The sequence below is a fragment of the Mytilus trossulus genome, chromosome 5 (assembly GCF_036588685.1).
Source record: "Mytilus trossulus isolate FHL-02 chromosome 5, PNRI_Mtr1.1.1.hap1, whole genome shotgun sequence".
Taxonomy (NCBI): Eukaryota; Metazoa; Mollusca; class Bivalvia; order Mytilida; family Mytilidae; genus Mytilus; species Mytilus trossulus.
The window spans coordinates 13,473,920-13,546,008 of NC_086377.1; the positions used below are offsets into that span (position 1 = coordinate 13,473,920).

The 72,089-nt window shown below is 32.8% G+C and overlaps 2 protein-coding genes and 1 pseudogene across 2 annotated transcripts; 1 reads left to right on the top strand and 2 right to left on the bottom strand.

Moving 5' to 3' along the window:
* Positions 1 to 10,235: 10,235 nt before the first annotated feature.
* On the bottom strand, positions 10,236 to 13,887 carry LOC134717613 (uncharacterized; annotated as a pseudogene).
* Positions 13,888 to 28,882: 14,995 nt separating this feature from the next.
* On the bottom strand, positions 28,883 to 32,295 carry LOC134719429 (uncharacterized). Its single transcript, XM_063582428.1, has 2 exons — positions 31,961 to 32,295; positions 28,883 to 29,743 (listed from the first exon to the last, which is right to left on the bottom strand). The coding sequence occupies exons 1-2, from the start codon at positions 32,222 to 32,224 to the stop codon at positions 29,228 to 29,230; spliced, it is 780 nt and encodes a 259-aa protein (XP_063438498.1). The 5' UTR covers positions 32,225 to 32,295; the 3' UTR covers positions 28,883 to 29,227.
* A 14,695-nt stretch (positions 32,296 to 46,990) lies between these two features.
* LOC134717614 (uncharacterized) lies at positions 46,991 to 54,847 on the top strand. The gene is made up of 2 exons (XM_063580108.1): positions 46,991 to 50,190; positions 50,341 to 54,847. The coding sequence occupies exons 1-2, from the start codon at positions 46,991 to 46,993 to the stop codon at positions 54,845 to 54,847; spliced, it is 7,707 nt and encodes a 2,568-aa protein (XP_063436178.1).
* The last annotated feature ends 17,242 nt before the right edge of the window (positions 54,848 to 72,089 follow it).

Sequence of the window (72,089 nt, forward strand, 5' to 3'; positions counted from 1 at the left end):
GAGCCAAGGCTCCGTGTTGAAGGCCGTACTTTAACCTATAATGGTTTAATTTTTAAATTGTTATTTGGATGGAGAGTTGTCTCATTGGCACTCACACCACATCTTCCTATATCTATTTACATAATTATACAGATCATTCCAATATGCATCTAATTCTTAATACACAAGTATTTGACCTCATAATTGATTACACAAATGTGTGTATTATTTGTTTGTTATTTATAAGGATGATAGATTTATTAATTGCCAGTTACTTTTGATCTACATTACATAAAGTAATTCTGTAAATTATATCTGAAAGATAAATGATTAATGGATTAACATGATCTTAAAAAAATGAAATATGAATATAAATGTGAATATAAATATGAATATATAAAAGGTATTCAAGTATGGCCTATAATTTACTTTAAAAATTTCCAATAATCATCTGTAATTAAAAAACAATTTAGATTAGTTCACTTTTTTTTATCAGGAATTGGCTTGAAACAGTTTTAAAATTCATAAACTTTTAATTATAACAAACCATTGTTTATTAGTTTATTTTCCATCAATCATTATGTCTATTTAAGTCATTTGAATTTTTATTAGAAGTAAATATATATTTTTGCAATCAAGAAAGATTCCACATTTTGATAAAATTAGTTTTTTTGATTAGTTTATGTTGAAAAATAAAATTGAAAATACCCTGTGTTGAAAAATACATGCAAATTTGATCAAAAGGCATTCTAAAACTTTTTTAATTTTCAATGCTATATAACCTCTGTTTCAACTAACAAAATGCCCCAAAACAACATTTTTAGATTATTTTTGTTGGCACTTTAAAGCTTTTAGCTGTTGGTCTAAATTTATGTCTTACAAGGATATTTGGTAACATTTACAAGAAGAATTTTTGCATTTTTTTGTTTTTTTTGAAACATGTTCAGAACCAGCAACATACATGACATAATTTTGATTAGATATAAACTGAAGTTTAAATAAAATTGTGCAAATTTAGAGAACCATATTATTTGATTTGAGCTCATTTATCCTCATACTGGAAAAGCAAGTTTCCTTCTAAAGACCTAAATGCAATTTTCAGCAATAGTGTTTTATAAATGTTCATTTTCCCCACCATACCTTAATATGAAATAATTCAAACTACTGTTCTAATCTTTCCATGAGTGATATCCATCACTTTGATTCAATTTCACATGGGGAATGGTTGTATACAAGGTTGAAAAATCAAAAGTTTTAATAGAACTAATTTCAGAAAAAGATCGAGATTTAAAATTATCCAGAAGTTCTTTTGAGTTTTTAAGAATCCACATATGATTAATACCACTACGTGAGTAAACAGTTTCACAGTGTATCTGAAGACCCTCTTTAACTGCGGACAGAATTTTAGTCAATCTGATGGACAATTCTTTAGTAGAACAAGCAGATGAGCCATCAATGTACCGTTGTTTGTACGGAATTTTGTGAAGTTTAGGTATCCAATACAAACAGGCAAGTCCTCCGATTTGTTGTTCAATGTAATGTTCATAGAAGCCATGAAAGACTTATGATTCGCTAAAATCTCATCCTTGACAAATGATATGTTTTTGTATGTGGGATTACCTGAGTGCTCATTTATTCATAGTGATGCAAGTATGTTTGTTTTGTTCATACTTTTAACGACAAAATTATTTTTATGTCTACCTGTACGAATTTCAAACGCGCATTTTTACACCAGCAATGACAACCTTCTTTCCTTGACGGGTAGACTTTATATACATAAATTAAGTGGTACAAGAAAAGCAAAATGAGTATGTTAATTTTGATGTATGCCTTTTTGTGATTCTTCGTTACATTTGTTGTTTTTATAGTGATATTAAGATGATAACACAATAATGACTGCTGTACCCCTATTTTTGACATTTTTACTCTTTGAGTATGTTTGTTTTGTTCATACATCGTTGACAATGTAATGGAATTTGATGCGACTGTCATACAAGTGAGAGGTTTAGCTAGCTATAAAACCAGGTTCAATCCACCATTTTCTACATTAGAAAATGCCTGTACCAAGTCAGGAATATGACAGTTGTTATCCATTCGTTTGATGTGTTTGGACTTTTGATTTTGCCTTTTGATTTTGGATTTTCCTTTTGAATTTTCCTCGGAGTTTGGTATTTTTGTGTTTTTACTTTTTATTCCTAATTCTTTTATAAGACACTCGTAGTAATACGATTTACATATAAAGACAATATTATGTGAAGCTTTGTCCGCAGGAACAACAACATACTTATCTTGAAGAGCTGATTTTACAGCCTCTTTGTCACTATGAATGGACTTGGGTCGATCATTCACACAGTTCTTTAACTTATGAATGCGACGTTTTATACAATAAAAAAAATTGACAAGGAATTGACGATTTTAGCCATGCACAGTGGGTTGATTTACAAAAATACCGTGTTTTACGGATACACACATTATAATAAAGTTGGTACAATTTGTTAAGTCTGATTAATAATTGATTGATTGATGGTTGATTAACGTCCAGTGGCAAATATTTCATGCATATTCAGGACGAGAACAAGTTAACAATAAATGCAATAGGTAGGTTGTTGTAATAGAGGCCATCTGGGATGATGGTCGGGGTAGTTTCGACTGCCACTTGAAAATGAGGGTATCTTGGATAGGGGCAGAAATTTTGCCTTGCAACAGGCCACGTCTGATTAATAATAAAATAAATCAGTTGGTACGAATTGTCAACTGACTTGGTACGAATTGTCCAAATCTGGAACAAACTGGTTTGGAACGAATCGGACTTGAAACTAATTTACTAACATTCATGTATATGTGCTGTATGTTTGTGATGTATGTTTTGTTTCTAAATATCAGTCGGTTTAAAGAGCACCTGTTCATTGTCAGTGTGTATAAATATATATGTAATCAGATTATTTTACTTTATATTTGACTCTTAATCCTAGCAACGACGAAATTATTTAGCATACAGGTAAAATAATTTTGTCGTTGTTAGTATATACAAACCTCACCACTTCTTAAAGGTCTATTCTTTTAGACAAGTAGTCCTTTAAGGTAACATTGATATTAAATACCAATTAAAACAGTTTTAATCATATGAATATAGCCACGTAAATATCATGAAAGTAAGTCGTTGTACAATTGTTCCTCAGTGACGCGTTCGGTTACACAGGTAAATAAATTTGTCGTTGCAAGTATTTAGAGTTGTGGCAAGAGATCATTTGGCAACTTATATAAAATGATACCCTTTTATGAATAGCTATTTAACTGAATGGTTTTGAAGTATTTGCAAAGCCTCAAAGAGATATAGAAAACATTAGAATAATCCTCGACCAAACAGTGACGGGATAGTTGTCCTCAGGAAGGAAAAAGCCAAGCCTAAACCTGTCCTCGAGTACGCCAGTTCTGTCTGGGATCCCTACCAGCATCAACAAATCCAACAACAGGAAAATATACAACGCCAGGCTGTCAGATTTGCAATGGGGGACTTTTTCTCGAGGGAACCTGATTGCGTAACTAAAATGACTTAGCAACTAGGTTAGGAACCACTGGAACACAGGAGAGCTAGGAACAGAGTCATATTCTACAAAATCATAAACCATATCGTGTACACCACCTGCTCAGCCATCATAACACCAGAACCCGTGTTTCCGTGTCAAACAACATCAGAGAGATCAGGACCAGGCTGGATTGTTTCAAATATTCATTCATACCAGCCACCATCATGTCCTGGAACAACATACCTCCTAACATCCGAGCTTCCCCGTCTGTGGAACATTTCGACACTACTCCACATCTAAATTGATACATCACTGATTTTAACTGCGTTACATGATGATGTAGATGGCGTGTCTGCGTAACATGATGATGTAGATGGTGTGTCTGCTTTATATGATGATGTAGATGGTGTAGACGGTGTCTACATTACATAATGATGTAGATGGTGTGTCTGCGTTACATGATGATGTAGATGGTGTGTCTGCGTTACATGATGATATAGATGGTGTGTCTGCGTTACAAAATGATGTAGATGGTGTGTCTGCTTTTCATGATGACGTAGACGATGTCTGCATTACATGATGATGTAGATGGTGGGTCTGCGTTACATGATGATGTAGATGGTGTGTCTGCGTTACATGATAATGTAGATGATATGTCTGCATTATATGACGATGAAGATGGTGCGTCTGCGTTACATGATGATATACATGATGTGTCTGCGTTACATGATGATGGAGATGGTGTGTCTGCGTTACATGATGATGTAAATGGTGTGTCTGCGTTACATGATGATGTAGTTGGTTTGTCTGCGTTACATGGTGATGTAGATGGTGTGTCTGCGTTACATGATGATGTAGATGGTGTGTCTGCGTTACATGATGATGTAGATGGTGTGTCTGCGTTACATGATGATGTAGATGGTGTGTCTGCGTTACATGATGATGATTCTGACTTATATACCTGTGTCTTTAGACAGCCAAATTTTTGCAATGTCATCAGTACATTGAAATTTGTAGTCTGTCCCTTCCTTTGTCTTTGACTTCATTATAATTGTCCCCATTCTACAAAATATTGATGAAAGTTATCATTTTGTAATAAATAAATCAAAATCAATTCACAACCAAAACATATTACACTGCTAATTTTGCATAGGTACTTTTTCTGTACAAAAAATCTGTAGTACTGGAAAATTACTTTTAAAATATAGTACTTTTTTAGTACTTTAAATTTATTGTAATATTTTAGTACTTGTTTTTTACAGTACTTGATTTGTACTTCAAATTTTAAGTACTCAATTTGTACTTTAATTGTGTAGTACTAAATGTGTACCTCAAATATTAGGTACAAATCAAGTACTGTAAAAAACAGGTACCTAAATATTACAATAAATTTAAAGTACTAAAAAAGTACCATATTTTAAAAGTAATTTTCCAGTACCACAGATTTTTTGTACAGAAAAAGTACCAATGCAAAAGTAGCAGTGTAGGGAGCGATTTTTACGGCATTGCCATTTCTTTTCTCTAGGAAAAGTCTTGAGAGATATCTGCACCACGTTGTTTTATGAACCTTTAGTACATGTATGCCCTGCTGACTGCACATTTTGGGGTCGATTAGACTTGTAGTTTCAGAGTATAACTGATAAGAAGGATGTGGATTTTTTTTTCAGAAGAGATGTAAGAACAATTTTGAAATTCAATTCTTCTTGAATAATTGATCATAGGTCTTTCCTTCCATATTGTTTTAATGAAACTGTCATAAATAAACGGTCATACATATTGATTGATTGGTTGGTTGGTTGGTTGGTTGGTTGGTTGGTTTGTTTATTACTTAAACACTTGGGATAGGGTCTCTTGAAGCAACCGGAAAAAACTGAGATCTTGGACCCCGTATTGAACACACGAGACGGAAACATGCACTGATTTATTGATTGATTGATTGATTGATTGGTTGGTTGGTTGGTTAAACATGTTGATTGGTTGATTAAACACGTTGGTTGGTTGGTTAAACACGTTAGATAGTGTTTCTCGAAACAAGCGAGAAAGAAACTAATGAGATCGTGGACTCCATATTAAACACATGAGACGGAAACATGCACTGATTGGTTGATTGATTGGTTGGTTGGTTGGCTAAACATGTTGATTGGTTGATTAAACACGTTGGTTGGTTGGTTGGTTGGTTAAACAACACGTTTGATAGTGTTTCTTGAAACAAGCGAGAAAGAAACAAATGAGATCGTGGACTCCATATTAAACACATGAGACGGAAACATGCATTGATTGATTGATTGATTTATTGGTTGGTTGGTTGGTTGGTTGAACACGTTGATTGGTTGATCAAACACATTCATTTGTAAGTGGGGGTAAAAAAAAAAGGGGGGGGGGTCCTAGGGTTTTTTTTTTTTTTTATATAAACGGAACAGAATGGTTAAAATTGTCGTTTTACAATTTAAATCAATTGCTTCTAAAAAGCAATTGTAAACGGTCTTGCCCCCCCCCTTTGAAACATGATTGATTGTTATGTGTGTGTGTGTGTTTGTTTGTCTGTTTGTTTGTTTGTCTGTTTGTTTCTGTAAGGGGTCTATATTATTCCGGGGAAGTTTCATGTTTAGTTCGGAAAGTTTTTATTTTATTTCAGGTCCAGCGCGCGCGCCAGATTGAGGAGACATCACGTGACGCGGGTTGATAATAACGAAAACTCAGTCTTTTTATTTCTTTTCAGGTGGAGACGTTGAACAGACAACATCTATAGAGATGGAATGTGCACAATGTAATTTCTTTTGTCATTGTAGGAAATTGACATTTCGGTCACAGTTCACCAGCAGTGCATGATTTGGATTTTATTGATCCGGTGTAACTTTTAAAACACGCGTTGCATGCTTATTTTCTTGTAATGTACATTTTTCAGCACCAGTTTGTAACACAGATAAGTATTTTAATCTAGGAGCGAACATTTAATTTAGGATTTCACTGAGATTTACGGCCCTGCACTGCTAATTTTGCATAGGTACTTTTTCTGTACAAAAAATCTGTAGTACTGGAAAATTACTTTTAAAATATAGTACTTTTTTAGTACTTTAAATTTATTGTAATATTTTAGTACTTGTTTTTTACAGTACTTGATTTGTACTTCAAATTTTAAGTACTCAATTTGTACTTTAATTGTGTAGTACTAAATGTGTACCTCAAATATTAGGTACAAATCAAGTACTGTAAAAAACAGGTACCTAAATATTACAATAAATTTAAAGTACTAAAAAAGTACCATATTTTAAAAGTAATTTTCCAGTACCACAGATTTTTTGTACAGAAAAAGTACCTATGCAAAAGTAGCAGTGTAGATGGTGTGATCAGAGTACTTCAATTCATTGAACTAAAAATGGTGATGTTACAAGACGGAAAATGATGTTACAGGAAAAAAATAAAATGCATTTTTAGTTCAATTAACTTTTTTACAGACTTCAAGAAGTAGTTTGAATATCATATATCATCTTCTCTGATATTTTTTCAGCCTGTATTTGCCTTCTATTCATTTTGTATCAATTGTGTTACAGGAGGGACAATACCGTTACAGGAAAGAAAAAAGTTTTAAAAAAATAACAATATTGTTCTTTTGTCATTAAAATTAAATGAAAATAACTTTTCTTCAGTTTCAATATATTTCAGGATTTTGTTTTTAAGAAAAAATTGTAGCTTTAACCTTAATTTTTCATTGGTTTGAGGATGTTTGTTACAGGGTGGAAATAAAGTGTTACAGGAAAGAAATGTAAAAAATAATGTCCTAGTTGTATTTGGTTTTCAAATATGATATTTGAAGTTTTCTTATAAAATGTCTATAATTGATTTCCAAATTCCATCATGTACCTCAAAATGTGAAAATGAGCCTTGAATTTAAGTTGGTGCTGGAATTACTGCCAAGATGTCATCATAATCATACCAACATTTATCTCTTATTTTTTTAGGCCAATAAAAACAATTGTTGTGTTTTTTGCCCAATCTGTGCATGGATTCATCATATAAATCGTTGTCTCCACTATTTTCAACATACCCTGGGTATGCGTTATCCTCATATTCATCGATTACATGCTTTCCAACACAATCCTCAGGTTCTGGAATTACCTGCCATTCTTTTCATTTCCGATTCCAACGCTCACTTGCTCACCACAAGATACTCCATCCATGCCCTGTGCCTTAGTAGTCACTCCAGCCTCACAAGCTACAAGTTAGATTTTGATGGGTTTGGTAAGCAAGTATCAAACTTTCTTGCAATAGCTTCAAAGTCGGCACATATCACGAAAAGTACCCTCATCTGCTTTTTAAAATCATCGAATTCTATGATGTCTCCATCTCCTATTAAAGGGAATTTTAAATGTTGTGCGTCACGTTTAGAACAGTAAGTCAAATGCTTATCCAAGACCTTTTGTGATGAAAATCCTTGGAAACAGTTCCGACAAAATTTGTGTTGATGACCATTTGTCTTCGTTCTAGATAACAGTTTATTTAATTTATTTATTTAACAGTAGTGTTCGTTGTTTTTTTTTGGTTATGTATAGTAGGTCAACTTCATGCATTTTATCATTTTTTTTGCTGATGTAAATTGGGAAACAATCACCATTATCAAATCCAATCACGTTCACTGAAACCTCATTTTGTTCCTCAAATTTATTTATTTGCGCTATTTCTACAGGGTATGATATTCCACTCATGTTAAGTTCATCGACAAATGGTGTATAGTGTGACACCCGGTTTGGATTATTTTTACCATGGACTGGATGAAGTGCGGCCAATACTGACCACAGAAACATTTCTGATCCGAGTTTTTGATGTTAATTATGGCCTTGAATTCTTTAGTGTATCAAGCAGTTCCAAATAACTGGAACCCCCAATCGGATGGTATTGCAATGTGTGAACTTCCATATTTAAAACTTGTTTCAGTGTCCAGCCAGAATGTATTCTTCAAAAGCGCTGAATTGCTTTTGGAATGTTTCATTGATATCGTGTACTGATATTTCTCCTTTTGAAAGTAAGGTGTAAGTCTTACTCCGAAAGTAGGGTTGACTTATACCAGTTTCACCGTCATTTCTCCCCCGCATGCACTCCACCTGTATGTTTAAAAACCATTTTATTTCGTTTACTTTCTCACATCTTTGTTTTATTTAAAATGATACACAATTATCCCGTATGTTGGCGTCAAATGTCAGAGGATCATATCTAGCATTTTCTTCTGTGAACATCTTTAAAACGTGGACAGTCTTCCAACGTATTATCTGTAGACGTCTGATGTTGTCCACTTCCATATTGTATTGGGATGCTTTTTCTTTACATGATCGAAAACGTTGCGGCCCCTGACTAAGGTAACGGGTCTGTGAGTAGCTCTGCAAAGAATTGAATTTTAGTATCAATTCTCGGTGAACATTGAATGCAGATTATTTAAAATAGTAAAGACTACAAGCAATGATAATCATTCCCTCGTAAAATTGCATTTGCAATTTAAAACTAACAAGATATTTTAGTGAACATGACCAAATCAAACACGCAAGAAGAATCCAATATGGCGTCGTATGCCGAAGCATTAAAAAGAGGTCCTAAATCAGAAACAAATGACTCTCTGTCCTCAGTAAAACCAGTGTTTGTGGACGAATCAGACGTCTTTAGTCATATCCCCAAAGAAGCCACTAGTGGCTTATTTTTAACCATATCTGAAATGTATAAGGCTGTACGTGCAGTCGTGCCAGACAGATCAGTTATGGGCCTACAGAGAATTAAAGGTATGTGGAGAATGTATCTTGACACATTAAAAGAAAAAGAATTTCTCCTTTCAGAAGGTCTTGAAATTCGAGGCAAATCTATCTCCATTTACTCTATGAATCCTAGAGTTCGCATACAAGAAAATTCAACAGATGGGAAAATTCGCGTTAAAGATGTACCACTCTCGGCTGACGATGGACAGATTTTGAGATCCTTAGAGGGGTACAATTGTGTAATTTTGAAGCACTTAAGAGAAAGGTTACGTTACAATGACATGATAGCTAACTGTTAAACTAGTGACAGAATAGTTTACTGTGAAGGTACCCATATCCTCATTGTTTAATATCTTCTAGCATTCAGTCCATGTTAAGTTATGGGGAGAAAACTCTGCAATGTGAAACCGAATACTAGATGATAGCAAACATATAGACAAGGGTTTGGGAGGGGGGTTACTTCTTTAAAAATACAAATAACACCCAGCTTAGACTAGCAAAAGAATATGTTTTGAAATACCACCAATATGGAAAATGGTTAACACTATTGTCGAACCGTATTCTTACGGCCAACTACCGTAAACGTGGATATTGAAAGAATGACCATTCTACTATGGTCACATGTACATGTACTTCCGCTAGGTAAATTGACCAATGAGGCTATACCCATATCCTCATTGTTTAATATCTTCTAGCATTCTAGCAATTTACAAAATCATACGTGGTAACTCACACAAGAGTCAGAAAAATACTTCGCAATCACATAAATAATAACACTTTTATTCCCAATACTCAAAACAAAAAATCTTGATGAACTTAAATCTTTTAATTGCCATCAATTACAAGACCTAATTCGATAAATCATAGGTACACAACAAAATACAAATTGTATGAAATCCTAACCTATTACCATTAAGATTGTCATTTAAAAAACCCTTTTTAGCCCGGAAAAATCTGCCTTCTCTCTATATTGTAGTTCAATATTTTCGGCTTAGCTAACAGACGCCGCAAGATTCGAAGCCACAATTTCAGAATCAATCAGTGTATTTACACGACCATAATATTCCGCACTTGCCTTACCGAACCACCCAACGTGATTCATCACCTCGTCAACATTGCTAGCTGAGTCAGACAAAGCCATAGTAACAGTACAACCAGACCGGAAACTATGAGGCGTTTCCCCTTCATATATACCCAGAGTCGACAGATAGTATCGTAATCTCTCATATACCACAGAATAACTAACTGGTTTCTCCAACACCCTACCACTTTCTGAAACTACCCTAAACAAGTAGCCTTTTGTCAAATCCACATTACACGAGTGGGCAAATTGAACAAAATCCAACAATCCTTATACCGGGCAAACTACATTGTCATCGCATCTCTTGATGACGAACGAGTTACTCCTACCCTTTTTACCTCTGAGAATTTTACCAAACGTATGCTGGAAAACAAACCCTGATCCGTCTTAAAGAAACTTCACCTCTTGTGCAACAACTATAGAGAGATCACTTGCTCTATCGCCAGCAAAATACTGCAACTTAAACCAAGCTTGATCTCTGTAAAGGACAAATTTTTCCTTAAGCTTAGAACCGTCTTTTTGAAGTTCCCGAGAAATAAAAGCACTAATAGATCTAATCTTTGTCAAAAATATAGGCTTCGCCTGTTTGGGTAGAATATGCGCCTTAGCTTGTTCAACTTGCACCAATTTTAGATACTCTTTGATTACAGGTGAAACTGCCGGATTTCCTTTTCTTTCCACATCACACCAAGTTCTACCCAACCCTTTATCATCAAATAAATTTACCAATTGGTTAATGAGACCTTCTACTGTTGCCGAAGCTAATCGGTTAGGACAAGAACACTCAAACATACCCTTTAATCCCAAATATTGACAGTTAATATCATGGACAGTAGTTTTTCCAAACTTATCCTTCCAAACCAAAAAAATTCTTACATCATTTGGTCCACATGTCGCTAGCGAAGGCTTTTTAGGTGATTTTTCAAGAAAAAAAAAAATTTCAAACAAACTGTTCTTTCTTTTATAGTCGGAAGAAGAAGTCATCCTTTCATCCAAATCTGTTGTCCGATCATTTATTGCTTGCCAGTCTATAATAATGTCAGTACCCTACAACATACCATTGGAATATTTACTATATATAAAACAGTAGATACTCTAGCTTCGTGAAAATAAGATCCTAAATGCAAACAATGACCACCTTAATCCCACTTTATCTAGAATAAAGCCACGTTTTGAGGGCGTCTTGACTACACCTTTGTCACTCTTCATAACAAGGCATACCGATTCCACGGAGTAATATTTCAAAATTGGCCACCATATCGGTAAAGGTCGCATTTCGGGGACAATAATTGTACAAGAAATGCCCTGCTCTCGCAACAGACTCAATACTGGAAATACAAGTACGAAAGGTGGGTAAACATACGGATTTTGCTCACTCCTCAGGTTCTGTGAGAACAAATTAACTCCTGCGGAACATGGGGTAGGCCATGGCGTAGGCCATGGCGTAAAATGTTTCAGTGGAACACCTGTAGATGACTTCATGACATTAGAATCCAAAGACATTAGGTCAACTGAATGGGGACCATACAAAGACTACCAGTAAACATGACTCCTCACTTGGTTTTCCCATGCCGCTATAACAGCCATGTTGTCTGTAAACAAATCTACCCTAGAATCTTGCAAAGAACTGTCTAAAGACTGTAACGACTTAAGGACAGCATCAGCCTCTTTCTCATGAATTGGCCTACAGTCATGTGTATCCCAATAGTCTCCCAATGTCATTGTACTCGCCTCAAGCTTCACTGAAGCGCCATACCTGAAACCAGAGGAATCAGTCGACAACTCAATCACCTTGTGAAATTCATACCTCCATTTGGAATATCTTGTCCAAGTATCAAGAAAACGCCAATGCATTAGTTTATCCCTCAAAGGTCCTAATACCTTAACCTTTCTACTGTTTTTAACACAAGTAGATATTGCAGCATTCACTTCCCTACAAAACAATTTGCACCCTGGAACAGCCAATGTCAAAGAAATACATTTACCACAAAATCTTTGCAGTGTCCTCAAGTCAACCTCATCCATTAAAAGTATAGATTTCCTCAAATCAATAAATTTCAGTTTCTTATCATCAGGAAGTATGTACGCCTGTTTAACAGAGTCAATTAAAAAACCAAGAAATTTCTTACATGTGCCAGGTATCAGTGAACATTTACTAAGAGACAGTGTATAACCTAGCCTTGTCAGCAACTGCAACGCCATATAGGTTATTTTACTTGCTTCAAGCATAGCATCATCGCTATTCTTACTTCCACCTGTAACAACAAACCTATCGTCGATATACAATGTATTTATGACGTCTAGCTGTCTTAAATAAGAGGTTACGCAAATTCCTATCGATTGGTAGATAAACGGCGACGCTTTCCATCCAAACGGTAGAGTAGTATATGTCATATAAAAACCACCAAATTGAATACCAAAATATGTCTGAGATGATTCTTGCAAATTGACATGGTCATGGCCTGACTTTTCATCACATGTTATCATCAAAGCATTCTCTGGAACCAACCTATGAACATCTTTCAAATTCTCCAAATGAAAAGGTAAATCTTTGACCCATAAATTAAGATATCTTTCGTCATGGCATAACCGTGGTTTACTTGGTTCTACAGTTAACGGCATAATAACTTTAGGGGGTTGACATTCACCTACCCTTCCCAAAAGTTTGATGCACCCAGTTGAAATTCTCTCGCACAATTCTTCTGATATAAAAGCAGAGTATTTTTTACAAATAGCTGCATTCTGAAAATAATTTCTAGGGGGTATTTCAGAGTCATAATTTCTTCCCTTAAAGTTTCCCTTAAAACGTCGAAAAAACTCTGCAACATCAACTCCATCTTCAAGCCATTTCACCACGTCTTGATGTGCATTTTCATCAAGAATAAGCCTCCATTCTGATACACAATTTATAACTGTCCAGAGACAAATTTATCAGGGTCACGTAATTGTAAAGAGTCTATATCAAACAAAACATTATCATGATAGACCTCTTCCGCACGTGGACTGAGGTTTGTAAGTGAAGGAACTCTGCCTTTAAGTGTTAGCCATGCTGGTTTTTCCCTTACTGTTACATTCAAAGGATCAAATCCACTTTATTACTCCCACTCTGGGATTGGTACAAAAGAATCCCCAATAATTGTATCCGTAGTTCCCTGTAGATAACAAAGAAACTACTTTGATTTAAATGAAAAACCAGCATAAATTACACTCAAAGGAAGAATTCCTTCACCTACAACCCGTGTGGAAAAACCACTAGGGGATCAGTGCCCCTTGGACTGTAGACAAAGAAATTCTCAAATTACCATACAGTAGCGTGTTTGGTTTGAAAACCAAATAGCAAATAAATAGAATAAAAACACTATGCAAATGAAATCTAACGTTAACAGAATAAGAGAGTCGCCTGGACTCTGCTGCAAGCATAATGTCCTCACCTTGTCCTTCAGCTCTGTTATTATTTCAACTTTGGTCTTTTTTTCCAAAGAAGCTATCCTATCCTCTAAGCTATCACTCTCAGTGGACACGTCGGGTTTTCTTTTTCCAGCCTTTGGTTGAGTGTCCATATCAGAAGTACTTTGTATTGGAGCCTATAAAACATTCATGTAAAAAAACATTTGAATAATGATAACATTATATTTCAATAAAAATTACATATACATGTATTCTATTTCAAGCTCAAAATTTTCATTCATTTTATTCTAATAAAAATGAATAAAGTCAATATAATAGCATATGAGTTGGGTAGCTTTATTTATCACCTTTATTATTGTTTCCTGTGTAAAAGTACACGTGACCTTTTGTAGATTCATTCTTATTCAACCATTAAATTAATCTTCGTGTATTGATTAGTAATTAATTTCAGCTATGTGTTTCTAAAATGTCATAAATACTTTAGTTTTATATATAATAATGCAAATACATGAAGTGAAAATCTGGAAAAAAACTATTACAAAGCATCGTATTGATCTATTTTTTTAATTTTTTTTTAATTTTTTTTTAAATATAAATAAACACGAATGATTACAGCCAATTTCCCAATGCATGCAAATCAAAACCTTGGTTAGCTTGTTCGCCTTGTTTTTATATTGTACAATCTTAAGGGTAACACCCAATTAAATTCAAATATGGTATATAGGATTAAACTATAAACTATGCCTGTATATATTGTTTAAAGATGCGAATCTTATTTACTTGATTGATTGATTGTTGGTTGCTTTACGCCGCATTAGCACAAAAAGGCTATATCGCGGCGAGAGCTAATTCGACTATTTTTACAATTTAAAGCATATTTTTAAAATAAGACAAAAGGTCCTTCAATATACTAAAATTCTTGACTAAAGCAAATTGAGTATATACAAATAAAAATCAACAGTAAAATAACGTGATAAAAATTAAAATCGATTTAAATATAATAACAATTTTATATTCTATAATAAATTCCAATTTCTTTTAAAAAAGCAACAATATTTGTAAATGGAACATTATTAAATAAATCATACATATTATTGACATTGAAATGCTTCTTACGAATATCAGCAAAGTCAATACAATTAATTAAAACATGTTTAATAGTATACTTGCAGTTGCAAGGAACACATTGTGGTTCATCTTCATTTTTTAAAAGATACTCGTGTGTTATTCTAGTATGACCAATACGGCATCTAGTAATAACACACTGATCTTTTCTGCACATAATATTATTAAAAGGTTTGCCTAAATTAGGTTTAATTTCATGCAATTTATTATCATCTTTTTTACTCCATTTATTTTTCAATATATTAAAAACATATTCCCTAATATTAGATTTAAAATCAGTATATGGTATATCACAGTTCGATAGAGGGTCACCCAGGGCATTCTTTGCCTCAAGGTCTACAGCTGTGTTTCCAAGGATTCCAACATGACTCGGAACCCATAGAAATATTATTTCTTTCAGAAGAATTTTTAAATTCCTCATTACATATAAAATTTTCAGGATTGTTGGGTTTTTAATTTTAGTATTTCGTATAGCTTGTAAACATGAAAGTGAATCTGAACATATAATAAATTTGGATTTATCTGAAGAAGCAATAAATTTCAAAGCCAAAATTATTGCTTCTGCTTCAGCAGTAAAGATGGATGCATCAGATGGCAAACGGAGGGTTGCAGCTCTGTCCCTGAAGACAGCAGCAGATGCAACTCTATCACCATCTTTTGATTCATCAGTATAGACAGTGGAAAAATCTAGATAATCGGCTTTAATTTCAGCATAGTGTTGCTGAATTAAAAGAGGATTTGTTTTATTTTTATTGTGTTCACGGAGATCAAATATCATTTTTGGTTTGGGAAGTTCCCATGGAGGACATTTGCAAGTTTGAACTTGAGCAACAGATTTTAAATCAAAAGAAGCTAAATGTGGTTTTAAACGTAAACCTAACGGAGGAATTTTATTTTCATGTTTTGCAAAAATATGTTCATAAATCGGATTAAAAACATAGCTGTAGGCAGGATTATCTGAATGGGCTTTTAGTTTGACAGCATATTGAAGTCCAAGCTTCAAGCGTCTGTCAGTGAGTGAGTGCTCATCAGCCTCTACATACAGACTCTCAACTGGTGAGGTTTTAAATGCGCCAAGACAGAGACGCAAACCTTGGTGATGCACAGCATCGAGAATCTGTATGTAGGACTTCCTTGCAGAGCCATACACTATAGAACCATAATCTAGTTTAGATCTAACAAGAGATCTATATAAATTGAGTAAAATGTTGCGATCAACTTTTAAAATATCTAAAGCTTTTAAACATCTCGCTTTTAACATTTTGATATGGGGTAGAAAGGTTAATTTTTTATCGAAAAGTAAACCAAGAAATTTGGTTTCATCAACCATTTTAATTGGGTTGCCGTACAAAGTTAGTTCTGGATCAAGATGCAATTTTCTTTTGTTACAAAAATGCATCCCGACCGTTTTTGAAGTGGAAAATACTGTAAACATGGTAAACGCCTACATCATGTACATAGTCCTACAATCTCATTATACTGTTAAAATAACAAACCTACAAATAAATAATTATGAAATTATTATACATGATACAAAAAAAATATATCTGTTTTTTTTTTATTATATATTTATAGTCTCAAATTATGGCAAAAAAGCAATAGTAAAATCTAATGTACGGGGACACTTAAATGAAAATATGTGTTTAAATACATGTATGAATGCTTATATATATTTGTGTTGTTATGTCTCATTTTCTTCCATGAACATTGTGAAGTATGTGCACATATTTTGTTTACCAGTACTGTATATATTTAAATCACAAATAATCATGTACATGTACCAATGTTTTATAGTATACTGTGTAACTTTAAAACCAAACATTTAATGAAAGTACTTTGTGAATATGATGTGAAACAAATATGTCTCCTTGTAAATTTTTGTAGTTTTGATATCAACTACACATATAAACTCTAAATTAAACAATGGGTGAAAATCTTCATATAATATCACTAAACTGTCAAGGTTTAGGCCAAAAAAACAAAAGAGAAAGATTACAACTATGGAAAAAAAATCAAAAATGTAACATTCTTTTCATTCAAGAGTCACATTTTATAGAAAATATTGAACAAACAATAAATAAAGAGTTTGATGGCAAAATGTTTCATAGTTATGGTAACACACAATCAAGAGGTGTTTCAATCTTTGTCAAAAACAATTTAAAATGTAAAACAATAAACGAAATAAAAGATAATGAAGGTAGAATAATTTTGATAAACATAGAAATAAATGACAATATTTTTACTCTAATAAATGTTTATGCTCCAAATCTACACAAAAATAGAAACAAATTTTTCAAAAAGGTTCAAAATATAATTGAAAACAATCGTTTGGGTATCCTTATATTAGGAGGTGATATGAACGAAACTCTCTCAATTAATGATAGAAAAACTAATATCATCCCAAGAAACTACAAACCAGTAAATAGCTTAAAAAAACTAATAAAGAAAAATAATTTAACAGATATATGGAGAGAACTTAATCCAAATACTAGTCAATTCACATGGAGAAGGAAAAATGAAACAAACATAGCGAGCAGAATTGACTTCTTCTTGATTAGTCCTGATATAAGACCGCATGTTATAAAAGCAGATATTAGACCTGCAATGATCTCATACACTGATCACCAAGCCATTTCTTTACAAGTTAGACAAAATTCAGAAGAAAGAGGCAGGGGTTTCTTTAAAATTAACAATAGTATACTTAAAGAGCAAAAATATATTGACCTCATAAATGATTTAATCAAAAATTATAAAGTACAAATACTCACCAAAAATTTAAAAACACTCTGGGATATGTTTAAATCAGAGGTAAGAACTGCAACTCTTACTTACTGCAAACAAAGATCATCTGAAAATAAAAATGATATAAAAAATTTAGAAATAAAATTAAGAAAACTAAATGAGAAAACAAATGCAAGCCAAATTATAAAAAAAGAAATTAAAAACATTGAAAATGAACTTGAACACCTCTATTTAAATAAAGTTAAAGGTGCACAAATAAGATCTAGAGTACAATGGCTAGAAGAAGGAGAAAAAAATACTAAATATTTCCTTGGCCTTGAAAAATCAAGACAAACAAAAAAGAGCATTACAGCGCTAAAAAATAATCAAGGGAAAATAGTAACAGATTCTGCAGAAATCCTAAATATAGAAAGATCATACTATGAACATTTATATAAAAGCACTTCTCCAAACTTAAATGATATAAAAAATTATATAAACGAAACCAACATTGATCACAAACTATCAGAAAAAGAAAGTGATTCCTTGGGGGGGCCCTTAACTATAGAAGAATGCACTAAAGCAATATTCAACATGAAATTAAACAAATCTCCAGGAATAGATGGGTTAAGCGTAGAATTTTATCGCACTTTTTGGAGTAATTTAAAAGAATTTACAGTTGAAGTTTTTAATAAATGCTATGATGACGGAGAACTAACAACTATACAAAAGATAGGTATCATCTCTTTAATTTACAAAAAAAAAGACCCTTTGTCACTGGATAATTATAGACCAATTACGCTATTAAATGTAGATACTAAACTCATTGCATATGCAATAGCCCAGCGCTTAAAACCAATACTGCTGAAAATAATTCATGGAGATCAAAATGGGTATATCAAAAATAGATATATTGGTTTTAATATACGCCAAATCCAAGACATTATAGACTATGCTGAAACTTTTAACATAGATGGTGCATTACTCTTTATTGATTTTTCAAAAGCTTTTGATTCGCTAGAATGGGACTTTATGTATGAAGCCCTTATAAAATTTGGTCTACCAAACTCTTTTATTAAATGGGTTAAAACATTATATAAGAATATTAAAGGCTGCATGCTAAATAATGGGTGGATTTCAGAAACTTACAATGTATCTCGCGGGATACGTCAAGGCTGTCCGTGCAGCTCTTTAATTTTCACAATAGCAGTAGAAATTCTTGCATGCAAAATAAGACAAGATACTGGTATTAAGGGATTTCAAATAAAATTAGATTCCAAAACACATAGTCTGAAAATCTCACAATTAGCCGATGACACAACTCTTTTTTTTTAAATGCAAGCAAGAAATTAGCTATGCTCTGAATATTATTGAAATATTTGGAACGCTCTCAGGTCTTAAACTCAACCGATCGAAAACAGAAGGAATATGGCTAGGCAGACTTAAAAGCTGTAAAGATAAATATGAAAACATTAACTGGAATAAAGAACCTATTAAAAGCCTAGGTGTATACTTTGGACTTAATAAAAATGAATGTGACAAATTAAATACTGAAAAAATTCTAAGAAAGTCTCAAGATACAATCAATAGCTGGAACAGAAGAAATCTCACAATGATAGGTAGATTAACAGTAATTAAATCTCTCATCTTACCAAATTTAACTTTCTTGGCATCAGTAACAACCATTTCCAAAGAATTTTTAAATGAATTTAAAAAATTGATTTACAACTTTATCTGGGGTAATAAAAAAGAAAAAGTTAAAAGAATCACGCTATGTAAAGATTACTTGGAAGGAGGCCTTAAAATGATTAACATTGATGATTTTTTATCAGCTATACAATTATCTTGGGTCAAACGTTTAACATCAACACAATTTGCAAACTGGAAAGTCATCCCCCTTTTCTTTTTCAATAAATTTGGAGAAAACTTTTCTTTATTTAACATGAATCCAGGTAGCATAAGAGCAATCCCAAAACTCAGTAAAACAATCCCTCTTTTCTATTTAGAAATAGTCAAAAGTTGGTTTAAAGATAAAAAATATCTCTAAAATAAAAACCAACAGTACAAATTTTATTAATATAAGACAACAATACATATGGGGCAATAAACATATAAAATTTCAAAACAAATGTTTAATATTCTCACATTGGATAACCAATGGAATACTATTTATTAATGATATAATAGATGAAGCAGGAAATATATCACAAAAGGCAGTATTAGATAAATTGACCCTCAAATCCAACTGGATATCAGAAATATCTAGAATAAGAGCTGCAATACCAAAAAAATGGCAAATGATAATGAAATCAGATAACTCGCGCAATACTCAAGTTAAAACAGATAAAAGGCTATACTTAAAAACACAAAATAATACAAAATTGATTAGAATTGAAAACTTTCCATCAAAAGAAATTTATAAAAGTATTAGCTCATGTTATATACTGGAAAAAACACCAATTGGCTTTCTAAAATGGAAAACACAATTAAAATTAGATTCATCAAGCCATTTGTACAAAATGCTGAACTTTATATTCAATAGTTTACAAGTAAACAAACTAAAAATATTCAGATGGAAGTTACTTCATTACATACTTCCTTGTAAACAACTATTGTACACCTGGCATCTGAAAAATGATGACCAGTGCCATATTTGCAACCAATTAGAAAGCTATGAACATTTTTTCATTTCATGCAAATACTTTAAAAACTTTTGGAAAAAGGTCAAAATACTCCTTGATAAAATAAAAATGGGAACACACATAATCACCTTCAAAAATCTAATACTAGGCTACAAAATATATGATAAAAATTATTATGACATTAATCTATTTCTTACTGTAATATTATTCTCTATTCATAAATCTACATATGCATCAGAGTATAAACAAAACAATGTTGATGTCTATAGAATATTTAAAACAGAATTTAAACAACATTATGAAAATATGAAACTTCTTGATAAAACAACAAGTAGATTTTTGAATGATGTTTATAAAAAAATATAATAACCATAATGTATTATTGCGCATGATCATTCTTCTGTATTACTATATATATTATGTAGAAAAACTCAAATGTAAACAAATGTATTATTTTAAGATGTTCAAATGTGACGCATGGTCAATGATTACCTGTAGGACATGATTTTTGACCCCATACTGTCTACTGTCTAATTATCTCTAATTACTGGAAAATATCTAATACTTTAGGGAAAACAAATCCTTCTTGACCAATTTATCATAAGTCAATAGGAATATAACAAAACTCACCTTTAGAAATACTCAATTTAGATCCTTTGTTCATGAAATCATTCCACGTGTTATCCTTCAGTCATTCGATCATCTCAATTTTCACGAGATTATGCCGATTAAGGTTAAGGGTCAATGATTAAATTATAACCAACATCGGATAATGAATAGTACAACTTCCGTATTTACGTTACATTATGATGACCTCCACAGACCTAAGAACTTAGACAAATTGTTAAAATCAATGTATTGTATTTATAATAACTAATCATAATATATATATTGCGAAAGCAAATTTACAGATCTAACATTGTTGGGTTGATGTTTAGACGAGTTATATATATATATATATATACATATGAATATAAATTTACTGTATAATCTCCCTGGTTAAACAGTAACAGTAACTAATTCACAGGGATACCCGGCTGAATGCTGTGAGTCGAGTAATTTGTTAAACAGCAAAGAAATGTGCAATAAAAGATTTATCGTTTAAAAAAAAAAAAAAGAAGTGGAAAATTTAAAACCATTTTCCGAGGCCCATTTTTCATTTCTTCCAAGATATAATTGTAATTGTCTTTCAATGTTATTCATATTTTTGCCTCTGTAACATATTAAAAAATCATCAACGTACAATGAACCTTCAATATTACTTTTTAAAACTTCAACAATGCTGTTGATTTTAAGACTAAATAATGTAACAGATAAAATACTGCCCTGAGGGACACCCATCTCTTGATCATACAGATCAGACATGGTCGAATTAACTCTAACATTAAATTGTCTGTTAGAGAGAAAATTAGAAATAAAATTAGGCATATTGCCTTTCAACCCCATACCAAATAGATCTTTTAAAATACCATATTTCCATGCAGTATCATAGGCCTTCTCAAGGTCGAAAAAGACCGACACCACATGTTCATTTTTCGCAAAACCATTACGGACAAATGATTCGAATCGAACAATTAAGATGATCAAGAGTACACAACTCGTAAGAGCAATTGGTCGATAATTAATAGGATCCGTATGATCTTTACTTGGTTTTGGAATAGGCACGACGGTTGCAAGCTTCCAGATTGATGGTAAATCACCAGATTCCCAGATGTTATTCATGAGCTGCAAGAGAGCTTCTAGCGAGGAATCTGGCAAGTGTTTTAAGAGTTGGTAGTGAATATTATCAGGCCCACAAGCTGTATCATGGGCTTTTGACAGAGATGTTTTAAGTTCTTCAAGAGAAAATAGTTTATAATAATTTTCACCATTTTTTGATTTAAAGTTTAATTTATTTTTTTCTTTTTGTTTTTTTAACTTTTTTAAAGTCTTCCCTGTAGTTGTTACAAGAAGAAGACTTCGCAAAAGTTTCACCAAGTTTGTTGGCAATATCCTTTTCAGATGTTAGTAAATTATTGCCGTCTTTCAAATGTTTTACAGTGGCTTTAGAATTTTTACCTTTAATTTTATTTACCATATTCCAAACTTTTGTCATCGGAGTGCGAGATGTAATCCCCGAGACAATTTTTTTCCAGGATGTTCGTCGGGCTTGCCTACAAGTCCGCCGTGCCTTAGCGCGAAAAATACGGAAATTACTCAAGTTTTCCGTCGTTGGTTGTTGATTGAATCGTCTTTCAGATTTTTTACGGTCACCTATGGCTTGATGACATGCGTCATCAAACCATGGTTTACTGGGATGTTTTGGATTTGCCGAGGTCTTAGGAATAGTTCTGTCAGCAATTGTCGTTAGAACTGTATTAAAAGTTAAAATTGGATCTTGCACAGTCTCAAACATCTTTGACTGAAGTTCCGCTCGACAGAGATTCTCAAACAAGGACCAGTCCGCCTTGTCAAGTTTCCAACGTGTTACTCTCTGTTGGGCAGAATTAAAAAGATGTTCAAGTACTATTGAAAAATGATCACTTCCACATAGATCATTATGAACTCGCCATGAATAATCCAGAAGCAGAGAGGGATCGCATATAGTGATATCAATAGAAGAATAAGACCCGTTTCCAGGATGAAGATACGTATTAGATCCATCATTAAAAATGCATAAACCTTCTTCAGAGACAAAGTCCTCAATGATCTTACCTTTGGCATTATGAGTCTTGCTACCCCATAATGGATTGTGGGCATTGAAGTCGCCCATAAGTATAAATGGTGAGGGTAATTGATCAGTGAGGTTTTTGAGTTTTGCTTTATCGATAATTGAATTAGATGGAATATATATCGAACATAATGTAATTGTTTTGTCTAATGATAAACGAATTGCAACTGCTTGCAGATCCGTTGTGAGTTGGACTGTGCTATGAATGACGTTGTCCTTCACAAAAATGGATGATCCGCCTGCAGCACGTTCATCTACCTTAGAAAATGTACTATACATGTTGTATCCTTTTAAAGATACGTTGTCACTTTCTTTTAGATGAGTTTCTTGAAGACAAAATGCAATAGGTAAAAAAGACTGAACTAGAAGTGTTAACTCGAGAAGATTTATTTTAAGACCTCGGCAATTCCATTGGATTATATTTGTCATTATTTAATAAAAGAAGGGCGAATGCTGTCGAGTTTGCCAGCATTCTTATTTCGCTCACCCTGAGATCGTGATCTTTCGGGTGGCGGAACACTTTCAGTTTCCATTTCAGTTTCGATGATAAGTGTTGAAAATCTGTTGTTCGAGGAGAGTCGTCGATCTCCAGGACTACGCGCAGCTGGTGTTACTCCGCCTCGACCCCTACCCCGCGACCTCGAATCAGAAGACTTCTGAGAGGATGTATTTCCTGGCTTCTTTTGGACATCCTTCTTTTCTTGAGAACGAAGAGGAGATGGGGCTCTGGTAGACTGTGTACTGGACGAAGAAGATACCTTCTTGGATGCAGATGAAGGAAGACTTTTGGAGGTGGAAGAATCATCTATGTCACTGGGAAGATCCCAGACAGATTCACCGCTCCAATTGTGTATTTCTACTGTTTCTTTTTTCTTTTTATTTTTTTTCTCATTTTTTTTTGGTGATGATAGTGAGCTCTGTAGGGAAGATTGAGTTGACTGAGTACTGGTTTTGGAAGATATTGGTTTTCTTGGAATTAATATTCTATCGGTAGGTTCTGTTTCAACAGGCAGCATTTTAAAGTTGCAGTAGAAGAAAACCTGGGCCTGAGATCACTTAAGCATGAATTGAAGTTTAAAAGTTATATGTGGTACCAGAATATGTGTTAGATGTTGAGGAAGAAGTAAGTGTTTCTTTATTATCAAAAAGATGTGGTATGATTGCCAATGAGACTCTAAAAGCGACCAGATGACACAGAAATTAACAGCTATAGGTCTATGTACGGCCTCCAACAATGAACAATACCTTTAATCATTATTTAGATATAAAAGGCCCTGAAATCACAATTCAAACAAAAAAACTAAAGCCCGAATTAATTAAAAAAATGAACAAAACACTTATTATGTTTGTAAAAACTTTATTGATGGAAAAAAATGACACACTGTTGTTTCCCTTCTCTAACTTAAATTTGCATCAACCAATCATTCAAGATGCTATTAAACACCTACACGTACAAAATTATGCTTATTACTACAAATAAAAATCCAGGTCAGGTTCAAATTTGGGTTGCAGCACTTTACTTAAGTTATGACCAGAAATGTTATTTATGTGTATATGCAAACAGCTGGAGCATCATCTGTGTCCATGGCCACCAATTTAAAATTTAAAATGTACTGCAGACTAGTACAAGTATTGACTTTGTAGATTTCCTTTTATATTTCAAAAATGTACAATGCAAAATAGTGTGTATTTGAATATTTTAATTGTTTTGTGATTCTCTTTTTTAAAGAACAATGCAACTGATCATGATCATGCTGATGAAGAACTTGGAAATACTGAAAATATGGAAGTAAGTTAAAACTCAAAGGAGGGACGACAAGCAAGGTGTCGTGTGCATAAAAATTTATATCACGTGACTGGAAATCGGCTTGTTTACCGTTACGTGATTAAGAGATTAGATACGACTTGTTTGACATTTTAATGAGGTGATAACGGTGATCAGTGATAGTGAAAGGTGAGTTATGTTTGTTTATGCCCTCCAGTTATATAAATATTTTAAGGGTATATTATCGAATAAGTGTAAAACAACGATTTTTGTAAGAAAATGAAGAGTTTAAAAAGGGTACTATCGGAAGCCATAACGTTTTTTCTCTCTCAGCCTCTGGACCTGATGTCAATTTTTATAGTCGCACAAGAAAACCTTAGGAGATTTAAAGTTAAAAATTTAACATGATGAAGAACATTCAAGTTTCAAAAGGTCTCCTTAAGTCTCCACATTTGATTACACAGTTGACCACAGATTTTTGCTGATGATGCATGAAAATTTCAAAGTGAAGAAAATTAAAATAACGATTTAGTTGAACAACCCTTATCACACTTACCCTCAAAATAAAAAAAAATCTATAGGTCATGTGTCATAAGACAACCAAAAAATGTGCATATAGCTTTAAAAATATTTTTTACATGGTTTAGATACATGTACAGATGCAGATTAAGGGGGGGTTATATTAAAATTGATACATAAACTGATTTAAAAGTATCACTCAATACACTATCTTTCCATGGGTCTCCTTTTAAAAAAAACTGTAAATAAAGGTTTTACATGTTCATGTGCATGATGTATGTTATCAAAATGATACGAAGTATACATGTACATGTATATATGCATATGTTTAAAACTATAACATACATGTCATATAGAAATATGGAGATCATACATATGTTGTATGATTCTCATTGAGACGACTTAAAACTAGAATTCCAAGTCTAAATGGTGATTTTTTTTTAAAAGTATTCATGTACAATGTATTTTTAAACTTTCATACATTGTGAATAGAGATCAGGTGCACATCATGCACAATGGTACTACAGTATTTTGAGTTTCTATTGCATGTATTTCCTGACTATTCATAGGCGTATTTGCCAGAGGGCACACCTAACCCCCTCCCAGTTCCGGTCACAAAAAACAATTGTCTAACATTATTTAATTGCTACTGAAAATTCTTATCTAGAGCAGAAATTAATCACAGCTTGATTTTACTTCTTAAACAAGTTGTAAAATAATACCAGCGTCCACATGTGTGATTTATGACAACTTATCAATGTGTGTGTAAATAGTGACACCTGTGTGTTTTTAGTGTCTCTTTGCAATAGCTTAGATTATGTAACATACATGTACATGTTGATTGGAATAGTATGAATTTTTAATCAGGTTTATAATGCAATAATGTTGATACCATACAAGTTTGTTTTTGAAACGGAATGTCTTATTTCCTTCCCTCATATTTTCAAAGAAAACAACAATTTGTCCCCCCCCCCCTTCTCCACCTGTCTAGGAAAAATGAATTGACATTTTCTAATAAAAAACATGAAAAAATAGTAAATAAAGTGCTAAAATAATTTCCTAAGATCTTTTTTGTAACAGAATCTTGGATTTCTTTAAATGCCCAAGCAGTTATGTTTGGTTTTTTTTCTTGTTTCAATTGCCATGTACATGTATTGGAAAAAATAGTGTTTTACAGATATTAGAGTAATGTACAAAAAAGTAAGACTGTTAGTGAGGCAAAAAAAGACCATGAGGCAAACAATAGCCAAAGGCCACCAATAGGTGTTGCTTAAATTACATATGTTTTAAATGTATTATATACTGTGTTCTTAGCCGTATTTGGCACATTTTTTGGGATTTGGATCCTCAATGCTCTTCAACTTTGTATTTATTTGGCTTTTTAACTATTTTGATCTGAACGTCACTGATGAGTCATATGTAGACGAAACGCGCGTCTGGCGTAAAACATTATAATCCTGGTACTATTCTTACCTACTTCATTTTATTTCAGAATATTTTGGATAATATAAGAGAATTTACTAGAGAGACTTTTGTGGAAATCACAACCAACATTGAAAGCAAGGAAGAGAGACGTCTACAAAATACTGAACTTGGATACCCTGAGCACCCCAGGGATCCTACAACTGATGATGTTGAATGTTGTTTTTTTAGTTTGACAAGAAGACAGATCGGTGACACTTTTACATTATTAGAATTTCAAAACCAATGGGCCAAAATAGTGAGAGAATTTTGCAAACGTTTGGACCCTGAGCTTCCTTTTCATTACTGGACCAGAAATGAAAGGTTTAGAACAGAAGAATCGTGTTTCGATGATGATACAGATAGGAAAAGACTTCACATTGTACGGCACACTCAAAGGGAAGATTGTTCCATTTTCACATCAGGAAGGGCCTTCCTGCCAGCCAGAAACAAGCAAAGCATAAGACAACGTTTGTGTCGTGTTGATGTTGGTTTACCCCCAGTACCTGACAACATGCAGCCTGGAAGAAGTTAATATTTTCTGTGTTGTTTCAGTAAAATTTGATCATTAGAATTCCATGTGATATTTTTATAAATGTGTAACTGTCTGTAATGTAAAATGGAGCAATATTGTTTTTAAGATAATTAAATAGTATGTGATAAAAAAAAAAAACTTATGTTTTACCGTGATAGCTTTAAATCATTGATAAAGTGCAATTATTTCTTGTTACAACAGAAACAATATAAATGTTTATAATAAGATGATACGTGTTCTGTGATAGTCAAGGAAAACCTAGTCACCATATGAGTTTCTGTACATTTGATATTTTTTTTTATTTCATTAAGGATGTTCGCTGCTCAGTTTCAGAAAAAATAATTTTTCATAAAACTAGTATGTATTGATAGGGAATAAATTGAGGAATCAAAATAGCAAAAAAGATATAGGGGTCGATGTGCTTGTTTTCGAGATATACGCCATTGGAATTTTGGCGGGAAAATGTTCTCTCTCTCTTAATTTTTCATTGCTTTATCATTAACCAGTTAACGTTCTCAAATACTATTAATAAATAAATAAAATGTTATAAGACATTTACAAATGACTTATTATTATACATGTAAAAGATTTATAAAAAGAAAAATGGGGGTTCATGGGGAAAAATTGTCAAGGCATTCAAATGAATAAAACCAGAGGTTTCCGAAAATCTGACAAAAAGTCAAAAAACATGACAAGCAGACATCCTTAAGCCACCTTATTTTTTTATGAAGACCTCATGCCCATGATACCAGTAGTTCACTTAGATTTAATTGTAAAATGATCTTATTCCATGAAGTCCCCAATACTACGGTTACTTCATGTACAAATGTACATAGATTTAATTGAAAAATTATTTAATCATGTCATAATAAAATCATATATACTAGTTTCTGTACAAAGTATTGTTAGAAATTGTTTTTGTGAGATCAATAGTGCATAATGAGATTTTAAAGGAATTAGTCTTTTTAATTTGTGATATCACCATACTAGTGCATATATATAGAGAGAGGATAACTGGTTTTTTTTATCATGATCATGTTTATTTTGTCACGTGAATTAAAAGATAAAATATTTGTATGAGAAAACCATAATAGTGCATGAAGAGATTTGATAAATGTTTTGTACGAGATAACCATAATAGTGCGTGAAGAGATTTGAAAAGAATATGATTAATTTTGAGATATTACTAATATAGTTTATATTGAGATTGAAATCACCATACTAGTTCATGTACATATTCTCATTATTGTTGATAATAAATTTCTTCAAATATAATCCAGTGGTTTTTTTTTTGGTATGATACAGAAACAACAAATGGAAGTTTATTTGACCTTGACTAGCTATACACCCCTTGCACGGTTGTTTGAAAGAGCATTCATTCCTTATCTTGGTTGTTTATGCATTTACCATGTAAACAGTTGCTTATTCAATCTTTTTTTGTGTTTAACGCAATATTGGCTATTTTAGTGGTCAGATTTTATTATTAGAGGAAAATTTGACTGCCCGAATAGACAACCGACCCTGGTAAAGAACCTACAATGCTTTACGCATAATATTTGAGGTGCGAGTACCTGCCTAGTGCAGGGTTTGAACTGTTTGGCTGCCTCAGGACAAGTCAATCACATGAATCACACAATGGGTTGAAAATAGAAGCAAAAATTTGTAAAGTCAACATAAATCTTTATTACAATTACAAATATATATATATATATAAACATTGATCATCTAAAGCAAGACAAGAGATATTTCATGAACATTTGGAAATGTCCCATATACATGACATACGGTACAGTTGATCAGAACTCAGAGTTGTACATATTGTCCTGTGCATCTGACAGCCACTTGCCCGTCTTTCATAGCAACAAAGAACCTCTTAACTTTCTTTCATTAATGTTTTTCACAATCTATGAGGTAACATGTTTAACTGTAGTTTTCACTAATTCATTTTTCTTCATTGCTGCTGCAACCTTGGGGATATGCTGTAGTCCTACATAACCTAGGAGATGTAGCTGACCATCAATGTTTGGGGACATGCTGGAGTCCTACATAACCTAGGAGATGTAGCTGACCATCAATGTTTGCCTTGATTATAAGTGCGTTTTTGTCTTTTGGGTTATCTGTCTCGCGTGACAGTTCAACTAAAACTTCTTTTCTCAATCTAATGGAGGTACGTGCAAATTTTAGATTGTTCTGGTACTCCTCACCATATGTTGAACCTTTGATTGGTATTGTAGCTGTGTACTGAACAGTGTCTACTTCAACTTGATCGTCCATGTTGATATCTACAGGCATACACGTACTTTTACTCTGATCTTGTTGATCTGTTGGAGTTGTTGAGAAAATACTTATCCCGTGTATACATGAACAGTTCAAATCTTCATAATCACAAACTGGCATTCCTGGCAGGTCGACTGCATTGCAATGGTCTGGTTGGGATCTCAGCTGAGCTCCAGGAATCATAACAAAGGACCAAATAAGAGCCAATGAATCTGTCACATCACTGAAAACTTTAGAAACTGCATCTTTGTTGAACTGGAACAAAATTAAAATATCATATAATAGTTGCTTTATATTGTCTTATTGATATAAATAACCTATCGTATCATAACTTGCTATGGTTTTAGTATATAATTAATAACCAAGACATTTAATACCGTAACTAAAACCTAACAACTATATCAGTGGCGGATCCAGAGGGTTTTTAATCCCCTTTTTATTGGATGATCGATGCATTCAAATGAGGACTTATAATTGGACCCCCCCTTTTTCATCCTGGGTTGGATACCCCCTTTTTGACATGGCTGTGTACAACAAAGACACGGGCAAAAACAAACATAGTTCATCATGTGCGTGTTCAATGTTACTATTAGTGTGTTTTTTTCTATTGTATGTGGTCTTTTGAAAACGATTTGGACCGCCATGTCTGTGTATTAAAACAATTAATGACAACTGGTTGGTATCTCAGGAACAACAAACTATTACCCTGAAACTCTGTCAATATGAGTATATTGTTACTTGCAAAAACGATATGTACAATAAATTGATGGCTCTATATATTTTAATAACAAGAGTGCACACACTGAAATGTCTCGCCTTCTTTACTAATCCTTGATACTATCTTGATAGACCTAAATATGAAGCTTTATTACAACTGTCACATAAACTCAACATTAACCAAGAAAAGGAAACATTGATCAATCAACCATGAAAATGAGGTCAAGGTCAGATGAACCATGCCAGGCAGACATGTACAGCTAACAATTCTTCAATACAACAAATATAGTTGACTTATTGCTTATATATAAAAAAAAACAGACCAAAACACTCAAACACTTAAAACTTAGCAATGGACCGTGAAAATGAGGTCAAAGTTAAATAAAACCTGCGTAACCGACATGAAGATCATAAAATATGTCCATACACCAAATATAGTTGACCTAATGCACAAAGTATTAGAAAAATAGACCAAAACTAAAAAAATTAACTTTGACCACTGAACAATAAAAAATAAGGTCAAGGTCAGATGACACCTGTCAGCTAGACATGTACACCTTACAATCATTCCATACACCAATTATAGTAGACCTATCACATATAGTATAAGAAAAACAGACCAAAACACAAAAACTTAACTATAACCACTGAGCCATGAAAATGAGGTCAAGGTCAGATGACACCTGTCAGCTAGACATGTACACCTTATAATCATTCCATACACCAATTATAGTAGACCTAATGCATATAGTATAAGAAAAACAGACCAAAACACAAAAACTTAACTATAACCACTGAGCCATGAAAATGAGGTCAAGGTCAGATGACACCTGCCATTTGGACATGTACACCTTACAGTCCTTCCATACAGCAAATATACTAGACCTATTGCTTATAGTATAAGAAAAACAGACCAAAACACAAAAACTTAACTATAACCACTGAACCACTGAAAATGAGGTCAAGGTCAGATGACACCTTACAGTCCTTCCATACACCAAATATACTAGACCTATTGCTTATAGTATCTCAGATATGGACTGGACCACCAAAACTTAACCTTGTTCACTGATCCATGAAATGAGGTCGAGGTCAAGTGAAAACTGTCTTGACAGACATGAGGACCTTGCAAGGTACGCACATACCAAATATAGTTATCCAATTACTTATAATAAGAGAGAACTTAACATTACAAAGAATCTTAACTTTTTTTTCAAGTAGTCACTGAACAATGAAAATGAGGTAAAGGACATTGGACATGTGACTGACGGAAAGTTCGTAACATGAGGCATCTATATACAAAGTATGAAGCATCCAGGTCTTCTACCTTCTAAAATATAAAGTTTTTAAGAAGTGAGCTAACACCGCCGCCGCCGCCGGATCACTATCCCTATATCGAGCTTTCTGCAACAAAAGTTGCAGGCTCGACAAAAATTAAGGGCAATGTTGACTTCCCAACTCCGTCCATTCATTAAATTAATTCATGCCGAGGCATTGAAAGACGTTTTGTATATCAGGGTCAAAACGATTTATTTTAAAATAAACATAGATATTAGTATGGCGTTCATTATCACTGAACTATAGATATTTGTTTAAGGGCCAGCTGAAGGACGCCTCCGGGTACGGGAATTACTCGCTACATTGAAGACCTGTTGGTGATCTTCTGCTGTTGTTTTTTTATTTGGTTGGGTTGTTGTCTCTTTGACACATTCCCCATTTCCATTCTCAATTTTATAGATAGTAACAAAATAATACCTTAAAATCACATGAGTTAGTGATGAGCAGTAACTGTGGTGGGGGTTGGTTGTACAACGACGTCAGACAACTGCTATCCGCCATCAACACTCGTCGTCTTATCAATGGTTTATCTGCTGGACTGATATGAGCAACCCGTACATTTACTTGCACAGATGGACAGTCTCTCATTGACACACTGTATTTATCTTTTTCTATGCAGAAAAGCCATATATTTGAAGAATTTAAACAGACGCTTTCTGATGTGACCACTTCGACTTCCATTTTGATAATGAACCGTAAACTTCTGGTGATCGATAATATAATCCGTGTCTGCGTGCCGTGTGCAAAGTGTCGTCCCTCCTCTGGTTAAAACTGTTATTAAATGTTAGGCCAGATTTTTTTAATTATCTGTTTAACGAGATCCGCCGACTCCACATTTTCCGATACAGAAAAAAAATAAAAGTAATGCTTCCTACTTTTATTTTTATTTTTTCCGTCGACTGTTACGAAATCCTCCAAAAAAAAAAGTACGAGTACGGGTCTACTACTTTTAATTTCTCTCTTGCGGCATGGTCAAACAAAATGGCGACTGCCGGGAAGGGACCGTTTTTTTACATTAAACTTGAAGTGCGATCACTGAGAGATACGTTCCTGTTAACTCAAATTTGTTAAGTGTAATATAGATGAGATAATCGGGGTCATGTTGTCCAAGGAGTTACCGGAAGATGTTGGCATCAGCCGCATTATAACCAACGAGGCAGATGTGAAACCTGACATGCCGGTCAACGTTTTGGAAGAGTTTGGGTTTGTATTTTTCCTTTGAAGTAGTATTGTAGTATGCATATTAAAAAAGTATCAAGGATATCAATTAAAATCAATAAATTAAATGCTTTTTGAATTTTTTGTATGGATGGGACCAAATCATTTGAAAAACCATTTTTTTTTATTCACGTTCACCCCTTTCACTTTCGCACCCTACAGTACACGTTTGCACACTAGTACATGTTCGCACACAATTTTTTTATTGGTTGTGTGTTTGATAATTTGTGAATAAAGTCAGATTTACCAGATAGACTTTATTTCTGTGTTGAATAAATCATAAGGTCAAAAGTATATAAACCGGTTTAATATAGAATATTAAACGCCTTTTTAAAGGAATGTATTGGTGTATAAACTGGACCAATTTACTCACTATGAAATGTTTGTGAGTGACTTGGTCCAGTTTATACACAAATAAATTCCTTTTAACAGCCATTTAATACTTATATAATTCTGTTAAAGTTGGGGATAAGTGAAAAAAGTATTTTTAACGCCGAGTCGGTCTTAGTTATTTTTATCGCCATTGGTTACAAAAAAGTGGTTCTGTCAACGTCGTCTATCGAAAAATAAACAACTTCAAGAGGGACTAGAGGAAGTCTCATCGACCAATGCAATTGATATGCATGCAGGTTTATTACATCAAAGAAGGATTATATATGTTATTGAAGTATAAAAAAAAGTATTATAAATTTAATATATATGTGCTATGGTAATAAAAGTTGGACAAGTATAAATACAAAAAGAAAGTGTGAAACACATACATATATACATATTAATAACACACACACAAACATTCAATGTAAACACGCATGATTATAAGTGCAATAAAGCAAAGCACAAGAAGCATAGATTATAGTTCTGACATGCATACTATTTTATATTGATATTTCCTTCTTTCAGGCACAGGTGTTTGATAGCATCTGTATATATTGTGGCGACCATGAAGTTGTTGGGGATGACAACCAGGAGATAAGTAGGCTGAAGAACGACAACGCTATTGTTAGACCTATATGTGCATCGTGCATGAACTCTGGACTGAAGATCATAACAAGAAATGCCAAAAAAGAAATAAAAATGAACAATGATTATGAATAATAAAATCCAACTCTTGATATTTTGTTAATTTTACATTTATAATAAGAAAAAATAATGTTGTATGATTGCCAATGTCACAACTCTCCATCCAAGACTGTTTTGTTGTCTTAAGCAATTATTGTTATCGTGTGGCCTTCAACATAGAACTTCGGCTCTCGCCATATTAAAAGTAGGCTATAAAGGGCACCAAAGTTTACCAGTGTACAACAATTCCGACTCTATTCATACAAACAGCCTGATTAATATACATGAAACAAATATCATATACACTATAAACATTTATTAAACATACACTAAGAGGTTCCTGACTGGGTGACAGGTATATACATATATGTATAGTGTATACGCAGCCAAGTTGATATATTTGCCCGGTGCCATGGATCTATATTAGAGTATATACATTAAAAAAAAAAACATAGTTTTTTATGTTCAAATTAATAGAAGGGTTAATATGCCGGTCTGTTTTCATTCCATTGTACTTGTATTTTGATAAATTCTTTTAAAAAAAAGTTACTCAGATTGGTTTTATTTTTATTTTTAGCGTCGACTGGACCAATTTTGCACTTTAATTTTTTTTTTATTTCGTCCTCTCGACCCTATTTATTACAAATTTTCTCGTAAAACAGATAATAAAAAAGTCTGGCCTTATACATGTATGACCACACTTATAAAATAATGTTTGGGTCGTACATTAGCATCGCATTGAAGTCTTGGACACTTTCTTTCTTGTGTGGTAACAAAGGGTAATTATTGATAGTTTAACGAGTTTTATGTCACGCTAACTTATTACATGAAGATGATAGTTTTTAATTTGAAGGAATATAGCAACAACTGAAATTTTATGGAACCAACCACTGTTGATACTTATCAAATCAAATTTAAATGACTTATGTATTTTGATGAAGGTCACATATCAATTACTTTGTATAAAATTTGTTTTGCAATTATTCATAAATATCAGTATGAAACTATGTGATATCTTTTTTTCTCTCTCAGTCAAATCTTTCTTTTTGTTATTATATAATAACTATCATGTTCTCCTTTCTGGTCAATATTCTTTTTTGTATATTCTGTAACGGTTTTAGATTGGAAATAATATGTGTTGTTTAATACTACCCTTTTTGAAAATAACTTGTACGGTTTGTTGTAAAGTAGAATTGTCTACCTTTTGAATATTCATCATGTTCTTTCGTAACGAAAACTTTTGTACTTAGCCTATACTCATGTTTTTAAACATGTGTAAAGGGAATTTACTGTTTTCCAGAAATGATTTCCTTTATTTTTCCTGCTTTGATTGACAGTACGGTTTTATTTTTTTTGTTTTTTTGGGCAGAGAAATATGAATGGGTTTCAATGAACAATAGCTAGTCTGAAAAGGCACAGGAATCTGAAATTTTATCAATTTAACTTATAAAAAGCAGTCTCAACCAACACGAGTATCAAAGAGATAATCGTAACTGCAATTACGATTATTCCAATATGGCGACGGTATATATAGGTAAAATCTTTACAATCATTTTTCTTAAATGTAGCATGTTTTTGTCAATAGTTACTCAGCTGCAAGGTTTATCTATACCATTTCATCATATTTGAATCGTAACGGTGCAATGGAATTGTCTAAGCGCTGTGAAAATAGCCGTTGAAAAATTCGGGATGATAGTCATAACTCGGAAAAAAGATAATCGTAATTATGGTATTTAAAAATAAAAGAGATAATCGTAACTGGAAACTGTTTTATTGAATTTGGCACTAAAAACGTATATCTGATAGCATATTTTGAAATTATGGCGATGATTTTTTAACGAAACATGCCGACATCTTATGACATTTCTTTTTATGCATATATAATTAATAGTTCTTATGTAAACAGATACATACTATTATATCATAAAATTGGAAGGGTGAATAAGCTTCAAGAAATTTGGAAATGGGAAAACACCAACTTTGTTAATAAACAGAAATTTCCAAGAACTAGGTATGCCACAAAATATGTGAATGAGCGATGGAAATTATGATACATGACAATAATTGTCAGGCGACACGCATGTGTCACCTTACATCAAATTTCTGATTAAGACAGTAAACAAAAATTAATCTATCCTGAAGTAAATAGTAAATATAGTTAATATTGTTTAAATTCATTTATTGCAGGTGGTTATATATGATATTTCTGTCCCCGGGAAGCCACTGCTGATTTAATTCTAGAACATACCCTATTTTGCCATAACGAAGTAGGAAAGACATTTAATATTCGTCAAAAACCGTTTGACGAGAAATTAGTGGCTTCAGTTGTCATGCCACTTCAATCATTTTTCATGGATGATATCACAACTTAAAAGTTATGATAAAGAAGGGATAACTTTGATAAGTGTTTTACAGCGTCATTTCGGGGTCTTTTATACTGACTATGTGGTATGGGCTTTGTTCATTGTTGAAGACTGTACGGTGACCTATATTTGTTATTTTTTGAGTCATGTTGGTCTCTTGTGGAAAGTTGTCTCATTGGTAAACATACCACATCTTCTTATTTATATTAGCTACTTCATGACTGTCACTGTAATTTCATTATCTCAGATATAAACTATAAACAACGCAAATTTATTTTGATTTATGATAATATAACATCCTTAAAACATTTCATGCTATATAAGACTAGAGAAAGATTGGCCCTAAATGGGATTTTTTGTGTATTATGAAATTAAGTAACGTGGAGTTCATTGACAAACATGGATTTGTGTTCTTTTATAGTTTGGCCAAAAGCCCGAAAATCAAGAAATAAAATTGATGTAGCTTTAAATTTTCTTACAAGAAATACTTATTCAAAGAATGACTGCAAAGTTGAGAATAAAATAACGCATATTCCGCAAAATTAGAAACAAACTTATTAAAAATTCATAAATACTCGGTATATGAAAAGTATACTGCATACATATGCATGGAAGATATTGTAGAGAAAAATATTGAAGGTACTAAACAAGGAACATTTTTGTATTTGCATACTTGCCATATAATTAGTACTTTTCTATTAAATGAAAACAAAAATTAGCCTTACCTAATTTTCATGCATTTTTCTGAAGCACAAAATATTTGTTTTAAAATCTATAAAAATGTTTGTAATTAAACCAGTTCCGACTGTGATGATATGCATTTTATACCCTTTGATGTAATATATTAATATACATATTTGTGGTTTTTTTTCGTCTGTCAAATGCTTCGTAAGACTATAGGTAAGACTAATAAAACAAAAAACAAAAGTAACAAAAAACAAAAGTGACAATAAACAATAGTAACATTAAACTGGTAACTATTTTAGATCCTTTACCATCCACGCTGTTTAAAGAAACGTCCTAAAATACATGGGTATTTGATCAAAACATTTGAATTAGATTTTTAAAATCATATATTATATCAGTATAAAATAGAAAAAAGTGAATCCAAGGGGGAAATATGGACGGCTGAATTTATTAAATTATAAGGAAGAAGGAGATAAGAACACTAAATCCGATAATGCAGTTATGAAGTTATTGACGGATATAGCTAATCCATCCCTTTTCTCATCAAATAGAGATATATAGGTTAATTTATCCTAGATATTAACCTGCAAGTTATTTCATTTATTTTTATATGCGTTAATGTCATCGTTAAACTGGGCATTTACATTTTTAACACACAAAATACCATTGAAATGCTGAAAGACACATTTATTATGTTTCAGTTACTATTATCCGATAAAGAAAATTACGAGTATCAAAGAGGAAAAATACCATAGAGTTACGATTATCATCCCGAATTTTTCAACGGCTATTTTCACAGCGCCAAGACAATTCCAGTGAACCGTTACGATTCAAATATGATGTAATGGTATAGGTAAACCTTGCAGCTGAGAAACTATTGACAAAAACATGCTACATTTAAAAAAAAACCAGTGTAAAGATTATACCTTTATCTGCCGTCGCCATATTGGGATAATCGTAATTGCAGTTACGATTGTCTCTTTAATACCAGTGCCCAAGCTCATCTGTGTGTACTTTGAGACATTTCACAGATTTTTCACTTTTAAAAAAGTGCTATTCCGATATTAATACTTCGTACTACTATAAGAATATGATTAGTTGACACTTGTTTTAATATATATCTTGCTTAGCTTTTTTAGCATTGATATATATTTATTAATTCAATATACACATGTGATGTGTGCCTGTGTTGCATGTGTATCTGATGTTAGTAAATGTATGTTTTGTTAATTGATATCAGTCGGTTTAAAGAGCACATGTTCATAGTCATTGTGGACATATGCAATAGGCACATTAGATTAATTACTTAACCTTAAATTTGACTCTTCATCCTAGGAACGACGAAATTATTTAGCACACAGGTAAAATAATTTTGTCGAAGCTAGTACACAAAACGCAGCACTTCTTAAAGGACCATTCTTTTAGACAATTAGTCCAGTAAAGTAACATTGATATTAAATATTAATTAAAAAACAGTTTAAATCATATGAAAATAGCCACATAATTATCATGAAATTAAATCGTTCTACAATTGTTCATCAGTGACGAGTTCGTTTTAATACACAGGTAAATAAATTTGACGTTTTTAGTATTTAGAGTTTTGGCAACAAGATCCTTCAGCAACAATATTATTTTGAAAAATAGGCTATTTGACTAAAATGTTCTGATGTATCCACAAGGCCGCAACGCGATATGGAAAACATTAGCCTCGAACAAACAGTGAAAGGATTGGCAACCTCATGACGGGGTCACTAAATGGTAGAAGTAGGAGAAAGAAGTAAAAACACAAAAATACCGAACTCCGAGGAAAATTCAAAAGGAAAATCCAAAATCAAAAGGCAAAATCAAAAGTCCAAACACATCAAACGAATGGATAACAACTGTCATATTCCTGACTTGGTACAGGCATTTTCTAAAGTAGAAAATGGTGGATTGAACCTGGTTTTATAGCTAGCTAAACCTCTCACTTGTATGACAGTCGCATCAAATTCCATTACATTGTCAACGATGTATGAACAAAACAAACATACTCAAAGAGTAAAAATGTCAAAAATAGGGGTACAGCAGTCATTAATGTGTTATCATCTTAATATCACTATAAAAACAACAAATGTAACGAAGAATCACAAAAAGGCATACATCAAAATTAACATACTCATTTTGCTTTTCTTGTACCACTTAATTTATGTATATAAAGTCTACCCGTCAAGGAAAGAAGGTTTTCATTGCTGGTGTAAAAATACGCGTTTGAAATTCGTACAGGTAGACATAAAAATAATTTTGTCGTTAAAAGTATGAACAAAACAAACATACTTGCATCACTATAAAAACAACAAATGTAACGAAGAATCACAAAAAGGCATACATTAAATTTAACATACTCATTTTGCTTTTCTTGTACCACTTAATTTATGTATATAAAGTCTACCCGTAAAGGAAAGATATGGTGAATAAATTTTACCGTTCATTTGTTGTGCCACGTATTTGGTCATGGATAATCAACATGAAATACATTTAATTTATAGTTAAACAGTTGTTCTCTTGTAAAACATCCAGTGGCCAATATGTCATGGATGTTCATGACTTTAATAATAAGGAATTAACAAAAGAACAACCCCTGTCAAAGAGTGGCATTGAGATTGAAAAAAGTTAATGCCTTGCGTGAAAGGAGGGTCACGTACTTTGCTCGTTAAGATTATTTAAACACCTCAAAGAGAATCCCGTAGGTGACTTTACAAATCTCCACTTCAATATACCCGCATTTTCACCGACCTTCAATCCGAATCGCCTCTTCTAGTCTCGATTACAGTATCAACCTTTTGTTAATTCCTTATTATTAAAGTCATGAACATCCATGACATATTGGCCACTGGATGTTTTACAAGAGAACAACTGTTTAACTATAAATTAAATGTATTTCATGTTGATTATCCATGACCAAATACGTGGCACAACAAATGAACGGTAAAATTTATTCACCATATCTAAGAAATATTGTTTGTCAAATCTGGCAGTTGATATACTAATTCCTGTGTTGGTGTATATCACTAAGACACATACTGAATGGTTGTATATGCCAAGTTGTCCTTGGATTTGTGCATAAGAAGGGTATTCTTTCGTCTCTTCCATTTCATTTTAAATATTATTCAAATACAACCCTTTTTCATTGCAACGTCTTTTGGTTAATTATCACGCATAGAGTATCGGCATTTAATTTTAAGTCTTTTGTGATGTTGTTGTTGTTTACATTTACAACTTACTTGACCGTCAACACTGCACTCTAAACCTGGGTATTGTTCACTTATTAGGAGACCAACTTCCTCCACTTTAAATGAATCGCATAGTTTTTGTTTCATTACTTTAGCGTCGAAAATTCTTGCGATGGACTCTGTTTTCCTTACCCATTTTATAGCAGGCGGTAAATTTTAAAATTTTATTCAATAATGTGTCTGATGGTTTTCTGCATTTATCTACATAATTACAAGCATGAGCAATCAAATAATGAGTAGTTCTGATAAAAGAAATGAATTTCTTTTAATCTTTACAAAGTAATTTACTTCAACTAGTGAGTAAAACTGCACATATTCTACTCCCAACTAGTGAGTAAAACTGCACATATTCTACTCCAACTAGTGAGTAAAACTTGATATATTCTACTCCCAACTAGAGAGTAAAACTGGACATATTATACTCCCAACTAGTGAGTAAAACTTGATATATTCTACTCCCAACTAGAGAGTAAAACTGGACATATTCTACTCCCAACTTGTGAGTAAAATTTGACATATTCTACTCCAACTAGTAAGTAAAACTTGACATATTCTACTCCAACTAATGAGTAAAACTTGACATTCCACTCCAACTAGTGAGTAATACTTGACATATTCTACTATTTTTCCCAGTTTATATACAATATAATTTACAATATTTACGGATAATCATGGAAAATTTCAAATAGACAGCTGTAATAAATGCCTGTAATTAAAGGTCCAGGAATAAGAAGAAACAAAGTGAAAATCCTATAGAGAAAAACTTTAAACTATTTTATGGTCATCATTAATAGATTCTTAAAATTCAAAAAAGCTGTTATTAAAGTGATGTTCAACTAATTGTACAATCCCCGAATATTCTTTTGGTGGCTCTAAATAACAAACTTGCACTTTATCAAAACACTTTTCTATAGATATATCAGGATTAATCAAAACTGAATACACACTTTACTTATAGTCTGAACGTACTGCAATGACACTTACAAAGTGATTTCATCGATCTTTATGGAGAATCTAAGGTAGTTGCTACTCATGTAAAATTTATTAGCCTTATCATTTAAAATAACATGTTGAATAAACCCAAGCAGCTGGTATTGCTTTGAGTATGGTAGGTCCCATACATAGTAGCAATACAATAAACAGTTAAGACCAGTAAGCACACTGTCTCCCACGTCTTCGTGAACTCCATCACCCAGGGGGGGAAAATTGATACTGTTCTATTTTTAGCTCACCTGGCCCGAAGGGCCAAGTGAGCTTTTCTCATCACTTGGCGTCCGGCGTCCGTCGTCGTCGTCGTCGTCCGTCGTCCGTCGTCGTCCGTCGTCGTTAACTTTTACAAAAATCTTCTCCTCTGAAACTACTGGGCCAAATTTAACCAAACTTGACCAAAATCATCATTGGGGTATCTAGTTTAAAAAATGTGTGGCGTGACCCGGCCAACCAACCAAGATGGCCGCCACGGCTAAAAATAGAACATAGGGGTAAAATGTAGATTTTGGCTCATATCTCTGAAACCAAAGCATTTAGAGCAAATATGACAGGGGTAAAATTGTTTATCAGGTCAAGATCTATCTGCCCTGAAATTTTCAGATGAATCGGACAACCAGTTGTTGGGTTGCTGCCCCAAAATTGGTCATTTTAAGGAAATTTCACTGTTTTTGGTTATTATCTTGAATATAATTATAGATAGAGATAAACTGTAAATAGCAATAATGTTCAGCAAAGTAAGATCTACAAAAAAGTCAACTTGACCAAAATGGTCAGTTGACCCCTTAAGGAGTTATTGCCCTTTATAGTCATTTTTTGTCAATTTTTCGTGAAGGTTTGTTATCTTGTACAAAAATCTTCTCCTCTGAAACTACTGAGACAAATTTAACCAAACTTGTCCACAATTATCATTAGGGTATCTAGTTTAAAAAATGTGTTCGATGACCCTGTCTGCCAACCAAGATGGCCGACATGACTAATAATAGTACATAGGGTAAAATGCAGTTTTTGGCTAAAATCTCAGAAACCAAAGCATTTAAAGCAAATCTGACAGGATAAATTTGTTTGATAGGTCAAAGTCTATCTGCCCTGAAATTTTCAGACCAATCAGGCAACCCGTTGTTTGGTTGCTGCCCCGGAATTGGTAATTTTCAGAAAATTTTGGAGTTTTGGTTATTATCTTGAATATTGTTATAGATAGAGATAAAGTGTAAACAGCAATAATGTTTAGAAAAGTTCAAGCTACAAATAAGTGGATATAGCCAAAATTTTCAATTGACCCTTTAAGGGAGTTACTGCCCTTCATAGTCAATTTTATCAATTGATTTGTATTTGTTTGTCAACTTTTACCAAATGCTTCTCCTCTGAAACTGCAGTAGTCCCAAAAAAGGTCCTGCCCCCCTCACTAATGAACATATACTTGAAGAAAAACAAACATTTATTCCTTATGATAGCGTTCCTTTGTTTACATTGAAAATGATGTGACAACTATAATCCCTAACATCAAAAATGTTTGAGTATTTTGGTTTCTTTTCAACAGATTCCAAAGTTTGAATGTCAAGTTTGAATTCTAATAATTTATACAGACTTCATCCCCTTTTACAGGTAATGTGTGCCTCATATTATTGTTTTAAAACTTTAATAGAATAACAGACACTTTGAGAGCTAAATTAATCAACAACACCAGATCTTAGAATTGATTGATAGTGTTCAAAATATAAATTAACTATTAAAAGATGTTTTTCTCATTAAAAAAATATAGTTCTTCATTTAATATATATATTAGAAGTTTAGGATTTTTTTTAATTTGATCGTGTCCCTTGTTCTCATTTCCTAGAATAAACCTACTTTAAAGTATTGGTTTTGAATTAATATTTAAGAAATTTATTATACTAAAAGTAAAAATATTACTTGATACAAGAATAAAGACCATGTTTTCAGTGTCATGAGTTTCAGTCATCATATTTGTTGGACTTTGTTGTTTAAAAGTTTTTTGTGGTAATAAGATATAGCAAACAGGAAGTCTTCAATGAAAAGTCAGAATACTTCCTTTTTTGGTGGGAATCTTGAAGGTACAGTATTAAATGGAAGTGTTTGCTCAAGTTCAAAACTATAATTGGGACACACAAACTGCTTTGTATTTTCAGATAAAATATAGATGAATAGGATCAATATAGTTTAAAGAAAAATCTGTTTAGCCTGCTAGCATTCTAAATTTAGAATGTAAATAAGCCCCAAAATAAAAATGACCATGAAAGGGAAGAAAACATTATTTTGCTGTTAATATTTATTTAACTGTGTTATCATACAACTAAATTTATCTAATTTGCAAACACTTTTACTCTCAATGTTTTGCATGCATGTTCTCAACAATGATCAATGATGATGTCAAGAAAACATTCTTGTAAAAGAGAAGGATGAAGCTAAAAACAAGTTTTCAATAGAAATATTAAATTCATTAAAAATATTTAAACCATATGTGTTTTGTTTTGTTTGTTGGAATGAGTACTGATATACTTTATTTGTAGTTCTATAGAATAAAAATTGAAACATTTGTTATTGATTAAATCAGGAACATTTGTATTGACAGGACTCGAAACTACCTAATTATAGCTGATTCTATGTCCTTTCACAGTTAATAAATCATGACAAGAAACAGAAACAGGCGTGTAAAATATGTTCTCTCTATTATCTGAATTATTTCTAAAGATATCAATAAAATGTCATTCATAATAAATGATGCAAGTGTATCTCATTGTAGTTTGTCACTTCAAATTTGTCATAATAGCATTCATGTCATCAGAATGCAAATGGGGAAATAAAAAAATTGTGCCGATGGCATTGCCAATTTCTCAAACCATTAAAAGTGGGTCTCACTCTGGTCTAAGCATGACACAGGATTGACATTTTTTTGTAAGCGTGACAAATGAATGGCAAATTCAACAATTGTGGTTTTTACCCACCATTTTTGTGGCCCCGCAACGAAGTCTGTAATTTTGTCTTTCTGTAATTCCGTCATTCCGCAACATACCATTATACGTTTTGTTCCGCTCCACTAATTTTTGCCGAAATTACAGGCTTTGGACTATGATGAGCTACAGATCAAGTTTAAGTTTCGCTCTGCTACACTAATTTTTGTCGAAAAAACGCTTTGGACTTTGAGAAATTGTCGAAAATCACAGTTATACAGACTTTTTTCTAAACGCCTTCATATATTGGGCTGATTTTTGGTATGTGAGTTAACCATAATAAGTAACAGATCAAGTTTAAGTTTCACTCCGCTCCACTAATTTTTGCCGAAATTACAGGCTTTGGACTTTGAGAAATTGTTGAAAATCTCAGTTATACGGACATTTTTTTCTAAACGCCTTCAGATATGGGGCTGATTTTTGGTATGTGATACATAATGAGTTACAGATCAAGTTTACGTTTTGTTCTGCTCCACTAATATTTGCCGAAACTACGGGCTTTGGACTTTGAGAAATTGTTGAAAATCACTGTTATACAGACTTTTTTTCTAAACACCTTCAGATATGGGGCTGATTTTTGGTATGTTAGTTAACTATGATAAGTAACAGATCAAGTATATGTTTCGCTCCGCTCTACTTATTTTTTACCAAATTACGGGCTTTGGACTTTGAGAAATTGTTGAAAATCACAGTTATACAGACTTTTTTTCTAAACGCCTTCAGATATGAGGCTGATTTTTGGTATCTGAGTTAACCATAATGAGTTATAGGTCAAGCTTAAGTTTTGTTCCGCTCTGCTGATTTTTGCTGAAATTACGGGCTTTTGACTTTGATAGATTATTGAAAACCACAGTTATACAGATTTTTTCTCTATTACCCTCCAGATTTTGAGCTGAATTTTGGTATGCAAGGCTACTATCATGTTTGTGTCCACATGTGTGTTTATATTGAAATTGCAGATTTTTCAACTTTTTGGGACGAGGCCATTCGTGTTGCTTTGACACATCTGCTATCAGTTAATACAAGTTTGGTGACTATTTTTAGGCCCTGCCCCTTGGTCATGGTCCAATGACTTTGAATGAAGTAGCAATTTATGTTAAGTTAGTTTGATAAGAGCTACATGTGATAGATCAAATTCAATGATATTTTGTATGAGGTTGCAAATCTATCATTACACAATGCTATTATGACAAATTTGAAGTGATTTCGCAGACTTATGGATTTATGGATACGTGTCAGTTTGATGACTATTTTGACACAACATTGACAAGTGACTTTGAATTAGTAAAATTTTCTGTGTAACTTAATTAGATTAAACAAATTTACAAGAACAAAACTGTTTTGAACACCAATTTGTATTTCTTATTTAAGATGTCAACTTCAAACTTATTTACACATACATATGAATGAGCGTAAGTGCATTAGGTTATCTTAATTAATTGAAACTTTGTTTACTTAATTTAGAAAGATAGTTATAATAAATTACATGTAGATGGAATTTTTAACCGGATTTTTGTGACAAAAATGTCGGTTATTGATTTGGGGATGTACGGCGGGCGGGCGGGCGGCCGGGCGGTCGGGCGGGCGGCAATCAAATGTTGTCCGTGCATTAACTCATGAACCGTTCAACCAAAGCTTTTAAAATTTTAATATGTTATTACTGACAACTATACGAAGGTCAAGTTCAATAATGGCGATTTTGACTTTTACCGTTCATGAGTTATGGTTCTTGAAAGATTGAAAAATGGAGTTGTCCGTGCATTTACGCATGAACTGTTCTACCAAAGCTTCCCAAATTTTAATATGTTGTTACTAATGACAGAATGGAGGTCAAGTTCAATAATGACGAATTTGACTTTTACCGTTCAGGAGTTATGGTTCTTGAAAGATTGAAAAATGGAGTTTCCAGTCATGTCCGTGCATTTATGCATGAACTGTTCTACCAAAGCTTCCGAAATTTTAATATGCTGTTACTGATGACAAAATGGAGGTCAAGTTCAATAATGATGATTTTGACTTTTACCGTTCAGGAGTTATGGTTCTTGAAAGATTGAAAAATGGTGTTTCCCGTCGTGTCCGTGCATTTTCTCATGAACCATTCAACCAAAGCTTTTGAAATTTTAATATGTTGTTACTGATGACAAAATAGAGGTCAAGTTCAATAATGACGATTTTGACTTTTACCGTTCAGGAGTTATGGTTCTTGAAAGATCGTAAAATGGTGTTTCCATTCACGTTGTTGCATTTACTCATGAACCATTCAATCTAAGCTTTTCAAATTTTAATATGTTGATACTGATGACAAAATGGAGGTCAAATTTGATATTGACGATTTTCACTTTCACCATTCATCAGTAATGGTTCTTGTGATATTGCCAGGACACAAATAAATGTTAATAAATCCGGTTTGCTGTCGTTGTGACAGCTTCTTGTCAACAATACTGCTATATTAAATATACAGGAATGCACCAGTAGTATCAATTTCTCAAACCTTTTTTGTATATGCAAATAAAACACAGCATATTAATATTGATCATGAAAAAAAAAAAGGCATAACTTAACTTTCCTTTATTTAACCAAAGGCAACATGTTTAGCAATTAGCTATAATTGCACTTTGATATATTATTTTATCCCACTACACTGTTAATGAAGCATATCAGTATTCTAGATATATATATAGGTATATCTATAAAAAAAACAAGTGACAACTCTATGACAGAAAACACATATGATAATCATGATATATATAAATGTACAATGTCTACCCCAATCATACATGTATTAGCTCTCATTATGTAATTATTAATCTAGTCTTTCTTTTTTCACATGCAATTTATAACATTTTGTCCTCATTATTGTACATTATTTGCATATGTATTTATAGATTTTTGAAGATGCCAAGAAGAAAAAATTGGAGGGCAGCTGAGGCTAAACGTGGTGTGAAAAACCCAAAGAAACAGAGACTGACGGACTTGACTTGGGATACTGGACCCATTAACAGTACAAAATCTGACCTTGACATAGGTGATACTGACACCTTCAACAACAGTAACTCAAATAACATGGGGGATACTGACCTCCACACAAATATAAACAACAGTAACTCAAATAATATGGGGGATACTGACCTCCACACAAATATAAACAACAGTAACTCAAATAACATGGGGGATACTGACCTCCACACATATATAAACAACAGTAACTCAAATAACATGGGGGATACTAACCTCCACTCAAATGCAAACAATAGTAACTTGAAACTACTTGAAAAATCTGAATTGAATAAACTTGAAATATCTGAACTGAATATACTTGAAATATCTGAATTGAATAAACTTGAAAAATCTGAATTGAATAAACACGAACAATCTGAATTGAATCAAAACAGTAACAATAACTGTGCAAATCAAAACAGTAACAATAACTGTGCAAATCAAAACAGTAACAACAACTGTGCAAATCAAAACAGTGACAATAACTGTCTAAAAGAAACTTGTCACATACAAACAGATATTCTGTCAAATGAATCAAACAATAGTTATGCCAAAAAAGATTCTCATTGTTTTATCCAAACTAATCTGTTGCAAGACCAAAATGAACAATTTAAAACTAATTCAGAACAAGGAGTATCAAAATATTACAATTCTTTTAATGCAAACTTTATTAAATTTGGAACTTTTGACCAGTATGCCACAAAATTTGCTGATCAAAGCAGGGGAAACCAATGTACTTGTAATTGCTTAGTTTTCTTATCACTTTCTTCTTTAAATTTTGATTCAAACACACTGAACCTGGATTACATTTTGAATAAAGGTGATGAAATTTACAAGAAGCATGTTCAAGAATTAACAACACAGGGATTATTTAAAAATATGCTCTTAAATTTTGATGAAATTCCTGTCAAAATAGAAATTCCTGAAGGGATTTTTATAATTAACAAACAAAATATTCTGTTTGGAATAGCTTTACAGTACCAAGAGTTGACTGGATTTCTCACATTACAAGAAGCAATTCAAAATTGTATAAAGCAGTCGAACAAATTTCTTATTATGATTGGAGCCATATGTTCAGCAGTTTATTATTATAATCATACATACTATTTTTTTGACACTCATTCTCATTCAGAATGTGCACTCAATAATCCATTAGATTCCTCTGGCAAAAGTATTTTGATTGGATTTGCTGACTTACATGACCTCCTCAGTTACTTGTATGGTTTTTACACCAGTTTACAAATTGATTTAGCCTCTCAATATGAAATTTTACCTGTAAGTATCACTAGTAAAGATACTGACAAAGATGTGACCAAGCAGATTAAGAATTACTTTAAGGATCAGAAACTAAGGAACACAAAACAAAAAAAAGTTTCCTACCAGTATATGAAAGTACCCAAGTTTGTATATATGAAAAACTACATGCAAAAAAGAAGAAAAAACAAACAATTCAAAGAAAAAGAATTAAATGCTAAAAGATATTCAAGAAAAGATAAGAATTACAGAAAAACAGAAGCACATAGAAAGAAGTCTCAGAGAGATAATTCTGATATAAGACAGATTGAGAGACAAAGAGAACTTGCTTCGAAAAGAGAGGCTAGAAAGAATGAAGATTTCAAAAAAACAGAACTTGCTGCTAAAAGAGAAGTTAGAAAGGATAAAAATTATAGAAGAGCTGAAGCAGAAAGTAAAAAGTCTCAAAGAGATAATCCTGATTTAAGACGGATGGAAAGACAAAGAGAATTTGTTGCTAAAAGAGAGGCTAGAAAGAATGAAGATTTCAAAAAAACAGAACTTGCTGCTAAAAGAGAAGTTAGAAAGGATAAAAATTATAGAAGGGCTGAAGCAGAAAGTAAGAAGTCTCAAAGAGATAATCCTGACATAAGACAAATGGAAAGACAAAGAGAACTTGCTGCTAAAAGAGAAGTAAGAAAGGATACAAATTATAGAAGGGCTGAAGCAGAAAGTAAAAAGTCTCAAAGAGATAATCCTGATTTAAGACGGATGGAAAGACAAAGAGAATTTGTTGCTAAAAGAGAGGCTAGAAAGAATGAAGATTTCAATAGAAGAGAACTTGCTGCTAAAAGAGAGGCTAGAAAGAATGAAGATTTCAATAGAAGAGAACTTGCTGCTAAAAGAGAGGCTAGAAAGAATGAAGATTTCAATAGAAGAGAACTTGCTGCTAAAAGAGAGGCTAGAAAGAATGAAAATTTCAATAGAAGAGAACTTGCTGCTAAAAGAGAGGCTAGAAAGAATGAAAATTTCAAAAGAAACGAAACAAAAAAGAAAAAAATTGCCAGACAAGATGAAAACTACAGAAAACATGAGTCAAAACGAGACTTCCACAGAAAACAAGAATATAGGTCACATCCAGAAAATTTAGAAAATGAGCGTTTGAAGAAACAAAGTTCAAGACAGAAAAACCTAGATATAGACAGATGTTATGAAAAGACAGTCAAAAGTACTAAAAGAAAAAACATTGATTTTACAGATCACGAAAAAGACCTCAAAAAGAAAAGAACTCACGGTATAACCCTTGATACTTGCATTAGAAATTTTAAAACCAAAATTAATGAAGGTCCTACATATATATGTACTTCTTGTCATCAAACTTGGTTCTGTGATTCTGTAGTTAATGCTAAAACTATTAAAATGAATACTCCTGCTAACATGTCTCATTGTTTTACAAATTTTAAATCTGTACAGCACATAGAATGGATATGCCACACTTGTCTAAATGCAATTAAAAGACAAAAAATACCTCGCTTTGCAATAGCAAATAAGATGGGATTTCCCCAAAAACCAAAAGAATTAAATTTGTATCCCTTAGAAGAGAGACTGTTATCATTAAGAATTCCTTTTATGCAGATTCGACAGTTGCCTAGAGGTGGACAGTTATCAGTTAAAGGCAATGTTGTAAATGTGCCTGTTGAAGTTCAACCTACAATAAATTCACTTCCTCATACATTAGAGAAATCAGGAACAATATCAGTTAAACTGAAGAAGAAGCTTGAATTCAAAAAGTGTGATTTTAGTGAAAATGTGAGACCATTTGCTGTCATTTGTGCATTACATTATTTGATGAGAACAAGTGAATTGTACAAGTCTTCTGGAATAGAAATAAATGAGGATTGGATTACAGAAATCGCTAAAATAAATGAAGAAACACATGAAAATGAAAACAATAGTGCAGAACAAGAGAATGACCAAGATCAGAATGATTCAGATAATGACTCTGATCATTTCAGTGAAGTAGATGAAAGTGAAACGCATGTTGGAAACACAGATACACTGTTAGATCACATTCCAGACGACAATCCACTATGTGATGCAGGTTTAACTTTTGCTCCTGGTGAAGGTCAACGACCAATTAGTCTCTACAGTGATCCTGATGCAGAGTACTTATCTTTTCCAACTATATTCTGTGGTCAACGAAGGCCAGATAACAAAGACAGGTCTGTCTCTGTTCACTTTACTGATATTGTCAAATGGGAACTAAGGTCCATGGATAGGAGAGTAGCACAATCTGTACCAAATATATTTTTCAAGTTAAAAAAAATTCAGTTAAAAAACATAAGTGATAAGGTCAATCTTGCTCTAAGAAGGTGTCAATCAGAAGGAAAAAAATGGACAGCAAAAGATGTACTCAATCCTAACACTGTAAATGATCTTGTAAGATTAGATGAAGGTTATTATATCTTTAGAAGTTTAAGAAATTCTCCAGTATACCTTGAAAAGAGGAAGAAAGATTTGTTTGCAATGATCAGACAGTTGGGTCTTCCAACATGGTTTGGCTCTCTTTCATCTGCAGACACTAATTGGAAAGATTTGTTACGAATTCTTGGCAAATTAAATGATGGCAAAGAATATACTGACAATGAATTGGAAGGAATGGATTGGCATCAGAAATCTAAACTTGTTCAGAAAGACCCTGTGACATGCTCTAGATATTTTGATTATCGTGTCCAACAGTTTATTAACTTGGTGTTGAAAAGTGATCATGATCCTATTGGAAAATTGACAGATTTTTTTTATAGAGTTGAATTTCAACAGAGAGGTTCACCCCATATTCATATCTTGATCTGGATTGAAAATGCACCAGTTTATGAAAGTGATTCAAATGAAGATGTTGTAGCATTTATTGATAAATATGTCTCCTGTTCACTTTTAGAAACTAATACTAATTTAGTCAATTTGCAGGTTCATAAACATTCAAAAACATGCAGAAAAAAAGGTCACCCAATTTGTCGTTTTGGTTTCCCCCTTCCACCTATGAAAGCAACAGTAATCTTAGAGCCTTTAAAAGAAAATGATGACATAGAAAAGTACAAAGCTATATATAAAGAAATACAAAACGAAATTAATACACTTCACAATTCTGAAGATATAGACCAGATGACATATGACATGTTTTTAGATGATGTGTTACAAATGGATGATGAAAATTATATTAAGGCCATAAGAAGCAACTTGAGTGGTCCAAAAGTTTTTCTCAAACGAAAACCATCTGAAGTCCGTGTTAATGGTTACATGAAAACTGTGTTGATAGCCTGGCAAGCAAATCATGATTTACAGTATGTTTTAGATGCATTTGCATGTGCAGTGTATATTGTTTCATATATAAGCAAGTCACAAAAAGGTATGAGTGCATTACTAGACCAAGCAGCAAAAGAAGCCCGACAGGGAAATTTAGACTTGAAGCATCAAGTAAGGCACATTGGGAATTACTTTTCAAATTCTGTTGAAACAAGCGCACAAGAAGCAACATACTTAACACTACAGATGCCTTTAACAAAAGCTACAAGACAAGTCGTATTCATTAACACGTCTCCACAACACAAAAGAACTTTTCTCCTCAAGCAATCATCGGTTCTAGAAAAACTAGGCCCAGACTCTACTGAAATAGAATCAGACAATGATATTAAAAGGTACTCGCGTAGACCAAAACAACTGGAGAACTGGTGTTTAGCAGATTATGTATCTCAGCTTGAATTGCAGTATCCTAAAACTGAGTCCTCAGATGATCACGAAACAGAAGAAAAAGATCATGAATCTGATAATGAAAATGAAGCGGCAAATGCAGATATTATAGAAGAAATCAATAACAAAATCGACATAACCCTGAAGAATGGTATTCGAATATATCAAAGAAAAACACCTAAGGTTATAAGATATGTTAAATACAATTACAAGACTGACTCTGAAAACTTCTACAGAGAACGCTTAATGTTATTTTATCCATGGAGAAATGAACTTTCAGATTTGCAATGCGAACATGAAACATTCGAAAACATGTACTTGACCGTTGCAAGAATTTTAGAAAAAAAAGCTAAGCAATATGAAGGAAAAGTGATAGACCTAGAGAAAGCTATAGAAGAGGCAGAAAACGATTGTAATGAGAATGATCAAATAGCACCTGCCACACAGCAAGTAGAAATGGAAGATGCTGAAATAGGCCCAACAGAATCTGAACAGTATGTACATTTCAATCCAGATAGACCAACAGAACATAGACTGTATGATATGTCCCGTGAAGTTGGAATAGAAGCAAGAACAGTAGAATTGACAAATCATGCAAACAGAATAAGTGAGAGGGATTATTTTGATTTGATAAGATCCTTGAATAAGAAACAGTGGGAATTTTTCCAACATGTTGTCACATGGGTTAAAACAAAACATGAACCATTTTATACATTTTTGACAGGTGGAGCAGGATGTGGAAAATCTGTAGTTGTAAGAACAATATTTCAAGCTTTACACAGACACTTATGCTCTATTGAAGGTGAGGACCCTGACGATATTAGAATTCTTCTTTGTGCTCCTACTGGAAAGGCAGCTTACAATATAAATGGTCTGACCATTCACAATGCTTTCCAGATACAACCAAATAAAGGACTTGACCAGTCATTGTCATGCGATGTTCTCAATACACTCAGAATGAAATACAGAAATTTGTCTCTGATTTTGATTGATGAAATTTCAATGGTTGGAAATAAAATGTTCTCTTTACTGGAGAGAAGGCTGAAAAAAATCAAGGGAAGCAACTGTTCATTTGGTGGCGTGAGTATCATAGCTATTGGTGACTTTTTCCAACTCCAACCTGTATTTGACAGCTGGATTTTCAATGATCTAAGCAAAGGATTAACAGCATTAGCTCCTAATTACTGGAAATTATTATTTTCTTTTCATGAACTAACTGAAATAATGAGACAAAAAGATGATTTGGAATTTGCTCAATTACTAAATAGGTTGAGACAAAATCAGCTGACTGAAAATGATTTTGCAGTTTTAAATACAAGAACTGTTTCAATCAGTGATCCAACATACAGAACTAATGCTACTCATTTGTTTGTTGAAAATGCTTTAGTGGATAATTTTAATTTGCAATACATATCTAAATTAGGCTCACAAAAGGTTAAAGTTACAGCAGTTGACACAGTTTGTGGGGATTTACCAGCATCTGTAAAAACAAAATTACTTAGTTCTTTACCAGAAAAACAGTCTGATACAGCAAACCTTGCAAAGGAAGTAGTATTAGCAATTGGGATGAAATATGATCTTACAGCTAATATTGAAGTCACTGATGGTCTCACAAATGGTTCAACTTGTGAACTTAAATTGATAGAGTGCAAAACGAAATCTATAAGACCAAGTATCATATGGGTTAAGTTTGAGGATGCCAGAATTGGTGCTAACAATAGAAGAAAATATTCCCACTTGTTTGGAAAAGATGTTGAAATTACATGGACTCCAATGTTTGATATTAAAAGGTCATTTACTTATAAATATAAGACCTTTGAAAGAATTCAATTTCCTCTTCGTCCAGCAGCTGGAAAAACAATTCATAAATCGCAAGGAGATACATTACAAGAAGTTGTTGTTAGTCTGAAATCAAAACGTAAAGGAAAAATTCCACATATTCACTATGTTGCACTAAGCAGAGTCACATCTTTAACTGGATTACAGATATTAGATCTCAATCAACAAGCAATAGCTGTAGCAGAGTGTGTTCGACAAGAATTACACAGACTAAGGACAGATGCAACTCTACAGTTGTGCTTTAAGCCATTGTATAATTTATCAAGTAACTATTTTAAAGTCGTTTTCAACAACTCAAGGTCATTGCATGCTCACTTTAATGATATAAAATCAGACCCTAACATCTTGGATGCTGATGTTATTGGTATTGCTGAATCAAGACTTATATCAACAGATGAAAATGGGGATTTTCATTTACCTGGTTTTGAACCACCAGTTCGGTTAGACCAAAAGCAAACAAACTTTAATACAAGACCACCTCATGGATTGGTATTATATTATCGAAATAATTGTATTCTTCACAATACAGTCACTTTCTCAACTCCATCGTTAGAGTTTGTTATAGCAGACATAATATCACCTAGCAAAGGTGTTTTTCAGATTGTCTTTGTTTACAAGGCACCAAACTGCAAATTGCAACAACTAAAAGATACTTTCCTTGTAAATCTTCTTCCTGATGTGTATTTAAGACTTCCAAAAATTATCATAATGGGAGACTTTAATATTGATTTAAACACTGGGAACACTTCTTTTTTAAAGTTCATGAGAGATTCATTTTGCTGTTCACAAATTGTGTCTAAACCTACTACATCTTCTGGTACACTGTTGGACTTAATTTTCCTAAATTTTGATAGTAAGATAAACTTTGAAACAGATGTTCTTGATTCCTATTGGTCAGATCATAAAGTTATATATGTAGCCATTGAAACACAATGATTCAGTATAATGATTATTTTATATGCCAAAACCAGCTTTGTTTGTAACAATGAAAATTAAACCCGCTTAAAAACATGACACATTTGGGGTTGCTGAAAATGCAACCTCAAATGTGCAGGAGTGGTTTTAAAGGAAAATGGGTTTCCACTCCAACAGATTTGCCTTTTCACAAGTAGGAATAGAAATGAGATGGCTTCAAGACTCCTGATATCCAGTTTTACCTGTATAAAAGAAAGCTTATTTACAAAGCTTTCTTCTTTATAGGTACACTGGATTAACAGTAGCAGAGGTAAATAAATTTGAAACTGTGTTGCTTTGACCTCCATAAAGCAGAAAGGTCCTTGGTGATTGATCAACCATTTTGCTATGGAGGAAAAGTAGAATTCCATTCATTTCAAGTCAGTAATGATTGGAGACATCAAATTTTAGATCCTCTACTACCTGAATGCTCATTGTATCAGTAGAGAGTTGTGTGCACTTTGCATGTGAACACTCCTGATATTTACCTGTTATTAACATGATTTATGTATATGTATATAATTCTTGAAATATTTGTTTTTGAATACAATCAAAAGCCATTGCTTTAATATAGATATAAAAGGGAGTTTTGAAGACCACAAGTTCCATGCCTCATTTCTCTTCCTACAAAATAATTAGATTTAACTGGCTGTTTGATGAACTATGATTAAATAATCAAAATGTTTATGAATGTTGAGATCCTTGCTGTTATTTCAATTATGTCTTATTCTAAGTACAGGTCTACCAAAATGTGTAAATCATTAATTTATGCAAAGGGTTAAATTTTGGAAAAAAATATCAAATATTGCATTAATTTGTCATTCTACTCAACTATGTGGTTGCTTATACATTTGATAAATATGTAGAAGTCATTTATAAAACAGAAACTAATGAACAATTTATGATAACATTTGCTTCATAGAGATAAAATTTGTGAACATTTGATTAATAGAGAAAAAAATTGTGACATTTGCCTATTAGAGAAGAATTTGTGAACATTTGCTTAATAGAGCAGAAATTTGTGACATTTGTCTGTTAGAGAAGAATTTGTGAACATTTGCTTAATAGAGCAGAAATTTGTGAAAATTGCCTATTAGAAAAGAACTTGTGAACATTTGCTTAATAGAGCAGAAATTTGTGACAATTGCCTATTAGAGAGAATTTGTGAACACTTGCATAATAGAGCAGAACTTTGTGAACATTTGCTTAATAGAGCAAAAATTTGTGAACATTTGCTTAAAAGAGAAGAAATTTGAGAACATTTATTGATGGGTTTATAATAAGCCAATGTAAAGAAATTTAGTAAACTAACTGCTGAAGAAAGAATTATATAGATTGTTTCAGTTGTTCTTATATTAACATCATACAACAATTGATTAACATATGGAGTAAACTCTAGAATCTTACATTAAAGCAAATCCACCAGAACTAATCTGAATAAAGTTTAAAACAGAAATACTATGGACTATAACTCAGTATACCATGAATAGAAAGGAAACATAAATGACAATTACTTATAGTTGTTAAATGCTCAAGAGAAAATAAATTATATATAGAATCTAGACTCTTAAATTGAAAAAAAAATGGTGAATATTCTTCTTGACAAGTCTTTACAAATTAACTTCAAGTCATTTTGAAGGTTAAGCTATGGAAACAATAATCATATCATGATATAATTGCTGTGATGCTTTTTATTATATATACTGTTTTTACTGTCATATTTTGACTTTGAAAATGTGTTGTTATAGAATGTAAATAGTGTGCTATAAGTGAACTGTTTTAATGCACAAACATATATAAAAAAAATGTATAAGACAATGAATATTATAATGCATTATTTGAAGTATTTCATGTGTTCAAATTTTTCATAATAAAAAATTAAATTTGATGTCTTTCAATATTTTTCACACCCCATTCATTTTATAAATTGATAAAAACAAAACCTTCAGTCAAAAAGAGAAAAAAAAATGAGTTGGAGACAAACTTGGTCACAACCCAAAATGACAAACAAATAGCAGCTTCACACATGATAGAACTACTATAAAGGTATTCTCTATTTAAGCTAACAAAAACTTAGTTCTCTGAGTCTACCTTCTTGTTCAATTCAAGTAATACCTATTCATTTTGAATCTTAATTTAAAGGTCGGGTCACCACTCATTAAAGAATTAGATTATAATCTTGGGTCCAGTAAAAAGATTGATCTGTTGTCCTTCTACATAATGATCAGTAACTTTGCTGTCATAACCAATTGAACAACTTATATATGATGAACATGTCAAAATAAATTCAAGTTTCCTTGATGATTCTTGACCAGTAATGATAGCGTCTGGCGTATATACAAAATGTAGTCCTGGTATCGATGATGAGTTTATATAGAACAAATATATAGATATGTATGTCAATGAGCATGATGAGAAAACAACACAATACTTGAAAAGTATGTTTTAGACTTCAAAACTGAAAATAATAAACTAGTTGAAAGTAGTTCAATCACAAAAAAGATTAGATATTGGTTCACAACGTTTCCGTTAACAAAAAGTTATTTCATGCAACAATTGTCAACAACAAATTTAAGGTGAGCGACACAGGGTCCTTGGACCCTCTAGTTATTTTGAAGGACAACTTATTTTGAGTGACCTTTAAATTGTTTACTAGTAAGTCTTTTTATTATAAGTAATAAAGAAATAGAATGAAATTGTTCATGTACTTGTTCAAAACTTGACAAATCAAGTTACATGTATGATTTTGTCTTATCTGCAGACACATACTACCTATATGTGTATAGTTTCAATTACAAGTTGGTGTATTTTTAACAGTACATTTTCATTTTTGTTTTCTGTTCCTCAATTTTGATAGGCATTTGGTCATAAAGGTTGTAGGGTTGTGGGCCGAAATATATCATCAGTAGTTAGTTACGAATTAGTTCACATGTTCTTTTTTCTTTCAATTCTCTTAATACACATGAAAGGATTAACTGAAATACACAAAAAAATACACCAAAAAAGAATAAAGAATCGTAACAGCAAAATGAACACTTTACCATAAAAAAAATACAGCAAAACTCGTGATCATAAATTATCTAAAATCATACTTTTAATAATACTTTCTTATAGTTTATAAGTGATTTTATATGCATTATATAATGCTGACAACCAAATATATGTCTTATACCAGGTCTATCTTTTTTCTATATTTAACATTTCTATGTTTCTCTTTTACAATTTACAGCGTCTCAAAAGTTACCATAAAATGGTAAAAATACTCTTATAATAGTTTACCAAAAAACTTCTTTTAAATACACATATTCTTTGACTCATATATAACAAACATACCGTATTGGTTGACCATGGTATTATAATATAGCTTCAAAAACGTTTAACTTCAAAATTTGCTTCATCACATTCGATTCACAAAATAATTACTCTTTCGATTAGGAGACCGAAACATGCTAAAAAATGCTTGTTTACAATAAAGTGTTCGATTTCAAATAAAAAAAAACAACAACCAATCAAAAACTGACTTACATAATCAACTGTACTAAGAAAATGAAACTGTAGACATATTTCTTTTATCCAAGATGAGTTGGTCATCACAGACCATCTTTCTTTTAAACTTTATATCTGAGCTTTAAATATGAGAGCCTTGTCCTCTTCTTTTGTGACTGATCTTTCAACGTCAAAAGAGCTTTCACTGCTTTCATTTCTGACAAATATGGAATAATTGATATTATTTAATATGAAAATTTTATAATAAAAGTACTCAGTACGGTGACCTATAGTTGTTAATTTCTGTGTCATTTTGTGGAGAGTTTCCCCATTGGCAATCATACCACATCTTTTTTTATAGGCTAAATATATCAGATTTTTTGGTAAATTTCAAGTGCAAGTTTTTTTTATAGAAAAAATCACTTCAGAATTGTCTGTACAGATGCGTTCCTTATCTCTATTACCTTGAATGTTCAATTTGATTACAAGGTATTGCACTGCAAAAGATCTTTTGAAAACATAAAAAATCTTACCATTTAATTAAACATATTATTTGTGTGTATTCGTTTTCTTGGTCCCTTGGTTCACTACCACTTGGCATTTTACTACGTACATTCCATTTCCATCTGATGTTTCAAATCTTTTTAGACAATTTTCGTTAGAAAAACCCTAAAAAGATCAAAAAGTTTTGGTAATAAAAATGTAAAAAAATTCTACCAACAAGACCAATATCTAATTTATGCAGTGAATTTAAAAGGTAAATGCCTATGCATCAAATTATGAATAAATATACTATAACAAATCCACCCATTTCAAATGGCTACATGTGAATAAAATACATATCCATGGTTCTTTCATTGATTTATTGCCTAAGCATGGGTATCTCTTGCACATCAGTCTCTTCAATAAACGTACCCTACTCATTTTGAATTTAACCTTTTTCAAGAAGTTTTATAGATGAAGAATGAAACGGCCCATACAATTCTAGTGGTTTTGTTATTTGACATGTTGAATCCCTTCCAGTTGTCTCTAATTCTTTTGATTTGGGCTGTGACACCTCAATCTGGAAGGTATCTGAATCAGATGATCCATGGTCTAATACAATAATAGTTTCATGTTCTTTCGGGATTTCTGCAATCCCTGACGATATAGGTTGTAGCATACATGTATACTTGAATTTATTTGTTTTTTTTCAAAGTTGGTATATTTTTCTTCTTCGTCAATTTGTTGCTGAAGTAAGTGGGATATGTTAACCTGGACCTGAAAGCCAAAACTCTGTGTTAAAGACTATTTTGACCCAACATGATTTAAGTTACAAATGGTGGTGACTTGAACGGAGAGTTGTTTCATTGGCACTCATACATGAACCACCTTTTTCTTTCATCTATGTGTATAAATTTATAGTCCAGGCATTGTTATTTGTGTATTAAATAGTACATTGTTTTAGTTATGTGCATTGTACATAGAATATTATATATGCCTAAATATATTTAACGTTTGTAAATTATGTGAATTAAATTACCATACATATATAACAAGCATTCTCCCAATGTAAATATCCTGTATTTGTTCCATAAATGACACACTGTCATCACTATTGGATCTCTTGCATGTATGGTTTGAAGCAATAACTGCTCTTTGCACAAGATTGTCAGATATAGTTTTACCCATTTTAATTTTCTCGTTAGTATCTTCATGCTGGTACGTTGTGAGTGACTGTACGGACTTGTGCCCAGTGACTGCCATTAATTACGCAGATCCATCCATGTGTTGTGATAAAACTGTGGCTCCAGTTGCTCGTATTGAGTGATTGGTATAAATATTAGACAAATTACACTTCTTACTGAGTTCTTACCTAATAATTCATGCATATTCAGGACGAGAACAAGTTCACAATAAATACAATAGGTAGGTTGATACAAAAGAGGCCATCTGGGATGATGGTCGGGATAATTTGGACTGCCACTGGACAATGAGGCTATATTGGATAGGGAAAGAAATTTTGCCTTGCAACAGGCCACCTACGGACGCCTCAAAGAGTTGTTGCAAGGGTTCTTAACGTGCAAAGAGCGTGGTACTCTCTTTACACGAGGCATCGCATTTAACGTCCCCCTTCTGACCGGACGCTCAACTTCGGCAAGCGTTTTACTGCCGGTCGAGAGAAGACCAAATGACCATATTTCTATACCCCAGTCAGCCTTGGGGATGCCTACAAGTCCGTCGTGCCTTAGCGCAAAACATACGGAAATTACTCCAAGTTTTCCGTCATTGGTTGTTGATTGAACCGTCTTTCAGATTTTTTACGGTCACCTATGGCTTGATAACAAGCGTCATCAAACCATGGTTTGCTGGGATGTTTCGGATTTGCCGAGGTCTTAGGAATAGTTCTGTCAGCAATTGACGTTAAAACTGTATTAAAAGTTAAAATTGGATCTTGCAAAGTCTCAAACATATTTGACTGAAGTTCCGCTTGACAGAGATTCTCAAACAAGGACCAGTCCGCCTTGTCAAGTTTCTAACGTGGTACTCTCTGTTGGGCAGAATTAAAAAGATGTTCAAGTACTATTGGAAAGTGATCTCTTCCACATAGATCATCATGAACACGCCACGAGTAATCCAGGAGCAGAGAGGGATCGCATATAGTGATATCAATAGAAGAATAAGACCCGTTTCCAGGATGAAGATACGAATTAGATCCATCATTCAAAATGCATAATCCTTCTTGAGAGACAAAGTCCTCAATGATCTTACCTTTGGCATTTTTAGTCTTGCTACCCCATAATGGATTGTGAGCATTAAAGTCGCCCATAAGTATAAATGGTGAGGGTAATTGATCAGTGAGGTTTTTAAGTTTTGCTTTTATATCTATAATTGAATTGGGTGGAATATATATCGAACATAATGTAATTGTTTTGTCTTATGATAAACGAATTGCAACTGCTTGTAGATCCGTTGTGAGTTGGACTGTGCTATGAATGACGCTGTCCTTCACAAAAATGGATGATCCGCCAGCAGCACGTTCATCTACCTTAGAAAATGTGCTATACATGTTGTGTCCTTTTAAAGATACATTGTAACTTTCTTTTAGATGAGTTTCTTGAAGACAAAATGATATAGGTAAAAAAGACTGAACTAGAAGTGTTAACTCGAGAAAATTTATTTTCAGACCATTGGATTATGTTTGTCATTATTTAATAAAAGAAGGGCGAATGCTGTCGAGTTTGCCAGCATTCTTACAAGAGCGTATCCATCAAGCGAAAAAGAAAGCGTATCACTTGATTGACCCATGAGCCATCGCCTTCTCCAGAAATACAAACGAGAAAATAAGTTTGAAGGAAAAAATTTGTGTTAATATATAACTGCTCATTATAATGTCATTAAATGATAAACAAAACAAAAAACTTGTATAATTGGAATAAATAAATTATATTAAAAGATCAAACATGTAATTTTCTCTTAGTCAGATTATTTTAGATTTGGCACAAAGAAAATAATTTCCAATATCATCAATTCTAACATTTACCATTAAAGACATTATTTTTTATGTATCCACAACACAAAGAAAACATTTTTTTTAGTAACTTTGATATGGTTAGCTTTTACTGACAGAGAGTTCGGCTTCAACTCTCTTTCTTTATATCTGTGCATCACAGCAACAAGTGAGAAATCACAACTACACAAATCATCCAAACATTCACATTTGTTGGCAAGAATATAGTAAGAGACTTCTCCTTTCAGGCTCAAAATATTTAACTGTGTTTGTGTTCCTTACACTGACTCTACTATACTCTAACGAGTGAATAGTAAATCCACGAAGTGATATTCTTCTAAAACATAAACACTTGTAATAACCTTTGGTTTTTAATAACCTTTGAATAAACCTCATCTGACAAATGCATTTTCATCTTGCTTCCAACTGAACCAGTAAGAGTACCAGTATATATTATTTTGAATTTTCTGACACATTTTGCATTTTTCTTCTGCGAATGCTTTATGAACTGGATCCTCAATATTGCAAGGATGGTCCCTTAATACCTTTCACAACGGTTCCATTTTGTATAGCTGTTACCGCATTGTTAATGCATTCTTGTGGTGTCTTTTCTCAGGGTCTGGTTCAGAGCTGTTGTAAGGAAAAGTTCTACCAGTGCCTTCTATTGAGGTTATATATGTTTCTACTGAATGCATACATCTGAGGCAGCTATATTGTCCATTAAACTGGTTACAATTCATTACTATACTTTTTGCTGGCAAATTTGCAGTGCCACAAATAAAAAAAAAGACACTTACTGTTGTGAGTTTGACCATTGTAATCAAAATCTATTCCATTTGTTTCTATATCTTTAAAGTGTTGACCAAACCTCCCATAAAAGGCTTTGATTCTCCAAACCATGGGTGACTGCAGATCTGTGAAAAATCTGTTGAAAGTGTACATACTCTTTTTTTAAGTCCGTCATGTGAATGCATGTAATGCAAACCAATGATTGTTAATAAGTCATTCAACTAGGCACCACTAATGCTATAACACATAGAATAAAGTAAAATCAATACCATACTAGTATAAATTGTCATATGGTGACCAGGGTAGATTGTTGAATTTTGTTCAAAGTCGTAGCAATTGTCTACATTTTCATTCTTTCATTCAGAGGTGTTAAAAAATTGTCGGCATCATCAGCTGATATATCTGGTGGTCCATTAACTCGTGCTATTTTTCATTAGATATAAATTCACCAGCATCTGCATTACTTTGATCTTTAAAGTGAAAAGTTGCCCCTTCAATCAAGCTACTTATAGTATCTTTAATCGCAGTGTCATCATTTTCCTCTTTATCATTAACAATAGTTTCTGAGTCTGATGTCTCAAAATGGTCAACAAATAAGTTTATTGGACTCCACTGATCCAATTCAGTAACCAATTCAGGAACATCTACATTTTCTTCTGCTGACTCCACTTTTTTTGTTTTTTTTCGGTGGATTTGTTTCATGACAGTGTGATCAAGGTCATACTCTTCCAAGCTTGTCTACTTTTCTAGTTGGTTGGTTGTCATTACCGAAAAGAAAGCTGATAAAAAATTGAATAAAAAGAATGCACCCAAAAAATATAGATTTCCAATACAGAATCACAACGCCACCTACGTACATGACACACCTAAAACTTTTTGTCGCTCTTGTTAAATCTTGTTTGATCACTAAATTTTAGTAAAGTTTTAATAGCTTTCGGTTCTTGTTTCAATATCTTGTATTGTAATAAATGAGGCGGTACAGAATACTATGGGAATGATGTGATAATTAAATAATTAATGGCAGTTGTAGATTTGTTTTCATTTAACCATGGGTTCGGCATTTATATACGGTTATTTTACCCTGAGCGTTAGCGAGGGGTAAAATAAGAATATAAATGCCCAACCCATAGTTAAATGAAAACAAATGTATGACTGACATGAATTATTTAGATTCTAATAGGACAAATTCGGTAATTTTGTTAACCGTGATAGCCATATACATACACGACCATACTGTTTTGGCTGTTCTGTTTTACCCAATTTAAATAATACATGTATAAGTAAATATATTAAGTAAATATAAATTATTCATTATTGTTTTTTAATCTCTTGTTTTTTCACATTTATATTTTCTTCCAATGTAGTTTTATTTGGTCTGAGGCATACGTACAAGAAGCTTTAAAACGCCCAGCATTTACATTTGATTTTTTTGTTTACATAATACTACTTGTGACGTCACATTGTTCCGTTGCCATGCCAAGACAATAACATCATTTTGCAGAATTTTCGTTTTCTAAAATTTTACCATGAAAAATACATTGAAAAGGTTGTAATTGTTTATTTTGGTGTAGAAAAGAGATAAATATATTGTGTCTGAAACTTGGGAGTTTGATGTCGAAAATCTAGAATATCTGCATGTATAAATAAGTTGGTCGTAACGCAGAACAGACATTTTTGTCAAATTGTTACAATCCCCTTTCTATTATTTTTCCCTTACTAATTTATATGTTTACTGATAAGTGCCAGCCTAGTGATTGACCTTGGAGAAAGGGACTTGTATAATAACATTTTATAACGACCAGATACTGGTCGGTAAGAGGTTATTATTTCACATCTGCTGATAATAGATCATTAGGCGGTCATGTGTATATATCCCATGATATTCTCCCATATTTTATCTCAAGTAGATTACAATTTCACTTTTCTAATGATTCCAACATCAAAATGGATACATATGTCATATCTGCTGCAATAGATTTTGGAGAAGTTGTCATTTACTGAAATCAAAATTAACCAGAGAAAAGTTGTAGAAAGTTTTTTGGCAGGCAAATATGTATTTTCTGTTCTCCAACTGGAAGTGGCAAATCACAAACTTTTGAAATAGCACCTTTTGTATTTAAATATTTACAGAAGAATGATATGTGTATAGTACTTGTTATTTCGCCTCTATCATCTTTAATGCGCACCATGACTCCAGCATTGAATAGAGGAGGGATTAAAGCAGTATATTTGAAGGACATTACCTCACCATATAATTTTGAGGACAGCCTAACAAATCTTTCCTTAGGAGATGTGAAGGAAGGCAAAATATTAACATTATTTTCTCCTGTCACTTATTGGACACTAAAGAAAACTACTGTTGGATTTGGCAAAATATTTTTTTTATCAAGACAGTATTTGTAGATGAAGCTCACTGCATAAAAAAGTTGTAAGTATTTATTTTTGTACATATAACAATGTGTAATACTAAAGTAGAAAAAAAATCACCTGACTCGCTCTATTATAAGCTTTAACATACATCAGAATAAATATGTATATCTTTAAAATAGTACATGCACACAAAAGAACTTCATATATTTATAATAAAATCAACGGTACCAATTTTGTTGCACCAGATGCGCATTTCGACAAAACATGTCTCTTCAGTGATGCTCGAGGCCAAAATATTTGAAATCCAAAGCTGATATAAAAGATGAAGAGCTACAATCCAAAAGGTCCAAAAAGTATAGTCTAATTCGTGAAAGGAATCAGAGCTTTGCATGAGGGAGATACATTCCTTAATTTATAATAATTTCTAATATTTTGTAACAGCAAATTAAAATAACACCAAAAAATCCCTATTTTCATGCCAGTACCGAAGTACTGGCTACTGGGCTGGTGATACCCTCGGGGACTAATAGTCCACCAGCAGAGGCATCGACCCAGTGGTAGTAATAAAATCAACGGTACCAATTTTGTTGCACCAGATGCGCATTTCGACAAAACATGTCTCTTCAGTGATGCTCGTGGCCAAAATATTTGAAATCCAAAGCTTATATAAAAGATGAAGAGCTATAAGTGTATATATATATATCTGTACATGCACTAAATTTTTAATGTTTATTTATTCAAAACGTTCTCATTTAATTTTACTTTTAATAAAGGTTGTAATTATAAAACGATAAAAAGTCTTGAAAATATTCTTCATTTCATACACAGCAGTTAGCATCTAAACCAAATTCTCTTCAAATCACAGGAAGGAAGTAAAATTAAAATAAATATGTCCTTAAATGCACACACATTTGTTTGTAACATCTGATTCTTGGCCTTGTTAGTCTTTATATGATAAATGTCATACAAATGCTAGTCAGATACATTCACTCTTTGAAATAACAATCAAATATGATTGATTGTCTTATGATTCAGTTTACTGAGACATTTTATTAAAAGGTGAACTCTTTGCCGCTGTGATTCCTCTTTAAACACTATCTTGTTCTGAACTTCTCCCTTCATACAGGATGATGTCTGTTTACTGTTGCAATGTAAGAATGATTTTATTAAGATTTTCAACTATATGTAATGCTTAGTAGAATATGAAATGAAAAGTAGGGGGTTATTGGGCAAAATATGTAATGGCACTACAAGGATTCCAAATATCTAGCTGAATTCATAAATTAGTGGAGTGAAGATCCTTATTAAAATGTAAAAAAAGGAAAACTATCAAAAATGGAAAGCAAAGCAACTACCCTGTTTACCTCACCAAAAAAAATGACATCTTGAACACTTTTCAAAAAGTCATTGCTCTTTATGTTGAAGTAAACCAAACATGGCATTTAATCATTGGACCAGTAAATATATTACACAAACCATCCAAAAAAGTACAATTGCCCTACATTCATCAGTAAAAAATTGATTTGATTCTTTAAAATTCTTCTCCTTTTTTTTTTAAAGTCATTCATCGTTTACAAAAATTGATTTGAAAATATATATATATATAGAAATGACAAACTTTTAAAAATAACTTGAGACTATTCAAACAACAGGTTTGAAGTTCTGATTTTTTTTCTAAAATTTAATGAAGTTGGTACCCCTGTGAAAGGATGCCTCGTCTCCGAATAGGGCAATTTGCAAAAAAAAGAAAGTTGATGACATTTGGGGTATGCCAAATCAAATGTATAATATATCAATATCAAAATTTCAAAGGCCGTCCTAACGTCTTTTCCAAGTTCAAAGTCTACCCCATCTCATGATACATAGATACTGTTGATGGCCTTGTTTTCATTCCTTAGGATCAGCATATAGGGTGTGCTGTTAGATCTTCTGCTTTTAAAAACAGCCTGTGTTACGTGAAAAAGAGAAATAATATGACTTTCTGGTCTTTTCTTTTCTATATATAATATATGTTTATAAATGCAGTATGATAATTCAACAACTTTATAACAAGGTTCTAGATATTACATGGCAATCCTTTTTCTTTTGATATTTGAAGGACATGGCTTCACAACTATTAGATACAACTACATCTCTTTTATATGTACTTGTCGCTTCAAGGTAGAATAGTTGTTAATATTTTCCCTCATTCCATCACCCCCCAGGGTGACTGGGGAATAGAAATATGGTCACTTAGTCTTCTCCCGACCGGCAGTAAAACGCTTGCCGAACTGGGGCGTCCGTTTGGCTGTGCGGGATGTATTAAGTTCGCAGTCACGTCCGGTCAGAATGGGGACGTTAAATCCGATGTCTCGTGTAAAGAGAGTGCAACGCTCTTTGCACGTTAAGAACCCTTACAACAACTCTTTGAGAACCCGTAGGTGGCCTGTTGTAAGGCAAAATTTCTTACCTTATCCAATATACCCTCATTTACCAGTGGCAGTCGAAATTATCCCGACCATCGTCCCATTTGGCCTCTATTACATGTATTATGACAATACCTACCTATTGTATTTATTGTGAAATTGTTCTTGTCCTGAATATGCATGCAATATTTGCCACTGGACGTTAAGCAACCAACAATCAATCATTCCATCACTCTGTTTAAAGATATTGATTAAAATGCCTACCAATGTTAAAAATTAGCTAAGGGAATGACCTATTGTTTGGCATTTATCAGTATAAATAGGTATGAAACATTTCTCATCGGCACATCTGATATCAAGGGGACATCTTTCTTTGAAGCCTTATATTTAATGGCATCAGCAACTTTATGAAAGTCTTCATCCATTGAGGAATCATCTTCATTCTTTACAAAAAAAAAACAGAATGGGATTAAAATGCAGTTTATATTTTGAATGTTTAATATTTAATTACTATTTTATCAGAATGGTAGAATGTAACATAGATTTATCTTTTTATTTCAACTTTTTCAGAAGAAAAGATGATTACTTATTTTACTTAAATAGAAAAAAAGATACCTTGTGTATAAATGAGTTGGAATAACTAAAAATAATAATCAAAATTTTTAAAGGATAAAAATTAAAAACCCTTTTTCCAAATTTGACCATGAAAGCTCGTTTTTTATACTGAAACATATGTATAAATATTTACCTCAGTATCTCCAAAGATTCCATCTAGTTTTCTCAACATATCGGTCCAATTCTCTTTACGTAGGTCAAAGTTCCTACCTGGTTTCAATAGATAGAATTCTTTTTGAATCTGAAAAATAAATCTCATCATAGCATTTGAAAATATTATATAGAATGGTTTGATGAAAAATATTGAGTGGCCAATATTGCATGATTATCAGTACAATTGAGAACATGTTGTTTAGTATGAATATATATCATGCTACCAGATTTTCAATGTAATAGTTCACAAAGAGAGTCAAGAGGGAGATGAGTATACTATACATAATTCAAATTATATAGGGAATACCAGTCCTTTAGCATTAATCAGGTCCAGGGCCAATCCAGTATATTAAATTTAATTTTCTATTGTGAATATATTAAAAGTAATTTAGAGCTGGTAAACTCAGTGTATGATAAATATTACTGGTTATGGAATACATTCTTCTGCATTAATTTCTATATTTTTCAAGAAATGCATTATTTTAATTTTGAAATGTATTATTTTAATTTTGGTTTCTTGTGTACAATTTGGAAATTAGTATGGCGTTCATTATCACTGAACTAGTATATATTTGTTTAGGGGCCAGCTGAAGGACGCCTCCGGGTGCAAGAATTTATTGCTACATTGAAGACTTGTTGGTGACCTTCTGCTGTTGTTTTTTTCTTTGGTCGGGTTGTTGTCTCTTTGACACATTCCCCATTTCCATTTTCAATTTTACACTTGCATCCAATAAGTTAAGGCCATTACTTTTCTCATTTGAATTGTTGATCATTGTCATTTCGGGGCCTGTTGTAGCGGACTATGCAGTATGGGCTTTGCTCATTGTTGAAGACCATATGGTTACCTATATTTGTTAATTTCTGTGTCATGTAGGTCTCTTCTGGAGAGTTGTCTTATTGGCAATCATACCACATCTTCTATTTTATATGTGTAAACCTTTTCTTAAAAAGAAAATCCAATGGCGACCTGGATTGCTCAAGAATTGTAAAATAATGTAATCATATATACATGTCACTTACAAAATTTGTCATCTTCAGTAATGGATATTTCTGTACAACATATTTAATCAAAAATTTTTGAATGAAAGGACCGAGCTTGGGGGTCAGCAGAAAAAAAATATTGTTCATATCGTTTTTGCAAGTTAAATTGAACTGTTAATTGACAAAGTATGAGGGTAATAGCAAGTTTCTTGCCCCTGAGATATAAACTATTGTTCACGGTGACGCTATTATAATTATAAACACAAAACCAATAGTCATCAATTATTTTATTATGATGACACAGACCAAATCATTTTCAATTGATTGATTGATTGATTGTTGGTTGCTTAACGTCCAGTAGCAAATATTTCATGCATATTCAGGACGAAAACAAGTTAACAATAAATGCTATAGGTAGGTTGTTATAATGGAGGATGATGGTCGGGGAAATTTGGACTGCCACTGGAAAATGAGGGTATATTGGATAGAGACAAAAAAAATGCCTTGCAACAAACCACTTACGGACCCCTCAAAGAGTTGTTGCAAGGGTTCTTAACGTGACTGCGAACTTGATACATCTCGCACAGCCAAACGGACGCCCCACTTTGGCAAGCGTTTTACTACCGGTAGGGAGAAGACCAAGTGACCATATTGCTATACCCCAGTCACCCTTGGGGACCAACTCATTTTCAAAAGACTACATTTACTTAGAATAAAATAGTCAGATAAACATGCACAGGATGAACTATTGCTTTTTTTGCCCCTGTCTCTGTGGTTAACAACATGGTATACTATATATGTCAATATCTAATTTACTATTTTATTCCAAATCAGGAAATCGTGTGTAAAAATACCTGTGCATACATGAACTAAAATATGAGAATGGAATGCATACACCAAAGCCATCCCAGATTATGATTGATTGATTGTTGGTTGCTAAACGTCCAGTGGCGAATATGTCATGCATATGCAGGACGAGAACAAGTTCACAATAAATACTATAGGTAGGTAGTGAAATAACAGAGGCCATATGGGATGATGGTCGGGAAAATTTGGACTGCCACTGGAAAATGAGGGTATACTGGATAGGGACGGGAATTTTGCCTTGCAACAGGTCACCTACGGACCCCTCAAAGAGTTGTTGCTAGGGTTCTTAACGTGCAACGCCCCAGTTTATGAAGAAGACGACAGACCCTTGCCATAACGGCCATTTCAATAAGGGTGTTTCCAATCCAGAATAAAGGGGGATTTGAATTACAAGTCCCCATTTAATTCCATTGATTGTTTAAAAAAGGGGATTCCAATCCCATGACCCCCCCCCCCCCCTCTTGGATATGTCACTGATATAGTTATGTTTTAGTTATAACATGCCTTCGTCGTATAGAAAAAACCATACCGAGATATGATAGGATTGATTGATTGATTGTTGGTTGCTTTACGCCGCATTAGCACAAAAAGGCTATATCGCGGCGAGAGCTAATTCGACTATTTTTACAATTTAAAGCATATTTTTAAAATAAGACAAAAGGTCCTTCAATATACTAAAATTCTTGACTAAAGCAAATTGAGTATATACAAATAAAAATCAACAGTAAAATAACGTGATAAAAATTAAAATCGATTTAAATATAATAAAAATTTTATATTCTATATAAATTCCAATTTCTTTTAAAAAAGCAACAATATTTGTAAATGGAACATTATTAAATAAATCATACATATTATTGACATTGAAATGCTTCTTACGAATATCAGCAAAGTCAATACAATTAATTAAAACATGTTTAATAGTATACTTGCAGTTGCAAGGAACACATTGTGGTTCATCTTCATTTTTTAAAAGATACTCGTGTGTTATTCTAGTATGACCAATACGGCATCTAGTAATAACACACTGATCTTTTCTGCACATAATATTATTAAAAGGTTTGCCTAAACTAGGTTTAATTTCATGCAATTTATTATCATCTTTTTTACTCCATTTATCTTTCAATATATTAAAAACATATTCTCTAATATTAGATTTAAAATCAGTATATGGTATATCACAGTTAGATAGAGGGTCACCCAGGGCATTCTTTGCCTCAAGGTCTACAGCTGTGTTTCCAAGGATTCCAACATGACTCGGAACCCATAGAAATATTATTTCTTTCAGAAGAATTTTTAAATTCCTCATTACATATAAAATTTTCAGGATTGTTGGGTTTTTAATTTTAGTATTTCGTATAGCTTGTAAACATGAAAGTGAATCCGAACATATAATAAATTTGGATTTATCTGAAGAAGCAATAAATTTCAAAGCCAAAATTATTGCTTCTGCTTCAGCAGTAAAGATGGATGCATCAGATGGCAAACGGAGGGTTGCAGCTCTGTCCCTGAAGACAGCAGCAGATGCAACCCTATCACCATCTTTTGATCCATCAGTATATACAGTTGAAAAATCGAGATAATCGGCTTTAATTTCAGCATAGTGTTGCTGAATTAAAAGAGGATTTGTTTTATTTTTATTGTGTTCACGGAGATCAAATATCATTTTTGGTTTGGGAAGTTCCCATGGAGGACATTTGCAAGTTTGAACTTGAGCAACAGATTTTAAATCAAAAGAAGCTAAATGTGGTTTTAAACGTAAACCTAACGGAGGAATTTTATTTTCATGTTTTGCAAAAATATCATTCATAAGTCGGATTAAAAACACAGCTGTAGGCAGGATTATCTGAGTGGGCTTTTAGTTTGACAGCATATTGAAGTCCAAGCTTCAAACGTCTGTCAGCGAGTGAGTGCTCATCAGCCTCTACATACAGACTCTCAACTGGTGAGGTTTTAAATGCGCCAAGACAGAGACGCAAACCTTGGTGATGCACAGCATCGAGAATCTGTATGTAGGACTTCCTTGCAGAGCCATACACTATAGAACCATAATCTAGTTTAGATCTCA

Coding starts and splice junctions, on each gene's coding strand:
- LOC134719429 (XM_063582428.1), bottom strand. CDS start 32,224: ATGGAAGTCGAAGTGGTCACATCAGAAAGCGTCTGTTTAAATTCTTCA. Junction 29,744..31,960: donor CTAACTCATGTGATTTTAAG/GTATTATTTTGT, acceptor ATTTTGTTCCAG/TTCAACAAAGATGCAGTTTC.
- LOC134717614 (XM_063580108.1), top strand. CDS start 46,991: ATGCCAAGAAGAAAAAATTGGAGGGCAGCTGAGGCTAAACGTGGTGTG. Junction 50,191..50,340: donor TTGATGAGAACAAGTGAATT/GTACAAGTCTTC, acceptor TGATCATTTCAG/TGAAGTAGATGAAAGTGAAA.